The 65,052-nt window shown below is 39.9% G+C and overlaps 3 protein-coding genes across 3 annotated transcripts; all 3 read left to right on the top strand.

Moving 5' to 3' along the window:
• The first annotated feature begins 7,041 nt into the window (after nucleotides 1-7,041).
• Nucleotides 7,042-8,159, top strand: LOC124255724. The gene has a single exon (XM_046689630.1). The coding sequence runs from the start codon at nucleotides 7,042-7,044 to the stop codon at nucleotides 8,014-8,016; it is 975 nt and encodes a 324-aa protein (XP_046545586.1). The 3' UTR covers nucleotides 8,017-8,159.
• Nucleotides 8,160-20,756: 12,597 nt separating this feature from the next.
• LOC124255733 (potassium voltage-gated channel protein Shaw-like) lies at nucleotides 20,757-33,325 on the top strand. The gene is made up of 4 exons (XM_046689641.1): nucleotides 20,757-21,296; nucleotides 22,136-22,955; nucleotides 32,888-32,958; nucleotides 33,206-33,325. The coding sequence occupies exons 1-4, from the start codon at nucleotides 20,757-20,759 to the stop codon at nucleotides 33,323-33,325; spliced, it is 1,551 nt and encodes a 516-aa protein (XP_046545597.1).
• A 13,167-nt stretch (nucleotides 33,326-46,492) lies between these two features.
• On the top strand, nucleotides 46,493-54,940 carry LOC124255754 (potassium voltage-gated channel protein Shaw-like). The gene is made up of 2 exons (XM_046689669.1): nucleotides 46,493-47,090; nucleotides 53,137-54,940. The coding sequence occupies exons 1-2, from the start codon at nucleotides 46,551-46,553 to the stop codon at nucleotides 54,061-54,063; spliced, it is 1,467 nt and encodes a 488-aa protein (XP_046545625.1). The 5' UTR covers nucleotides 46,493-46,550; the 3' UTR covers nucleotides 54,064-54,940.
• Nucleotides 54,941-65,052: the final 10,112 nt, after the last annotated feature.

The raw sequence follows: 65,052 nt of genomic DNA on the forward strand, positions 1-65,052 counted from the left end.
GTCTCACACATCAAAGTGACACACAAAATATAAACACACACCCCATTCCAACTGCATGTCAAATAAAGTTAATCCCCCACAATGTGTGTGTAAATTGTCTCTGATGTAACAAGTCATACTAAATTATCAATGTAATAATTTACTTCATACAGGTGCATGTTCCCAACGCTATTACTTCATAAAACCACGTTATGTTACCATTTTGTGAACATTGTTTTACTGTGTAGGGTTGTCAGCAACCAGGTCATACTTGGTGTGTTCTACTTTGTTTTATAGCTACACTCTTACTAACAGTAAAAGTTTGCATCCTATATTCGTTTTGTTTTGTATTCCTACAAATTGTGCTACCCTGATTTGATATGGGGCAGTTAATTGCAGGTCGTCACATACCTTACGTGTTAAAACCCTAAATTATACCTCATCAAGCCAAAGTCCCGGTTCGATTCCCCACCCTGGTACAACTGTTTGAGCCCATCTGTTTTGTGCCACCATTAATTTGCTGCATAAAACAATACTCAATAACTCACTGATGGCGTGTAAACCTCACAATGACAGTAATCACCAAGCTTATGTTGTTACGCCTATTTTCTATATAGCTGGCTGGCAGTAAGACTTAACGTTCAAATTAAAGAAAATAGCCACAAAGCCACACTAATAACCACATCAGTACACAGTTCCAGTAATTATGCATCCAGCCATCTGTCATAATGTTTCAGCAGTTTATTTAAAAGCTCAATTTTCTAATATTCTATTGTCACAGAAACTACAAAGTCCATTCTGGCTGATGATATTTATTGTATGCACGAAACCTGTGGGTCACAACAACATGTTAAGTTGCTGCCTGACATGGTGTGTCATTACACAGATAATATAAATGTTTATCAATTATTAAATACTCAAAATATATTCTATGGAATTAATTGTATTTTAAACAATTAATTTTATCACTGGCAATTTCCCCATAACATTGTTTAATATCATGTTGAATATACTTCATACCTGAGAAATAAATACCTTTTGCATAATTAATTAAAACAAGCATTCCAAATTCACAACATTCCAAATTCACAACATACCTGTGGGTCACAACAACATGTTAAGTTGCTGCCTGACATGGTGTGTGCTGGGCCTCTGACACATGTAGTTTTTATAGAGAGCAGTCATGTGACCTGCCTCTGCAACATTTGCAGGGATTGCATGTGCCAAAGCCCAGGGTGTTCCAGTCAGACCACAAGTAAGGTAGGCTGTTTACACCAACATCAGTGAGAGTGCTGAAAAGTATGGTGCAGTGTTAGTGACAGATATTTGCCTGTGACACTATTAAGTAAATTCCTATAACTATATATATATTGGTTCTTGGGGTAATTTTAAATGCCTATAAGGGGAAAATCCAGTACTTATAAACTTAGTATGGCCCATACACCCCGCAAGTTGAAAGCATCCCTGTGAAGACCACTATATGTCAGACACACACACACACACACACACACGCACACGCAAACGCACGCGCGCGCACACACACATTAAATATTAGAAAGGGGCTCTTAATCGAGTATCCATTTCAACACCTTAAAACAGTCCATTCCCACACCGCACAATATGCAAAATTACTGGCATGGATTACACTGTTAAACAAATAGAAATAGCACATGCAATCGAGTCATATTTAGAAAACTGCGCGAAATGCTCTCATGTGATTCAAGTTATCGCTGTGAGCACGCTGTTTTACAAATCCTTTCGGTCACAAAAACACCATTATTTAGAACAAAGTATTCATTAAACGGCCATAACATAGATCAGCTGTTTGATGTGACGACATCCACCTAAACACGCACATCTGTGCAAACCACAAATTCACTGTGGCCGGGATTCATATATGGTCTGTTGGCTCACACATAATTGAAAGAAAAAAACAAAGCCTGCACCCATTGCTTGCACAAAAGATGGCACATGAAACAGAATTTAATATTTGCATATATTCTACTGCGCTGGTTGAATGTGTAGTCTTCAGTTACCATAACTATGTGAAATGCTATGATTTTATCACCGCTTCACTGAGCATGGATACAACAGTGTCGCCATACTCCCGTTTCACCACTAGCATAGCTCATATCAACGCAACAGTATTTCCGATTTTCAAATTAGGCAAGTTTTCCAAAGCATCTGGTTCGCATCTGGCACCTGGCACAATTCACTGGTAATCATCTTAGTCAACCCTCGCCTCGCCAACTGACACTGTAAAGGTTAAAAAAGTCCAGAAACTTCAATTTTACTTTTAACATTACGGAAATAAATAAACATTTTAAAGAAGAATTGCCTGCTTAAACATATAGGGCTCTTTAATGAACACATCTCTTTTGGTAATATCTTGTAAACATTTCATCACAAGGTAACAATAATACTTAATCATTTTCACCAACGTCATTGCCGAAAAATATACAAAGTTCATTCCGATGAAAGAATATGGCCCACACTGCACCAACAATATCTTATTAATTATTGAAGTAACAACAATAATCGGTGTTTATATACTAGGCACATAAAGAAACTGTGCATACAAAAAATTAAAATCTAAAGTTACCAAACCTGTGTAGACACATAAGGTTTCAAACTCAGAGATTAGTGACATGTATCCAACATGCATGCACGTGCCACGTTCCGTGACGTCAGTGGTTTCGACCTTGAGACGTGCAATACGTTGTTGCACGTGCATTCCGGGAAAGAAAAACAGAGCAAATGAATGCCACACAATACTGTCACTTTGGAAAGCTCAACCCCTGCCCTTGCGATCGTTCAAAAAATTAAACGGCTATTGAAACGCATAGCATGCCAAGCCTCACGTCTGCACAACGTCATGAGGCCATTGTTATGGTCCGTGGGTGAATGTCTCAACGACAAGTGGCTGCACATTTCCACTGCCACCGGAACACCATTTCTGCACTGGTGAGACACTACCAGAACACAAATGACGTCATCGTGTAACAACGCCAAGACAGGACAGATGGATAAGGGTGACCCATCTTCGCCACAGACTGCAGTGATGACTACCCGAACCATCCCAGAACTTCGCCGTATCCACTCCAAGACAGTTCGACAACGTTAACGTTATCACGTGATCAGACCACGACGTCCCGCCATACGGCCTATCCTGACACAACGTCATCGACAAGCTCGCCGAAATCATATCCGCAGACATGGTGTAGAAATATTGTTTTTACAGATGAGTCCAGGTTTAACATTTCCCATAGTGATGGACGTCAACGTGCCTATAGACGCGTGGGAGAACGTTATGCACAGGCCTGTGTCTTGGAGAGGAATCGCTTTGGTGGTGGTTCCGTGATGATTTGGGGTGGAATAACAGCACGCCAAAGAACTCCTTTGGTGATTGTTCAGGGGAACTAAATTCCTTTTCTGCAACGTCATGGCCCTGGGTTAATATTCCAACAGGACAATGCCCGCCCGCATACGGCAAGGGTTGCTATGGATTTCTTGCAACACCACAACGTTGACTTACTGCCTTGGCCTGCAAATTCACCGGATCTCTCCCCGATAGAGCATGTTTGGGACGAGATGGATCGACGTCTACGCCGTCTTCCTCATCCGCCAGATAACGTCCTTGACCTTGAGAGAATCTGGCGTGACATCCCACAAGCCTTCCTTGCACGTTTGATGGGCTCTATGCGTCGTCGATGCACTGCTGTTCTCAATGCCAATGGTGGACATACCCGTTATTGAGCTTGTGACATGGTCGTTTGACCCCTGTCCCGCTTGTGAACTCGTGACGTCATTGTGATTGACTTTTCAATTGAAATTCTCCCGACTTGTTATGGTCTCATGATCCCTCCATTAAAGTTTATATGTACCTTTGACATATGTACCTTCGGACTTATCAATTGGGATCATATTTTGACAATGCACAGTTTCTTTATGTGCCTAGTATATATTGTATACTTGGGTAGGGATACTACTAATTACAATAATAAACAAACCGTGTGGAATTATCTAAAAGGCAAAACAACTTGGTCCAGCAACTTATTACTATCATTACCCATCTGAACTAAATACCCCACAGTTTAATCTACAATTATGATAAATGAAATTACCTCGTCACTGTACCTACGTTTATGCTGGTAACGTGCCATTATTTCCCTCGAATTAGCAGTCTTCAACGTGTTTACAATGAAAATCATTTACAACACTGATAAACTTTCATGCTTGGCATGTTGGGATGCTGGTAACGCAACAATACCCCAGGCTTACCTCAACTCTATTTTCCTTAATGTCAAACCTAACTTCACCCTACGCACAAAACACAGTAGATTTCGTATTTCAACTTCATGTAATTATTCTATATAAAACATATTCATTTGTCTCGAAAATATTCTAATGGTAATTTTCCCCCCAATATTTATCATATAATGTGCTCAGATCTGTCACATTAACTGGAATTTCCATATTGCTCAAACTTCATTACTGTGCATACACCTCACTATAAGCAAACAATATCTAACTTATGCAAAAGCCTTGTTAAAATACATCCATATATTCATACCCAATTAACAAAAATTCATAATATGTTTGCCTACCTTATAAACGGTGTTTGTTTCCGTCCACAAATATTAAAACACTTCCTAAAGAATTCACACTTTCACCACTCTCATATATGCAGCAAGTCTATCACAAGGTACGTGAAAATCAACACGATATAGCCATCAATTGGTCTGTGCTCGCTCGAATCAGTAGGGATAGAGTTAGTCAGAATCACCGGTATTCCACCGAAAGTTCATCCACTCTACTCACGCTCCTTTGTGTCTGTAGCAAGTCAAAATAGAACCGCCACAATGCTGCTTTCTACTGGTCTCCTCGCAATTTCCAACGGAATCTCAGCCACTGTGATTCCTTTGCCAAATGCGGGGTAGAGGCAATTCAAATCAAATCATCAAACTCACTCGTCATAAAAATCAACAGTCTTTGATGTGTTGCAACAATGTCACTTCAAATGTTCCTCGTTCACTGAACACCGTTATGAAAACAGTTTAGGCCTCTTTCCCAATGCCACACTGTTGCGTTACCACCAACACCGTACATAACAAGGTCAGGCCATCTCATGTAGTGCTGGGAGGGGGTACAGTGCTACGCACATCAAACAGTAAGCTGGTTTCTGTCGTGTTGGCTGTATACAGACAAGTTGCTACCTTTTTACAACGTGTGTAAACTGAGAAAACAATGTCGATTAGTTATTTCACGAATGATGTTACGTTACAATGTTAAAAACGTACAACGAGAGAAACCTATACTACCCCTTTCAAGTCGTGTTCAATTCGCAATTCGACTTGCAGGCAATTCATGGATCCGCGCATATTGATTGACAGCTGGTATCAACCAATCAGAAAAAAGCTTCCATTCTGTGCCGATCTGCTATCAAACGCCCGCCATATTTTACCCACAAACAAACGCCGTTGTCCTTAGTTACCGTGTGGTGAAAAGCACAGAAAATGGTATTACGATGCGCGTGGGGGACATGCAATGCTGACGAACGTTACCCTGAAAGACTGGAAGGAGGTTTTTTCGTCCGATTTCCAACTGTCAAACGGAATGAAGAAAAATGCAAGCGCTGGATTAAAGCTTGCGGTCGTCCCCATGAGCAGCTAAATTTATCCAGAATAAATCAACACAAAGCTGTATGTTCTAAGGTAAAAATTATTGCACTTAAATAATATTTATAAAAAAGGCTTACTTAGTTTTATACAGAATGTTCACTGTTATAACACGAGATCGGAGCAATAATATATCTGGAGAATTCATTTGTAACCATTTCTGGCAAAGGAAATTCGATCTCTGATTCGACGTAGATTCATTCATGTTTTTTAATGATGGAAAGATACATGTAAATAATATTCATAATGACAATAAATAATAAACATCATCATAGTCATGTCAAACATTATACATTCGCTTTTTTCAGACTAAACACCAGCAAGCCATCCACCCAGTCGACTGCTTCAGTTCAGGTATTGTTACCCAATGACCAAGCAGAAAACAAGTCCACTGACTTCCTGATCAACACATCTACACAGACTGATGAAACATGTATGTATATATGGAGATTCTGTGTTCATTTATTCCTCGGTGGTTGCATTCTTTAGGTAGGATACCGCATGATCTCTGTAAAACATGGCTAGTTTCATTAACATTGACTGCATAAGCAATATCTGGAGTTATTCTCTCCACATGCATGTCCAGTTGAGTGAACACAATAAATTCACAAAACCTGCACCCAGTAACCATCAACTGACCTTGTACTTGTGCGTAGTGATGGTGAGATCTTTTCAAAGAAGTTACACCATTTTCCTTTTAAGGAAAAGTCTAAAGCTTCACAAGCATTGTCAATGGTCATGTTTGCGTGCTGAGTAGGGACATTTGATCTCAACAATCCCACTTTCACCATTGTCACAAATCTTGCCATCAGGTGTTGCTCCCAAAATGAAAACTCATTGTTTACAACAAACCCACATTCATGAAAATGTCTGTCTGGATATTTCTGATGGTACCTTGCCTTAGCATCTTTTCATGTTTCTTCCATATTCTAGTGATTGTGCTTTTATATTTCTTCTAGTGAAAATAGAGTTCAAGAAGCCATGATTTGGTCTTTTTTCTGGACAAAACCTTTCCAAAACTTGATGCAGTTAGACGTTTCCTGCGTTCATCAAACCAGAGTTCATTTGACTGACTCTGTGTTTTCATTTCAAAGATTTGGGATCCTTACAGATTGTATCTTCATCATTTTAGATGAGCAAATTCCTGGGTAAGCTTCACTGGTGGTGGCAAGATAACACTGGTGTTCCCACATATGTGTGTAGTTGGTGTTGCATTCTTGATGTGTTTGATCTGAAATTATAAATAAATCATTCAAATATCTTGTCGTTTCAGGGATATCAGCAATGGACGTACTAGCTCTGGCAGCAGAGAAACATGATTTGGAGCAACAATTACAAGACAAGTCAAGAGAAATAAGAGAGTTGAACATCAAAGTGGCATCACATGAGAAGACAATTCAGGAATTACAGAGAGCTTCAACAATCATCATTATTTTCCATAGATGTTGTGATCACCAGGGGTAAAAAAATCAAAAACTTATTCAAACACTATACAGGTGTTACATATGTGAGATTTCTCACACTACTAACATTTCTGCTACCCCAAGGAGAGGACATTGATTATTCATCAGGGAGAAAAGACATCAAGAGACTTAAACCTCAGGATGCATTATTGCTTACTCTCTGTCGGTTAAGGCATGGGTTTGGACTTAAAGACATTGCAGTTCGCTTTGGACTAAGTCCTCAGTCAGCAGGTATCATTTTCAACACATGGCTTGATCTGTTATATTTCAAGCTAGGGCAGATTCCAATATGGCCACATAGGGATGATATAATACAACATATGCCTGTAAAATACCGTAGAGACTATCCAACAACATTAATTATCATTGATGGGACAGAAGTCAAAACACAGACCCCATGTGCTGTAAGTTTGCAAAGTCAAGTCTACAGTGATTACAAGTCCTCTTCTACTCTTAAGGGTTTGATTGGATGTGATCCAAATGGAAGCTTAATGTTTGTTTCAGAACTATTTACTGGTTCAATATCTGATAAAGCAATCACTGAACAGTCTGGGTTTTATGATGTCATTAAGTCAATGAAAGAAATTGGACACATTAATGAAGGTGATGGCATCATGGTTGACAAAGGTTTTTCTATCAAGAATGAAGTTGAAAAACTAGGTTTGAAACTGAATATACCTCCAAAAGGAAAGACAGGAAAACAATTCAACATGGGAGAAAATTCATGTACAGAAAAAGTGGCAAAGCACAGAGTTCACATTGAGAGACTTATTAACAAGGTGAAACAATATAAATTATTGTCAAATTGTGTTCCAACATCTCTATTCTCAAGGATAAACAAGATTTGGTCTGTTTGTTGCCACCTGACATTATTTCAGGATGTTTTTGTTAAGTAATGGTGCATATCTAAGTTGTTCAATGAGGCCAAGCTACTACTGTATACAGCAACTCGTAATAAAACAAACTTTCAAACACTTCTGAAATGTTTTAAGTTAGTTGCACCTCTTTGACATAGATATGTAAATATATACCTGATAAGATAGTGCAGATCCAATTGGCACATCTCCATAGGAGTTTGCACCGAAGGCAAATCATGTTGTGCTGTTCTATGCAGGAGTGGTGTGCCCTGTAGAGTTTGAGACTTGCCATATCAACCCTTGGTAGCCTGAAATACACAGATATACATACAGATCATATCACTGAAAAATCATCTTACAGTTGTGTTTGTAACATGAATTCACATCATTAAAATGCAGATTTTCTATCATGAATAGAGAATTCCTTCATTCTGTTACATAAGGGCAGTTATCATTCTTAACTTGTAATCAAGTAAAATGTACATATGTTTCATGGATATCTTGAATTATCAATTTGAGCAAAATGTCTGATGAAATAAGAATAAAACTATACTTGTAATTCATGTTGGTGTGGCATTGTATTGGCTTCCCGCTTGCGTTGCTCAGTTGGTCTAGCAACCACAACCCGGGCTGATAGGCACTGGCAAGATTTTGTCTCCCCTTTGGCTTGTTCCATTGTTGTGGCATGGATGTGGAACTCAAATCAGATGGAATTTCTTTGAAGTTGTGGAGCTTGAATCCCTGCAATGTCTTGATCAGACCTACATTATATGGGAACACTTCCCATAATCTGAAAGAGAAATAGCAAAGATCAAATTTATTTAGCAGATTATGAGTAGATTTTATGGTTTACTTGATACTCAGTAGACTGGTTCAAATAAATAAGGCCTTGACCATACAAATGTTCTAACCTAATATTTAAGATTTTTCTTCAAGCATGGATTTATTGGGAAAATGCTGGACCAAAAATTGTGGTATATTTGCATTAATTCACTTTGAGAATTTTATTATTAGAAATGACCTAAAACTTCATAAACAACATTTGATTTAGGGCCTCTCACAATTATATAATTAAAACCAAACGGTATTTTGACATTGACAAGTCTGGCCTCTACGTTCTACACCCTTTCAAGATTGGCTGTACTATGCATCACAATAAATTAAAATCGTACGCACACATTTTCGTAACAGGTATAAAATCATCTGCGAAAATAGCAACTTACCCAGCTTTACAAGAGCAATAAGCATATTGATATTTGATTCGGTCGACATCAAGGTCAAGTGACAGTCGATGAGGCGAGTTGTTTTCCTGAGTGATGGCCAACACTTGGCGGATACGGTCGGGAACTGAAGTGTCACCTCATGAATGTAGCCTTGCTGGTAATAATTAAGTCCCCTTTGCATGCTCTTAGTCGATATTTGATCAGCAATCGGTAAAAAGGACACAGAAAAGTTTTCAGGAATGCATGCGAGACAATTGCTTTGCTCGGCGGCGGCCATTTTAATACCAGGCAATATTCCGAGTAACCAAGGAGTGGGTCATGAAAAAAATACAGAAAAGTGCAGTGTTTTGAAAAGTAGACTAAAGTTACACCAAATAAGTAGCCTCCAACTTTCATCATTGGAAACATAGCCATTCACAGCGTTAACGGAAGTACAATCCGCCATTACACCCAGTGTATAGAAATTATGCAATACATTATAGCTTTCAATTTCCACTGAACACTAAACAGCAATACACTTACACTAACACCTGCACAGTGGGTTGGGGAAATATTGCGGGTCAGTCTCATCACATGTCTTTCTCAAAATTCTGTCTTTCTAAATTCACCGTCAATCGCTTGTACTTCAAATATGGCGTCAACTCGGTAGCCGCTGTCACTACGTCACATTTCGCCATATAAATAATAAAGTTAACATTTTTAATCCGTACAAGTTTATGGTATTATCAGCACTCGCTTGGTAGCCTGCAAAACAATTCACCATTAGGCCTCACACAAATGTCACAATTATCGTATCGTTTCTAACAAAACACATTATTCATGAAAGTGTGGCTTACCCTCTCACGGTGGAAAGTTCACGCGTGGTTTGTTCATTGGTTAATCGGTAGGCCATCATCCAATCCCATTACTTGCTGTCACTCTTCCACCACGTGTTCTGCCTCGTACAATATGATAGGTTGGATTTTTCCATCGAAAATTTTAAAAGCGATGTCTGGAAGCACTGATTAATAGGTACAGATAAATTGACATTGAAGATATATGCACATGGTAAAGTAAACAAACTTTAATTAAAGGTATTTATTTGTGCTAAGATTGCTAAAGGATTCACAGTCACTATTGTCTTACAACAGGCAGATAACACATGTGTGACATGTGTGTGAAATGGACTGAATCGAGACATCTAATTTCAGCAAATACCTCGTGAAGTAAATGTGAACATTCAATATAGCGACAATGTGACAAACGTTCATTGTCAATTCATTCAACAAACTTTGTTGTTGAATTATCATGTAAATGTAGCTGCTGTGATTGTCAGCTCATTTCTTTTTCTCTTAACTTGGCCTAAAGCTTCTTTAATTATGTCTATTATAGTAGTCTTTAGTTCTCAATTATTTCAGTGAATCGTTTTCAGTTGGGAATTCCAAATGGTGTATTACTTGTCTACAATATTGGTGTTTGTTAACCATTTACCTTTTTTCACATTTTTATTTTTGTTGTTGGAAATACAAGTTTCCAAACTGGAGAATTTCCTTTGCCTATCATTAATATACATTGCAAAATCCTATTATGCAAAATGTCTTGTTATATTAAGAATTAAAATAATTACAAGGATTACTATTGTAATACACTATAACAATAACACCTGTCACGGTAGTCTTCCTCTTCGATTTATATATATAGATAATGTCTATCTCTTTCAAATTCATATATATTTGTTGTTGTCTTGAATATAAAAATGATAACTATATCTATTATAATAAAGAATACTTACAGCATTTTCTCACCACAAGTAGAGGTATCCAGCTATCCACCGTTCCCGCAGTGGGATCTGAAATGTACAACACGTGAACGGTATGCACGTGCTGCATTTGTCTCATGCCTCTCGTGCATCACCACAGTAACTGGCGGGTCCCAGTGTTGTTTAAACCTAAATTAGGCTTCATTAGTTGGTGAGTGAGTGAGTTTAGTTTTACGCCGCACTCAGCAATATTCCAGCTATATGGCGGTCATTAGTTGGTGATAAGTGAATCTCCATAACGTAACTGGATCGTCAATAGTTTCCAAAAGATCTTCAATAGTTGTTTAACCATTCAATAGTTTGCAGCTATTGACGGACTACTTTTGATGAAAGACATAAAGGGGTCCTTGTGAATGTACTCGCTTTATACACAATGCTCCACTAAACGGGGGTTCAAGTACAAGTATCTGCATCGGGGAGGTGGAATGCCTACAAACATAAAAAAACAACGATGTTATTTCAGTCTTTATTCTATTCAGTCACTACAACCAGATGTTTACATTTGGAATGTGACTTTAGCTCCGCTTCTTTCCACCGTGAAGCTAATGGGAGCATTCGAGACGTTGGCAACGGTGCTTTCCGCTGATCCACCGGCTGTGGAGACAGCTCCGATGTTTGGAAGCGTTGGGAAACGTTTTGCCGTCACGGACGTCGATGGTGACGAGGACGCCACAAAGAATTTCGGTGCGAGAGGACGGGTGTCTACATTATTAGACACTTTACCCTGCACGACATCGTCGACAACCTGCAGCATTTCTTCGCTTGTTCGCTTGTATCTGAAACACCGCATTTGTCAGCTTAATGATGGAAAAACGCCCGAAGTGATACAAATCTTTCACGTTTGTCATTTAGGTGGAGCCAACGAACACGGGTATGCTGCTGACAAACTCAGAACCATAATCACAGCCATACGGGATCGAACCCACGATCAACGGTTACTTGCGTACCTAAGGGACGCAACTCTGCACAGCACATGGCGCAGTCTTAGACGAATTGGCCACCATGACCCTATTCCCTTTAAAGAAGGGTTGCAATAACAAATATGATATATTTTCTTTAATTTTCAAGAATGAATTATCGATCCATAATTTAAAAATATTCATGTTTTTAGAGTCAGCATTTTTCCACATACACAAAGTGTTTGACTTCGTCTAATGTAATAGTTACCTGAGTGACATGTACTTCTCGTGAAGCCGGACTGGACATCTGAGAGGATGTTCTGTATTGGGTCCAACTGTGACATACTTTCTAGGGATATTCTTGTGCTTTAATCCACCGTTGTTTGTCTTAGTCACACCTTCTAAATACCTCAAATGCAAGGCACCATTCTTCATAACAATTTCAAAATTACCAAATTCTCCTACCGATAATTCATGGTGTTCAGCACCACCCCTTAAACAAAAACAGATGCTATTTAGGTAGAATACTGTGTCTAGTAGTTTTTCCTCCTGGCTACGCGTCAAAACATCAGCCTTCCGCTTCTGAATCCCAATGCCTCTTCGCGCAAGGGCTTTCATTTTTGCATCCAAAATTCGGCGAACAGCAGCAAATTCAAAATCACTAAAAATGTTTATGTCTTTGCCGTTTTGTTTTAGGAAGTACTGAACTGAGCTAAGATTTTCATTGATGGTGTTCCCATGATACTCCTCCCCTTTTCGATTCTTGACTTCCGTTATAAAGGAAACTAGATGTCGACATAAATCGTCATCACTGAGATTCAGGAGACACCGTCCCAGACCACAACTGACTCCTTTCCTTTCCTGATACCATGCATCAAAAACCCGTACAGCCCAGTGACTTTTCTTTTCCGTATGTTTATTTTTAGCCAACCTTTCCAAATTGGTGATTTCCTCAACAGTTAGATGTGCGCCGAATCGGGACTCAGATTCTTTATTTAAGATCTTTTCAGGAAGGTGTTCTTGCGCTTTTTCAAAGTTTTGTGTTGCAAGTAATAGTTCTTCATCCGAAGAATTATTTTGCTCAAAGTCATCTTCCACTGACACAACAAAGTCTATATTAGAAATGTCACTTTCAAGAAGATGTTCAAAGTCTGAGTTAATGTCACTTTCCGCCGTAAATGCATCTTGCGAAAACCTACTCTGCGTCAAAAATAAGTTATCATCACGATCATCAGTCATTGCTACCTTCCTACCTTTCACCGTGCAGTCACCCTTGCGTATGAATGAAAAGTATGGTTTGTGAGTTTTATATAGCGTCAATAGGAATTTACACGCTAATAGTTCGAAGCGTGAAGCAATATGCACGTGCTTTTACGGCGCTTATTGTACTGAAACCATTTGCGATATTCCGAATGGCGAAGCCGGCCTCGGACTAAACTTCGTGGTCAACTATTGACGCGTCTTCGGAGTCTATTCTATGCTTACACCTGTTGGGACAGATTTGTTTTTATTACCCACGAGGTCAACGTATGGGTAGTTGCATACTAATCTGGTACGTCACACGAGTGTCGTATCGCCTTGACCCGAGATTCTAACGATTTGATTGGATAACCGATGACCTCTCAATTAGGTCACATTCTGAGGTAACTATTCTTTCATTCATAACAAACACGTGAATTCATTCATTCTACAACTTAAATGCATTGTGGGAATGTAAACATTGCGAACGTTGCCGTGTCGCTGTTTAATTGTGAGTCGAACTGAGACTTTATATCCGTCGAAAAACATAAACGCAATGTTTCCACCAGTGATGTTAGCCGAATGAAGCAACTGCACACCAAGAAACGGGGTGCTACTGAGTAGTTTACTGTAGGAGGCTGTACGAGGCTATGACAACTGACATGCATCGTGACGTCGGTGACCAAGGCAGTGACGTCATTACAGTGTGACGTCATGCAAATATTGTACTACAGTACAAAACTCTTCCGCAACCTCTTTATGAAACCGGTTTCGGTTTGAAACCATAACAATATAAAAAATACGCTTTTTTGTCAATTTAATGCACGTAAGATGTGGGTAATAAATAAAATACCACACTCGGTCTCATTACATACGAATTATACGAAATTCGTGACCTTCCTATCGTATCTGACCTCGTTTTCGCTCGGTCAAATACTACAGGAAGGACTCTCGTTTTCGTATAATTCGTATGTGGCGGAAGGAGAAACCTGATTGGTACTTTGCCTTTATTTGCGAGATGAAGTCTTCCGATTCTTAAATTACAAAATTACAATATAGATACTGTTGTTTGAAATATGCTTGCGTTATGTTTAGTTTGTATATGGCGAAAATCTTGTTATGGTTTTTGTCGACATTTTGAATTTTTACCGGTTACTTCTACTGAGAAAATGAAACTTCTATGAAAAAAATTCATCAAATTTTATTGAAATAATTGAAAGTATCGATAAATACATTGGAATTTCGAAAAATTCAAATAATTGATAAACAGTAGATTTATGCTACCAAAAGGGGACAATTAGGCTCCCTGCTTAACTCAAAAGCAGGATACTGAGAGGCAGAGCCCCCATCACAACAAAGAACACCCCCACCCCCACCCCAAAAGAAAAACACACAAATAACAAACAACAACAACCCAAAAACAAAACCGAATAAAAGAAAATACCCACCCACCCCAAAATAAAAGAAAAAAAGAAAGAAAATCATATCAAAACAACAAGAAACAATAACCCCAAAATAAAGCCAAAATAACCCCCAAAACTCCTGAACAAAAAGCCTGCTAAGAACTCCACCCAAAAAACAGCCCAACAAAGGTTGTGTTTCATATAGATTTTATTAATAACCATTGACATACGATACATACCGATCCCTCTGTGTAATACACACATACAGACGTGACCCATACATGACCCATGTTTTTTTGTGAAGGTATCATATTTCCTCTATTAAATGCTATGGTATCTCACAAGCCACCGACCCAGTGTGTATTCTTTCACAGAAGAATCTCATCACTTTATCAAATCTCCAAACCAAGATCCCTTGTCTGACCGTTGCTTCAGACAAGATGTTAAGAGTGAGTGAGTATGGTTTTACGCCGCTTTTAGCAATATTCCAGCAATATCACTGCGGAGGACAACAGAGTGAGTGAGTGAATTCAGTTTTACGCCGCTTTTAACAATATTCCAGCTATATCACCAGAAATGGGCTTCACACATTGTACCCATGTTGGGAATCGAACACGGGTCTTCGGCCTGACGAGCGAACACTGTAACCACTAGGCTACCCCATAGCCCGCAGGACACCAGAATGGGCTTCACACATTGTAGTCATGTCGGGGATACAATGCGGGTCTTCGGTGTGACGAGCGAACATGTTAACCATTACTCTACCCTACCATCCCCCGTGATGTTAGAAGTTAAAGGGAGTAATCATTGTAAGGTAATGTAACAGGGACCATTCATTTCATCAATTGATGGATCCAGGTCCCTCTTTTCCAGACCCAGCTATTAAATTCAGAATGACCGAATAACCCAGTATCAGTGTCAGGCCTGCATGTTCAGGGGTTCATGGTCTGTAAGAGGAAATATGTTACCTCACCATTTAACAATTTAAATGATTAGCCAAAACAATAATGATTAAAAAACTAAACAGCATGACTACTTTCTGTTACAACACAACATACAAGCCAGTAGACTCAGTCCATTCCCAAAGTTTCTAACCTGGCATTAACTTAACAGATGTTATCCCCCTTTGTTTACTTGCTGGCAGACGGCATTTTCAGTGATCCTCAGTATGGATGATTTAGAGAAGAGGAAGTTGATTTTAGAGTATTATAACAACGACATCGGATCAGCTAAAGTGATTTCAAGTAGAACAAGCATCCCTTTGTCCACTGTTTATCGTGTTTTGAAAAATATTGCAAATGGATATGGCATTGAGCATAAGAGAGGCGCAGGTAGGCCCAGAAAATTGACTGTCGGTGACAGGAGGCGGCTTGGTATTCTTGTTTCTAAAAACAAACGAAGGAGTTTAGTAAACGTAAGGCTGGATATGATTGAGAGAGGAACTGTAGCTGTCTGTAAGGAGACAATTAGAATTGAGCTGCATGCAATGGGTTGGCAGAAAAGTCGAGGATTTCCATCACCGATCATGAAACCTGAACAAAAGGAGCGAAGGTTGAACTGCATAGAAATTTTAACTGGGACAATGTGATTTTCTCAGGTGAAAGTTCTCCTGTGGCTGTTTCCTAATACACTGAAATTCTGGACAAAAAAAACTGAAAAACTTTTGTATCAGCGCCCAAAGTACAGTCCGAAATTTAACGTGTGGGGTGGCATATCTGTGTTAGGGGCAACGCCCCTCTGTGTATTTGAAGGGAATATGAACAGTGAGCGGTACACAGATATTCTCGAGTGACATTTACTTCCATCTGCTCACGTGTTCTATGGAAATTTTTGGATTTTCGAGCAGGACAACGACCCAAAACATCGTTCAAGGCATTCACAGGCCTGGTTTCGGACCCAAAATATGACATTATTAGATTGGCCAAGCTATAGCCCTGACCTAAATCCAATAGAAAATGTTTGGGGACTTATGAAGGAAAGTGTCAATAAGAAACATTTGGCAAATATTGCTGAAATGAAAGAAGAGGTGGTCCGATATTGGGACAGCATGGACCACGACTTTCTAACTTCTTTGATCAGTAGTATGCCCTGCCGCATGGAAGCCTGCATTGCTGCCCATGGTGACTTGACAAAATACTAACTGTTCACCTGTCTCTGAATCTGGAGTTATGTTCTGCTAATATTCATATTTAATACATGAGTAATGAGTGAAAAAAAATAAAAAAATACAATCTTAAATTCTCAATAATATCTTGTTGTGCTGTATTCTTAGCAGGTACTGTTCAGAATGGAAATTGTCAGTCAATATGCATAAAACTAAACTTGTAGTTTTTAAGAATGGAGGTGGTTTATCTCGGTTTGAAAAATGGTTTTATAATGGTAGTGTTGTTGAAGTTGTTTCAGGATATTGTTATCTCGGATTGTATTTTAAAAATAGGTTACAGTGGTCGAAAGCGTTTGAAAATATTTCTATTCAAGCCAGAAAAAAGTTGTCATTACTTCTTAGTAGCATACATTCTTTGAAACCACACTCGCCTCATCTGTATTTCAAATTTTTCGATACAAAGATAACACCAATTCTCCTCTATGGGGCTGAAATTTGGGGGCTTAATAATATGGAAGAACTGGAAAAAGTACATTTATATGCTTGCAAACGTTTTCTAAACGTTAAGTTATCAACGTCCAATAATGGAGTATTAGCCGAGTGTGGTAGATATCCTATTCAATTATCTGCTGTTTTAAAATGTATTAAATATTGGTTAAATTTTATTAACATGCCCGGATGCCGTTTGCTCGAAAATGTTACAATATGATGCGTATGTATGATGAGCAAGGCTATGAGAACTGGGTTACCAAAGTTAAAAATATCATATTTAAATTAGGTTTTGGTGATGTTTTGGTATCACACACTTACGGAGATAAAAACGTTTTTGTTGAAATGTTTTTTCAACGACTGAAAGATAATTTTCGGCAAGTTTGGCACAGTGATTTATCGGAGAGCCCTAAAATGTTTACGTATTGTAATTTTTAATTAACGATATCTTGTGAAACTTACTTAACTCATATTACTGTATCCAAATATAGATCTTGTTTATCACGATTTAGGTTAAGTTCCCATAGTGTAGAAATTGAAAGAGGCCGTTACTATAACATTCCCCGGGAACAAAGAAAATGCAAAAAGTGTAATTTAAACGTAATTGAAAATGAATATCACTTCTTACTTATCTGTCCAGCCTACATTGAATTAAGACGTAAATATATTTTGTTGCAATTCTATGTTTTCCCCAATATACTAAAATTCAATTCGTTGTTATCATCCAAAAATGAAGACATTTAATTGAATACTGCTAAATATTTGTTTTATGCATTCGAAACAAGGAAACAATTTGGTCATATTAAGATTGTATATATTATACATGCTTTCATTGTTATCATTACATTTCATGTCTGCACCGATCAAGGGTTTTTGTACTCATAGGCCCGTGGCCTCATAGTATTGGAAATAAAGATTTGATTTGATTTGAACAGAAGGCAATCTATCAGGTGCCATACGGTGCAGCTTATCCCAAATTCGTAATACTTCTGTTCCATGTTTTGACAAAGTACTAGTCCATCCCATATCGCCCCTTTCTACCAAATTAGGGGGTTTGCTATGTACTGCGCTTATACAACTAAAATCCTTAATTCCCCAAAGTGCTGCACCGTAAGACAGAATAGGTTGCACTAAGTTGTTGTACAATGTATTAAAGACGCTATAAGCCGTACCTCCCACGGGCTTAAACTTACACATCACCAATCCCAGCGCGCGATTAGCAGACTTCGCTATTTCTTTAGCAGTGTAATTTAAATCAAGATTTTCCTCAAGCCAAAGTCCCAAATATTTATAGGCGTTAGTGTAATCAACATAATCATCACAATCATAAAAACAAATTTAGATCTCATAAACCGTTTAGGACGATAAGGAATGACTTTGGTTTTCGCCAGCGGGAGCACCAATCAGCTACAACATCCAACATTCTCTGCACTGACACCTCGTCAGGAGTGATAAGTGCTATGTCATCTGCATATAATATAACAAACTTAACATAACATCATCAATTTCAGTGCCTCATTCTAAACTGTTTACCTCGTGAGCAAGGTCATTCACATATATTGAGAACAACGTCGGCGACAACCCAACTATATATAACACAACTAATCCATTAATTGCATGGCCACATTCATCGTATTGTAATCAAGGTGGACGCACGTGTTTTTATCGTCTCCCGAAATGGGGGTAGAATTAGCCATATATCGAGCAAAAATAGGATGTTTTGTCCAAACAAACACGTGTAAAAGCCGTTTACATGGTTTTGTCATCCATTGGAAAGCTTTATTTACAAGTTTACGCTTGTTATTGCTGTTTTGAACTTTGCTCATGTTGTGCATGATACGTGGAGACCAATTTCGGGCCGACAGGGGCAGCCGCATACATGCGGTCCGACGCTAAAGTTCTCACGAAAATAGAAATAAAATGGTTTGGGCAATTATTTCGTAGTTTTGAACACAACTAAAGTTATATATTCTATTACTATCGTTTATCGAAAGTTTTGTTTTATTTTTACATTTATTTATTTTGTGTGTGTATTCTTTTAGGTCAAAATGTACGCTATGGTATGCAAATGAGATGTACTCTCCATAGATTTGCGTACATAATGTATTTTATAAAACACATTATACACCATTCATTCTTTATTTCTTTTACCCTAATTGATGCACAAAATACATCATTTAGGAATTTTCACAGTACATTTTTCATGCATGTACTCTTGTTGAAAGTTTCCTTTTTTACAAGTTCATTCATAGCTTTGATTGTCAGTTGCACAGTCGCTTTGGCAACGCACGTGGATATGCATCTTCACGTCTAAACAGCGCTGCAGGTTGATTGTTGATTGTGACTTAAGTAACACGTTTCTAAATTTGTTGATAACATGCAATATGTAGACACACTTTTAGAAAATTACAGGCAGATTTTGCTTGGACGTGTAGATAAAACAAACCCACCGCTTGGCGATGCTGACTTAATCAACAGACATCTAAAATATTTAATACAAAACTTGTGGTGGGTTTCACTAAAACAATTAAATGAGTTTGTTTGTTATTACGAAAATGCGGATGAAACCCCAGCATGTGGATAATATAAATGTTTGAACTTTCAGATATATTGAACGTCATAATCACGTAGTTCTGCATAAACTAGATCTACTCTATCAGTAAGACTACACGGGGCGGTGGGGTAGCCTAATGGTTAAAGCGTTGGCTCGTGACGCCGAAAACCCGGGTTCGAGTCCCCACATGGGCACAATGTGTGAAGCCCATTTCTGGTGTCCCCCGCCGTGATGTTGCTGGAATATTGCTAAAAAGCGGCGTAAAACCAAACTCAGTCAGTCAGTCAGTAAGACTACACACATTAGTATATACAGTACCTATATCGGAGGTGACAGGTCCCGGATGAGCGTGGGTATCTCCTCAACAGAGTAGTAATATTAGAATTTATCTAAATACCCCTAACCCCAAGTGTGCAGACTAACATCACTAGGTAGAGAGTATCTATTTTACCCTTTGTTCTAGTCAGCGATACAAATTAAATATCCCAATTGTCTGCCGATATTGTAAAATATTGACCCCCATCTCATAATCTTGAGACTACAAACAATTGTGAGAAAAGGGGAACACGCAGGTGTAGTGAATAATTTGAATTATTTACCTGTGAACTCAGTTCAGTTGTTAGAGCAAGCTTTCACTAAGTGAACACAGCTCAGATACAGACTATAATCCCCCCGCCCTAATCCCCTTAATCCCCTTGAATTTCAATTTTGGGAAAGCTGGAAACACCCCGTTAAGTGTTGACTTCTATTCAGCAGTAATTAACAGTTAAGTGTTGGCGTCCATTCAGCGCTAATTAACTGGTAAGTGCTGGCTTCCATTTGTCCTTTGCCAATCACACAACAACGCCATTTAACTGTTGGCGTCCATTGTTTAGCCCGCATCTTTGTTGGCTTATTACTTTTGTTGTTCTTACAAGTACATATATATGCTCTCTGCCTCATACCATTCATTCACCTGATGACAGAGTAAGGATATACTCCGAAACGTTGTGTTCCTCACTATAAAGAAGTTGACATCCATAAGAAAACTCTCTTCCTTAGGGTTAAGACATCGCGAGACCTTCTCAATAATGACAGAGAAACGTGTTGAAGACGAACGGGTGGATCCAGGCGAAATTTCCAAAGGTTCGGCATCGCAGGTTTGTGTGCCAAAATGTACAAAAGTGATTTTCAATGTTGGCGGGACAAAATTTCAAACTCTTCGCAAGACGCTCAATGAATGCGGGCGCACAAAGTTATCGGATGAACTGTTTCTTAACGCTCGTTATGATGAGGACGCATGTGAGTTTTTCTTTGATAAGGACCCAGAGATGTTTCGATCCGTGTTGAACTACGTGAGATCGGGCCAGCTCCATCTTCCCGCTACCCTCTGTGGCCCCTTGATTAAAGATGAAATGGAGTTTTGGGGTTTGAGCGAGATTGACATCGAGCCTTGTTGCTGGGCTGTGTACAACAACTGGACATCAACGGTCAACGCTTTGGAACAGTTGGAGAATGACCGGAAACAGAACGTACAGCATGACCTTGACGAATCAGCGTCATGGTATACAAAGGTCAAGGCCAAGACATGGATCTTTCTCACAAGTCACAATTCTTCTATTCCGGCGCAGGTGAGTCATTTGGTTAATAGATTAACAAAGAGGATCAATGGACAAGAAGGAAAATGAAAAAAACCTTGAGGTAATAAGCAGCGTTCCAGGACACACACACACACACACCCACCCCCCAGCTTGACCACCCAAACAACAAACATAGGTTGCTAGGGGCTTGTCAACCCATATACTTGAGCAAGTTGCTAGGGGTAATTAGGATTATACAGCTGTGGTTAAGATTATAATTAACAAATTAAGACCTGTACTTGACATGTCATAGACGTTAATGGTAATCCAATGACAAGCTATAAAATCCTATAACATTAATACATATTGTAGACTGTCGGTTTTATATACTGATAGCTGATTTTGTGCTTTCGTATTTTGATGACACGTGGCTCATACTATCAACCCCAGGTGTGTCTGCTAGATAGCCTGGAATATGGTTACCCGTCGTCTGAAATGGTCTCTACCTACAGCAACAGGTGCCATTGATTAGACCTTGTGTGTGGAACTAACTAGTATTAGTTTCAATCAAACACCTAGAGAGTATTTTGCCACAGACACATTTGCAGCTACACATCAATAAAACCGTATCACTCATATTTGTGAGCATTATCAGGGAGGATTTCCGGGTTCAAACAGATTCCATCAACCTATGCCTTTGTAAGAATCGAGAAAATTAGTATGTTTGAATAGTGGCTTCGTTCCTAAAGGCATGAGGCGTCCAGCATGTCCACATTACGTAAATGTCACATAATAGTCCCTGGGAAGCATGGGTAGCTGGGATTAGATTTGAAACAACTAACGTCCTAGTAAAGTATATTTGTGTCAAAACTATTATTATTCTGTTTCAGATCTATGGCTGGGTGTCTCTCCTCTTCGTCATGATCGCCATCTTTTCTTTCTGCGCTGCCACACATCCAATCTTCAAAGTTCCGTCCTTGCCCAAAGGTGCTAAGAGCACTTCCGGAAATGCATCAGAAGCAGAGAGTACAGATTTACAAAGGATCGAAGAGGAAACCGAACGACATCCTGTTCTTTTCTACATCGACATCGTGTGTATAACATTCTTCACAGCCGAATATACGTTGCGTTTCATCTGCGCTCCGAAAAAGTTGAAGTTTCTACTGTCTCCGCTCTCCATCATTGACCTCTTGGCCATACTCCCAGATTATATCGAGTTCGTTGTATATGCAGCCAGTCCGGACTCCGTTGGAGAAACGACATTTATACACGTCATGCCTCTCCTACGTCTTATGCGTGCGTTCCGAATCTTTCGACTGATTCGACACGTTCCTGGCTTGTGGATAATGTTTTACACGCTGAAGGCGAGTTTCAAGGACTTGTCGCTAATGCTTGTCTTCCTACTGGTCGGAATGCTGCTGTTTTCATCCCTAATTTACTTCGCGGAAGATAAAGAGGTTTTCACCAGCATCCCGCACGGATTTTGGTGGTCGGTTGTTACCATGACGACAGTAGGATATGGGGATATGTACCCATCGAGTACCTTGGGGTATTTTGTTGGGTCGCTGACGGCAGTTTGTGGTGTTCTGCCAATTGGGTTTACGATTCCTGCTCTTGTTACCAATTTTGCTCTATATTACCAACATGCCCAGTTTGCCATTCAAAAAGAAAGACTTTTGAAAGAACAGAGGACGAACGATAAGGAGACGAGTGGTCCTAAACTGTTATCAAATAATCACAGCCATTATAGAGACTCGGATGCTTCTTGCCATTGTACAGGAAAATAGGAAATGATGCCACAGCAAGAAACAAAAAAACTTTCAATATTGCTTTAGGACTGAGCAGATGTGCATGATTTTACCCCGCTTGGAATAATTATCACGGTTGGATTACCAGAAATTGTCCTCAGAGATTCTACGCATGCCGGGAATCGAACTCGGTTTTGGCGCGAAGAGCGACAGTTTTAACGACTAGGCTACCCGACTACCGCTTCAAGACCATCATTGTTCAGTGACTGAAAATTACAACCGGTCACCCATTTGTTCATCGGTTTCAAGTCACATGTGTCATTAAAAAGTCATGTAATACCATTACCCAAGGAATAGACTCTGTGTGACTAGATCTTCGTGCTGCATTTGAAAAACAATATTGAGAGTCCATGGTGTTCAATTACATGATCATATTGTCTTCTAAATTTAGGAGGAAGTTAATATACAATTTTGCGAGAGAATGTCTTTGTGGAAATCCTTTTCGTTCGAAGAGCTACTCACATTGTGTACATATTGAATATTTCTACCACCTTACCTGCCAGTTACAGTGCAGAACATACAATGAGATATCAAAACTTCACATTTGTAAAGAGATTTCACAAAGTCAATTAAAATCTGATCAAACGAATGTTATGAACATCACTCTCTCACTCCGTCCAACGTTTGCTCAGAGTGAGTGAGTGACTTTCAGCAATATTCCAACAATATCACAGCGGGGGACACCATAAATGGGCTTCACACATTGTACCCATGCGGGTAACCATGTGGCGAGTCTTCAGGATGGCGAGCGGACACTTTAACCAGTATGCTACCCCACCGCCCTTGTTTGTGGAGAAAGTTTGCATCTGTCGCAAGTCTCTGTCGACCTGTCTTCAGCAACTCATGCATGGTACCTTACTGTATAGACCGATGCTCATGCCATCAATCATTGGGTTGTCTGGTCCAGACTCAAATATTCACAGAACGGCATAATTTGGAATATTGCTGAGCGCGACACACAAAACACCGTGCCCATTGTAGTTTGCTACTGAGACAATCAAATGTGCCATTCTTACCTGTGTAAATATTAATCATGATTTATGGAAACTAATAAATGCCTCCACATACGCCTAGCTTTAATTATATTGAAGAGACGGTTGCTGTTATGCAGATGGGCACGAATGTCTTTGAATCTGTATATCGTTATGATCCTTAGTCGTTCCAGGATCCGCTGATCACGGTCGCGAAAGCTGAGTCCGCCTATGTACATCATTATTCCTGCCATGCGTTAGATTAGAATTGGTCTTCACCAACCCATGCTTGTCGTAAAAGGCAACTAACGGGATCGGGTTGTCAGGCTCATTGACATAGCTGACACATATCGTATCCAATTGTGTAGATCGATGCTCATGCTGTTGATCACAGGAGTGTCTGGTCCAGACGCGATTATTCACAGACCGCCGCAATATAGTTGTAATAGGAATATTGCTGTGCGCCAACCTGCATTAGACGCGCCAGGGGATCAAACACCGACCTACACTGTAAAATATTACCGTTGAAATGACAGTCCATCCACTGTTATTTTTATACGGTTTGTTACCGAGGCTCCCACGTACGGTGCGTTACCGTATATAAACCACATATACGGTACTGCCCAGTTAATTAAGTGTATTGTGGGATATGATCCGGGCATTATAGTAGTATCGGCGACATTTTCTGAAACACTCCTCTCCGATGTAAGAAATGTTTTGAGCCGAATAAGGCACTGTGTGGTACTTAAAACGTGTGTATTTTGTAAGAAGTTAAGGTTTTTTGTTACTACAAAAGGTCTAGATTCATGCTGATGTACAATTACCTGTTTACATTTGCTATTTTTCTGGCTATCGCACTTGCACGTGTACGGCCAATGGGTACATATTGTCTGTGATCATTGCAACTTCAGTTGCGATAGTCCTTTGAGATATGTTACTCATTACAAATTTCATCGCAATATCCCAAATGTGTTATATCGCTGTTGTTTTCAAACTTGCGAAAAGTTGTTTGTCAAATATTCAGCCTTTAAGTCACATGTAATAAGATCACATTGCCAAAGGCCGATGGTCCATGGTGCAACTAATAGGGGGCACTTTGCAAGTCGTTTAGCTGAGTCAAAAGATTTGAATTTAAAATGTACAATTTTGGATTGTCATAATATATTTGTCAATTTCCCAAGTTTAGTTGCTCATTTGAAAAGGCATATCACAAATAATGAAAAAGTTCAGTGTCCATTTGAATCCTGTCAGAGGAAGCCACCATTTAGTAAGAAATCAACTTTTTCTTCACACCTCCAGAAAACATTTACATGATGATTGGAAACAGTTATCAAAAGAAATTAAGCTGTCTCTTAATTCTGAAAATGAAAGCACACACGGTAATGGTTTTGGAGAACCAGTTCATGCTGTTGATGTTAACCCAGATGAGGATGGAGATTCTGTTTTGCAAATAGGTGAAAATAATCAAGACCAACTGAATGAATCTTTTGATACAGAAACTATTGATGAATTTCAAGTAAATGAGAAAACAAGCTATGATTTTCTAAAAAGTCTTGCTACGTTTTACCTCAAGTTGCAAGGAAAATATTTATTGCCAGAATCAGTTATTCAAGTGTTGATCACTGAATTTCAAGAGATGCATGAGATAAGTCTTTCTATTCAGTTACAAAAGTTACATGAAAGAATGCAATCAATGAGGGTACCAGAAGACATTATCAGTGAAGTTAAGTCAGAATCACAAAGTCTGACTTGTTTACAACATGCAACAGTGGACCACTGCAAAGTGCACAAAAAAAAAGAAAAGTTTTTACAAGAATCACTTTGCGTATATTGAGCCAAAAGAAATATTTCTTGGTTATGATAGCAACAATAAGGCAAAAACCTATCATTATGTGCCTATCTGTGAAACATTAGCCATGCTTTTCAAAAACTTCGCATTTCAAATTTGGCACCTCTACTGGAAATGCATGTGGCACACTATCAGATATTTGTGATGGAAAAGGATTTAAATCTAATGATTTTTTTGCCACTGAAGGTAAACGTTTCCAGTTGATTCTTTATCAGGATGCGTTTGAAGTGGTCAATCCTCTTGGGGCAGCAAAGAAAAAACACAAGCTCATTGGTGTATATTTTACACTTGGTAACTTTGAGTCCTATAAAAGATCCAGTATTGATCATTTGCAGTTGGTCATGTTATGTAGAGAAATAGAAATATAACAGTTTGGACAAAGAAAGGTATTTGAAAAGTTGTTAGCAGACTTGAAAATACTTGAAAACACAGGAATTACTGTGAATTCTGACTCTGGAAAAAGCGTTGTTAAGGGATCACTTATTTGTATTCTTGGTGACAATCTGGGTTCTCATATGATAGGGGGTTTTCAAGAGAGCTTTTCAGCTCAATACTTTTGCAGGTACTGTCACATGACACAAGTTGATTTGAAGAGCCATAAATTTGAACAGGCTGGGCATGAAGAAAGAACAAAACAGTCTTATGATGAATGTGTTTCACACACTATTTGTAATCCTGGAATGTCATGCCATGGTATAAAACAGGTTTCAGTATTTAATTCTCTGACAAATTTTCATGTGCAGAATCCAGGTTTACCACCATGTGTTGGACATGACTTATTTGAGGGAGTTGTCTCTTATGATATGTCACTCATGATAGACTATTGTGTTGGCTTGGGCTGGTTTAGTCATGCTAAACTCAATAGACTGATACAGAGATTTCCTTATAAGGGCAATGATTGCTTAGACAGGCCCGCTGAAATTAATGCAAAATCCGACAGATTGTGTGGACATGCACCCAGAACTGGGTTTTTCTAAGGTTGTTTTCACTTATTATAGGCAGCTGTGTTTCCAACACAGGGGATTCAGTTTGGGAGTTATTCCTGACATTAAAACTCCCGGTAGAAATAATCTGTTCTCCTTGTGTGGAATTTTCACAAATTTCTTACCTCCATGTGTTAGTTTCGGAATATCTGCAAAGTAGGAAAAGAGTTTTCCCTGATGTTCCACTTAGACCTAAACATCACTTTTGAGTCATTATCCAGGGTTAATCTTATCATTTGGTCCCTCATACATTTATGGACAATGAGAATTGAGAGTAAATACTCATACTTTAAGCAATGTACAAGGAAACTTCAAAACTACAAACATTTGTCAAAAACACTCAGCCACAGACACCAGCTCTTACAAGCATTTTATTCATGTGGCTCGCTTTTTCCAAACAAATTAATTACCGAAGGAAGTGTTCCCTTTGATCCGCAGTTATACAGTGTGCCAATTCAGAATAGTGTTGCACAGCATGCATTTTATGAACACAACACTAACATGTGCATGAAACTCCAATTTAAGGGTATCTCATATGAGAAAGAAATGGTCATTGGGTTCAGGTACCCCAATGGTGATCTGAAAATAGGGAAGATTCATGTTTTACTGGAAAGGGAAGAAAATCTTTTATAATTGTAAGTTCTATTAAGTACCACACAGTGCCAGACTATGGCTTGCTCTTAGTTACAAACAATTGTTTAACTGAACAGCCATACCAGTGTGTCAAAGAATCAGAAGTAACAAGCCTCTTTCCATTAACAGTGTACACAGTTTCTGGTCAAGGTTTCATATCCTTGAAGCATTGGTAGGCATGGCATTGCTGGAATGCAACAGTTGTTGAGTTTAATTTTGCAAGTTTTGCCCAGTATCGGAGAAGAGAGGTTAAAGAGACTTTCAAAAAATAGAAGTTCTCTTATTAAGAGGTTGGAGTTGATGATATTGAAGATGTAATTTGTTATGACATCTTTATCATTTTAGCGTTATTATTACACTTTCATGTTTCTGAACAAACTATAAAGAAACGTCAGTCATCATTCTTAATCATTTAATCAAAGGTTGATGGCTGTCTCCCTAAACATCGTTCAAACCATATTCACCAGGTACTATGAACCCTGAAACCTATAACATTTATTCTAACAGATAAACTCAATGTGTGAAAATGCAACTATGAATTAAACAGTTAAAAGTCAAACCAACTTCAAATATATACCATCCAAACACGCAAACTCTCAAAATAAAGCCTGAAGGAAGTTGATATGTACCGACTACAGACTTGAAACAATTCAACACTGTCTCTCACGGATAGGTTAAACAGTAACATCTAACTCATTAATAGCTAACAGGAAATGTCACGGATTAAAGTTTTGTGGATGTTTAAGGATCCTTAGAGATCCAGTTTCTCAGTGATAAGTTTGTCAATCTGGTGATGACGCTTGGTTACTGGTTCTGGTGGTGAGATGAGGGTTATTATATCATCACGTCTGTACCAGAGGATATCATCCATCAAAGATGGCCAGAAGAAACGATTGTCTCCCCACTCTGTGCATAACCATGACTTCGATTTCATTTTCGCCTGTATCCTGGATAATTCCTGGGTACGGCAACCCATCATAAGTAACTACACACCACTTTCCATGTAGATCAGCAGTAATATCCCCAATGTCCATGAGACCCTGACCGTGTGTTCTTGTCACGAGAATTACTGTCTAAAGCTTGAACACTAAAGTTTGGATCTTGATACTGCACCTGCACTGTTAATGGGCTGTGGCATACACATTGATCAGGATAGGAACAGAAACAGCTGAGGACTCTGTAGCTTAATGTTCCCTTCTCATTGGTAGACATTTGATGGATCTTCATTGTCCCAGGTATGACTGTTATATCTGGAGGAATATATTTGTCTTCCTCCTCAATATCTGTGGGTGAGATGAAGAACATACAAACTGAGGTCTCTCCATGTAAGGTGTCAAATAGAGTTTTGGCATCTGGAATATCCTTACCATGAGCTACCAGTCTGTCAGCTGTCCTTTTCACAACAGCACCTATGCCATCAGCTGGTCCTTTGCCGTGTCCGGCAGCCAGAAAGTTCCATGTTGATTTTACAAATCCATATGCATACAGTCTGTTCACAAACATAGAGAATTTTTCTTCTGTTTATACTGAGTAGTAGGCCCATCACTTACAAAGTGGACAGAGTCAATGTGTGGGTATTTGCCCTTGATATGCATGAAGATTGGCCTCATATGAGCCCATATAGCAGGAGGATCATGTCTGAATGATGGCGAAATGGTACAGAAAGGCAGATTGTCATACTTTTCATGGGTATAGACAAGACCTGTGTGAAGAAGCTTGTTGATGAGATGCACCAAAGTGAACACTTTGAATTTCACTTGCATATTTACAGGCATAATTTCTGAGAAGTCCAAGTGAATGATGCACTCATTCATGTTTAGGTTCTTTTCAATTTGTGGATGGCAAAGGTACTGGTGCGATACAGTATAAAGATGTCTGCAAGACACTTTCAGACTCTCCTCAAAGTCATCCACTAAGGTTGCCACAGTTCCCATTACTTTTTCTTTTCTTGTGAGTTGAACATTTATGGTCTCTCGCTTGCCAGCAGTTACCTTCTCTCTTGTCTCAACCCTTCTCTGCCATTCATACCAAAGATCTGACTTCCCTCATCAAAACTGTGTTTCTGGATGTTCTTTCTGCAGCATTCATAGCATTCCCTAAACATACATTTCCTATCTTCAACTGAACAACAGATTTCTGCAGCAATCTTCATAAGATCACATGTTCCTAAAACGCCAAGCTGACACAGTTTATCTGCCTTCAATTGCAGGTTATCATGTGTTTTACAAATGCATGTTTCCCTGTCTGATGCTCTAGGTATTAGCACATAAAAATGGTCTTAGGTTGGCAAAGAGTGAATAGGATACCTTTACTTCAGGGTTTTCTGACAGGAATTTTGAGTGAAGGTTTTTGAGAATTATCATTCAGGTATCTCTTTTGACGTTTCACTTTGAGCTTGGTTATCGTGTCCTTCTTCCCAGATGTTGGCCTGCTGTTGTCATCCCGCACAAAGAATTGTAAGATGGTGGCTTTCAGGGCTCCAGCAAAAGAGTTTGCACGTTTCTTTCGTTTGTATTTTATTGGTCCTTTTGTCCTATTGTTTTTGAAACGTTTTCTTGAGAATGAAAGAGATGCAGCAGCATTTGATTTGAACCTGTATTTATTGAGAATTGCTTCAGAAAACATTTGTGAAAACAATTGCTTCTGCTTTTCAGGACTTGTACTCTGATATTTAGTCCGTATGGCCTTGATGACGACATTATGGAATAGCAAGGTCTTTCTGACCTTACTTGAAACTTTCTGGCCTTTAAGGAGTTCTTGTGTTTTCTTCTGTGGCGAGTCCTTAAGTTTTGCTGCTGCTTTTTAAGCCTGTAAATCTGTTTCCTGTATTTTTCCTTTTGTCTCCTGGTATTTGATAACTGTACTTTCAGTTTCAAAAAATCTCTGTAAGCTGCACTCCTCATTCTATGCACCTTCTTACGACCACGTGTCGTTCTTCCATCCTGATCACCTCCAGCTCTCCTACAGCTTCATCCACGGGAGATTCCAGGCGGTGTCAACAGGTTCTGTGTGAGTCTCTCCTGTTTCCGCTCTTTTCTCTCACTTTTTGTTGATTTTCCTCCATCTCCTTCTTTGATTACGTTGACTCCGTGATGAATGTTCAGAAATTGGTTTGATTATGCCATTTTCCTTCTTTTTATTTCTTAACTTTTCTTTGTTTAGATAGGCTGCTCTCTTTGCGGGGTCACCATTTATCCTTTTTCTCTATACTTCCTCGCCCGCTTTCTGCTGCATTCATAGCCATTTTCTCTGTCCTTCCTTCGTTCTTTCATAATCTGATGAATGTTTTCCTTAGTAATTTGTATTTTTTCATACAAATCTACTATTCTTTTAGCCCACGCTGCACGCACAGCACTATCTCTTGGATGGAAATGTAGGAAATAGTCAAACCTCTCTGTAGTTTCAGTCAGGTCTTTTTCTAGGACTAATAAAAGTCTTTTTTCATGATTCAGTTCTGGCATCTGAAGATCAATAAAGAAACAAATATGACCTAGAACCATATAGACTTTACAACACATCATTGTAGTAAAGACAATGTTATTATCATTATTGGTTTTATCATACATAATATGAAAATGTTTATTGAATGTGGATTTAAAACTTCCTTGTAAAGAAATGTCACTACCGTCACAACGTGTCATTACCATCACTTTTTTCATGTGACAGTAATGACCTGTGACGGTAGTGACATTTCAATATTTGAAAAGAAGCTACAGTAAAATATAAATTCAAAATTGGTGTGTCTCATGAGCACATGGCAAATGAAGATGTGGTTTTGGTGACATATACTATTATTTTTGCAAAATAGTAGTTACTTTTGTCAATAAGTAGCGTTTGGTAATGACATGGAATAAAAATACTCGCCATATATGTGCAATGCATTTAATATTTGTTGCTATTTAGACAAAAACCTTACCTTCTAAGATTGTCTTGTCATGATGGTAGCCATGTTGCTTTTCCAGAGGATGAGGAGGCTAGTGAGAATGACCTCCCTTGTGTCATGAATTTCTATTTTTAGATGCTGTGACGGTAGTGACAGGGTTTCTCAGGACATTAAGTTTTAAATTGTGAAAATGTAAATTCTTTAATCAAATTTGTTTTTCTAAACCTAAAAACCAGTCAGTGCATAAACGGGGTATACAGAAATGTCCATATATCACTTTTTAAATTCTTTAACTTGATATGTTGATTTTATGGACTTGTGAAAATGCTTGAGCTGTGCTTGGGACATGAGAAATTATACATACTTCAATCAATAATTTTCAAAATATATCATTTTAAAACTTATTCTCAATTCCTTTTTGTATATACTATACTGAAGGATGTATAAACATCTTTCATTTCAGCAAAAACATAATTTTTTTTATAAATTATTAAATTTTTACATAGTGCTTAACACCATGGACTGTGTTTGGGCCTCTATTTTGTGGAATGACCCCCGTACTGTTTGTTCATGAAATTGATCTTGTCAAAGTACTGAAACCAGTGCGGGCAAGAAAACTTCTGAAAGCATTTCAGGGAGTTCCAGGTGAGTAAGTGTTATGTAGTTCCACCAGCTCTTATGAATGCAGCTAATTAACAAAGTTAATTAAACCATGATGCATTTGAGGCACAGGTATGTTTTAGGCTAAGAAAATTGATTTGCAGCATTTTGCTGTTATCTTTATTTTAACTGATTTTTTATTTGATCGTCCTAAAAATGAAGAAAAAAGTTTTTTTTCTGAAAAATATGCGAGGCAGTGTCCAAATCCCCAAACTATTCAAGTCAGTCTGGTGATGGGCACCAGTTAATGTTGATGATTTATATAGCAGTGGACATATACATCCCTATGCTCACTACACTAAGACTAATACTGTGGTTATAGAGTAGTTAGAAGTATACATTGATACATTTTCATGCCAGACAAAATCAGTACTGTTCTTTGAAATTAAGATAATAGTAAAACACCTGAGTTGCCCTGTCTTAACCCAATAACGTGATTGCAATTTTCAGATGCATCATCATCAGAATCTCCAGCTTCCACATCAAGTATGGACACATCTGATAGTACAGGTAGTCCAGTGATGCCAAGGCCAGTAATCTACACTAACAATCAGGATCCGAACTGGCCACAGAAAAATGAACATTCCATGGAACAAAGTACCTGATTTTACATTTTGCTTGCACAGCAATAAAAGACTGGAGCCCGATTCACGAAACTCGTTCGAATGGTTGCCGATGAGATCAGACAAATCACGAAAATGCCTACAAGAGGCAGTTTGAGATCATTGCTAAAAAGGATGGTGGCATTGTACCCACAGTCACTCGAAGATCGAATGGACGGATTTGTTGTTGGTTCAGGGTATGACTCATTGGTCTACCAGCTGGTTAACCGAAATGAAAACCTCAACAGAGGAGTGGGCAAGTTGTTTCGTAAGCGGAAGTGTTCGGATGTCATGGGTGATGGCGAGAAAACTCAAAAGCCAACTGTTAGTCCTGCAACTAAGAAAAGGGACTCTTATGGATGTGTTAACTGGGGTCCAGATATTGATGGAGACAGCTTTGAACTTGAAAAGAGCAACCAGATGCTTAAAGAAATGCACGATGCACCGCCTAGTGACTGGAACAATGAGAATATTATGAAACTGATGAATGACACTTACAGTCTACAAAGACAATCCATCAATGAAGGTGAAAGTATTGGAAAGATTGTAGAAGACTGGCCCTTTCTTTCAGAATCAGTTGGAATCCTATGTCACTTTAAGACTCTTGTGGGGATTGACTGTGAAGCAGCCATCAGAGAAGGTTGTGAGTCAAAAGGCGTACGACTTCAGCGTTACTTTTCCAGCGAAATGAGGGGAGAACTTGATCCGTTGTTTCGTGCTGCACAAAAAGAGTCAGAAATGGACAATGTCAAGGCATGGATACCAGCCAATCTGCTCTGTATTATGAAATGTGTTAATGAGAAGCCAGACGCACTCTTTCTTCTTGTTGATGTAAGTTATTATCCTGCATGGTCTTAGATTTTATGTAAATTTCTCAAAATAAATGTAACATGCCTCCATACGCAGCCCAGGGTACATAACTTTTTAATGGCAAAGCCTGTATTTAATTTAAACATATTGATTTCACTATATTTAAGGCATTGTGACTAAAATAGAATTGATAGATTTTTGCTCTTGAACTGCTAAGGTAGTTGTTCGCCAATGCTAAAGTGTAAACATTACAACAGTTTTAGTGGTAAGATAACTTCGAAAATGTACAGCCTTCTCCTTTAGGTTGTTTGTAATTATTATAATATACTCCTAAACTAAAAGAATACAAAGAGCAGTATCAGTATACATGTTTTTCTATACATGTTTACTTGAATGTTTGTATATGATACATAAACTTAGTGTAGTATGATAAGGAAATTATGTTTTCAGGAAACTGCATCAGTGGCTGACATTGAACGCACCAATACAGAAAGTTGGCCCCGCCTGGTACTACTAGGTAAGTAAATACATCACACAATATTGTTACTTTTATGTTGGAAATTTGGTTCAAATTTCTTGTTATCTCCTTTATATCATTTCAGAACCAAATTCTTTTAATATAAATGTACATACTTTAAAACTCTATATGAGTGTATGATACTTGAGATAAAATTATTGGTTTTTTTCTGCATCAAAGAAACAAGTTACTATCAAATCAGCAATGAAACTGAAATAAAATATATTGGTATAAGCAATCCTATTTTCATTTTATTGATGAAACCTTTGTGTCTTAGATTGATTTGTCTCTTAACTAATTCCTGCTTATCAAATTATGTTTGCAGGAGAAACACACCTATCTGCCAAACAGTATATGATCATTGTTGATCACAAAGTCATTGTGAAGACAATCACAAGCTTCCTAAAGGCAGTTGCTGTCCTCTTTGCAACATTTTATGTTTTTAACATACAGTACCAAGCTGGTGCAGCAGCTACTCTGGAGTTCATCCAAAGGTTTGTTCACTTTTATTAACAATGTAGACAAAATACTTAATAAATATATTTCAAAGAAAAGTTTTAAAAGTATTTCATCACAATCATGCAACGAAAAAATGTTTTATTGAGCTTTAATACATCTAATATACAATAGGATATTGTCATTACCAAGGAAACGATTTGGACTTGCATTTCATGTTTCATAACTCAAGCAGATTAAATAGTTACAACCTGAAGTTGTCATTTTGCTATCTTCCCAGTATTTTACTGTTGAAGGTGTTTCCTCAGAATCAACCCTGACAAAGGCTGTAAAGCAGACAGGAAAAGGAAGACAACTGGTGTTAATCCCAAGGTTCTTCGCATGATCAACAGTATTGCTGGATTTGAATGGACACCCATTAACGACGCTTGATCTATCATTGTACAAGATTTTTAATGTCTGTGATATTCTATTTTTAGTAAGAATGCATTTCATTATTAATCTTTCAGTGAACATGGTGAACTGTTTTATCTTGCCTTATCTTTTATGTTACGTTAAGTAAACATTTAACTGTTCAACTTGTTTTCAGGTTTGTGAAATTACTAGCCAGCAAAAATGGTGTTGTATCTGCTGAAAATAATTAAAGTGCTTATTTTAAGAAAAAATTCTTCCTTTGTCTTTTGTTAATGTTGAAAGTGTGTGTTTAATTTTGGTTTTAGAAGGTAAGTTACAGGACTTCAGTGTAATATGTCGTGTGTTATGATACAACAGTGAAATTCATGGCATCTTCTTGCTTCAAGCAGATTACTGTATGTACTGTAACTACGGTTTAATGCCTGGCAGCTGGTTGCCAACAAATTACCGTACCTACGTGGAAAGCCTGTATCTACAGTGCGGTGCTGTACTTACGGTACAACCATTTTTACTACGGTAATCTGCTGGCAACCAGCTGCCAGGCATTATACCGTAACAAAATCACGGTAATTTTTTACAGTGTACTTTTCCTATGGCAGACACTTTATCCGCTAAGCCTCCACTTTATCCGGTGGAGGTCCCTTAAGGAGATAGTATTCATGCTGTTATTTTGTGATCAAGATGATTTCACCGAGGATGTCAGAACATTGTTGGCCACAGGCATTTATGGACAGATCAGGAATCACAATGAGAATTTCGAACCATCGATTAACGGACCCTTGCAGTGAGTGCACGTGATTATATATTAGCTTCTCTTACGGAAATGATAATATGACTCTACATCGATTTAGGTAATATAATCTATGACTGGGACAAATATGAAGTGTAAACCCTAATCAGTTATTACACCAGCCGAACCGTAACCCTTATGTCAGATTGTTGACTCTATATATACGGACACAGATCATGTTAAGATCACTGCTTAATGAATTTTACGTAATTACATGCAATCACCATAGAAACCAGTAATATAGTCCAAGCTTTCTGTTGCTTAACCAAAAAAGGCGACAAATTTACATGTCAATGCGTTGTGATCGTACCAGGTTGGATGAGTGAGTGAGTTGGGGTTTACGGAGCTTTTAGCAATATTCCAGCAATATCACGGCGAGGGACACCAGAAATGGGCTTCACACATTGTTCCCACATGGGGAATCAAAACCTGGCCTTCGGCGTGACGAGCGGACGTCACTAGGTTACCACACCACCCTCAACGTTAGAATAGGATGGGATATTTCTATAACGCACATGTCCATGTCCACACAACTAGTACATGCTCAAGGCGCTGTTATTTTTTCCTTCGATCATTGGATGTCAATCTAAACGGAACATCGTATTATCAGTCCCAACTCCCTGGTGAACATACAACTCTTACAGCCACCATTACTGCAGGTTGCTGTACCCGCAACTAGGTGTTTGTACGTATTCATCAAGCCACCATCTGGTCATTTCGTGTTTGTTTTGTTAAGTGCAAAGGGCTGTGTACTGTGCACTAGGTGTTGTAACAACAGTCAAATAGTCTGCATACCAGGCTTATACACCCGGTCACATGTGGGCTCGATCCCGGTACCTCAAGCTAGCTGGATCACTGGCCTGGCGCCATAGACAGCTGTTCCACCATGCCCCCATACGCCAGATGAAGCTTATATATGATGCTATTCTGTTTTTCTCGATTATCACCGACTGCCATACACCAGATTTAATTGAGCGGCATTACACAAAATCTGCTTCAGTTGTCGTCTGTGATTACGCTTACGTCAACACTGGGCACGGCCATGGATATGCTGAAGCACCCGTAAAATAATATGAACTCATCCTTTGTGAAACAGAAGACGGGTTTCAGTTCTACTACAAAATAAGTGAGCAAATTTTGTTTTACTTACACCTCCCCTTAATTTGAGGTACTGTCATAGAAAAATGGTTTGACAAAACACCTTCGTAAAAGATAACTTTCACATGGATAATGTTGAGAAACATTTGAGTGAGTGAGTGTTGCTTTTAGCAACATTCCAGCAATATCACGGCGGGGGACACCAGAAATGGGCTGTACACATTGTACCTATGTGGGGAATCGAACCCGGGTCTTCGGCGTGACGAGCGGACGCATTAACGACGCGGACTGCCCCATTAACGACGGGAAGAAAAGTTCGTAAGGCTGACCCAAGTGAATGTTGTTTTATGAACTTGTAGCTGTGTAGGCTATCCCTAGGAAATCGAAGAATATTAAGTGAGAGGCGAAACATGGTCAGGTCACGGGAAGAAAAGTTCGTAAGTTTTAATGAAATCAGTGACCCAAGTGAATGTTGTTTTATGATTACTTGTAGCATGTGTAGGCTATCGAAGAAGCAAGTGGAGAGTAGAATAACACACAATGATACCCAGCAGACGCAGACTGCTTGCAGAGGGAGGGAGCCAGTGACCTGTAACAGCGGCAGTGTTGGGTCATAAAGGTCAACGTTCGTCAATGTAGGTCAGCTATGCACGTGACAGGTATGAAGAGGTGTCACGGGTCGTAACGGGACCACCTATGGTTAGAACTCAACAACTGTTAAAGCCCCGTTCCCTCGGACACAAGCACACACAATCATGCACACTCATTGAAGAAAATATAGAATGAAGACAAAAGTGTTATGTTTTGCTGTCTTTCACATTCCAAATTAAGCAATGCATTTCTAATAGCTTTAAGCATATATATTTCTATTTTCATGATAATTTTATGTGAAATGAGTGTTTCATGTTACACTATAAGTCTTTGGAATTAGTCAGTGCTGTCATTGTTAAAAGAAGTTATATTTCTTTGAGCATATCTGGCTGGATACTATTATTATCTGTAAATATAATAACAGAATTAAACTTCATCAAGTTCCCTCCATTCTTCCACAGAGGAGTCATCAGTGTCCAGATGAATGACAACTGGATTAACTGTTTCCTCCTTCAAGCCATCTTTGAGCCAGTGCTCTTTCTCCACCTTCTTGACATGTTCAACACATGCGTGCCAGCGTGCAATGTCAATGTCACATATAGCAGTGTTGACAATGTGCTTGACATCATTCAACTTGAATGATTGATTTTTCCGGGCCACTGTACTTTTAAGGTCTCTCCAGATAAGTTCGATTGGGTTGAGATCACAGTGGTACGGTGGTAATCTCAAGACCGTATGGGCGTGTTGGCGTAGCATGTTGTCCATGTTATATGTGGGTGGAGGTTTGTTAGGTTTAATCAAAGAGTACAACTGTGGTTTAGTGGCCTTAATTGAAAATTGTATATTGTTATTTGTTAGCCATTGCTGCATATCTGAATTCTTTGTATTGGAAGTTGGGCACCTATTGTTTGGATCTCGAACACTGTGATAGGGAGCATTGTCCATGACAGCAAGACTTTTGTAAGGCAGAGCTGGCAACAATTGTTCCTCAACATACAGTGTGAAAACCGTTGAGTTCATTTCTGTATGATAGTCCCTACCATCTGTGTTCTTTGACCGAAATACCAGATCACACCCAGGTAGGAATCTACTGTGGGAACCAGCATGAAGAACGATTAAACGTTCACCTTTGCCTGTTGGTATTTTCCTATCATCACTGGGATCAGTGGGTAGCCACTGTCTGGCAGCAGTATGGTTTGCATTGACGCAGGTCTCATCCAGATATATAGGTTCGAACCCATCCTCTCTTGCCTGCTTCATTTCTCTCAGATAGTTACACCTTATTTTCTCAATATCAGATCTCTCACACATTACAAGTTTCTGGTTTGCTACCTTCTTGTACTTGTATCCAAATTTGAGCAGTAGTTTGCTTAGCATAAACCTAGAAACATTAATGTCGTGATCCTTTGCAAGGATGTGTTTTAACTTTCTTGTGGACAGGTGTTCATTTCTAGCAAATAGCCGGCGAATGACATCTCTGATGACCCTGATGTCAAAAGAATCTAACTTTGGATGCCTACCTTTTTGTACAAGGTTTCGTTTATTGGTTGTTGGTTTATTTTTCACAATTTTTAACACGATGTTCTTTTTCATGCCAAGAGCAAAAGTTGTTCGTTTCATGTGATCCGACACCTTATAAATTGGTTTGCTACGTTTGCTCTCTTTTAAAAAAAAATTAAACACATTTCTAATTAAACGTTTAGCATAATCTGAATAAGCTTTCATGATGACAGCTAGAAGTAGTCAATCCCTTCCTTACAGATGAGCGACATCCCAGATATTGGTGTAACTCAAGCAGAGCTTGAAAGGGACCATGACTCCCCGACCATGTGATGTTAGCAATGCTGGAGCTTTTTCGGCCTGGAGGCGCCATATGAAAAAGTATCACACAACATTTGTTTATCTATTCTCATGCATAGCATGTTGAAGGAGATTTTGGGTGAGGACAGACCTCCATCGGCACCTGAAGCTTAAACATAATATTCAGGCGGATGTAAAGGAAACACCAGAGGTGGATGTCAACCGCCACTTAACACCTAGGTAATTAGACCAACTAACAAGGGAAGTCATTACAAGGAAGGCACGGGAACAGCCTTTGATACCCATGTCTGGTCCAGGGACACCCAGGAACACTGAGGTCAGACCTCTGTACGATGGAACTGATAGGTGTATCAGTATTGTGAGAAGGATGCCGCCTGTTCCTCCCCTTGTTCAGCCCTATGCCCAGGACTGCTTCTTTCCTGAATTTCAGGAGTGGACATGGTAAATAAGGAAGATACTTTGAAAAAGCACAACAAATTATCAATCCCATTGCTTTTGTTGTTTTTTCTTGTTGTTTTTTCAAAGATCTTAAGAAGGGGGAATGTAATGGTAGGGTTATTTTCTTAGTAGAAATTAGGCTTGTTTTTTAGGGTTGGGACAGGGTTAGACATAGGCTAAGCTAAAAATAATACACCAGGCTTAGGCTTCAGTGGGCTGGTCCATTTAGCTCTTGAGGGGTAAGGACCCGCTAGGCAAGTGCCTAGTATGCTTCTTCCCCATTGTTATGCAATGGTATGGGCCAGTGCAGAAACATCTCATGAGCAGAGGGATCAGTCCACTGAACTTTTCTATTGTAGGCATTTATTGGGTAATTTTCAGAGCATGGTTTATATTGGGTAGGAGTTGTAAGTTAGGGGTAGATTTGTTTTTCTCTGCACTGGGGTCTTACAGAGACAAGAAAGGTGAGAAATTCACTATTGTTTCTGTAGACTAGGCAAACAGAGTTTTTAAGTTCTTTCAGTTTAGTTTAAAGAAGAAATAAAGTTTTGGTTAGATAATGTTAGGTAGTTAATTTTTGTTTTATTTTGCAGGGGACGTTATTTTGGGGGGATTAAGTTGGGATAAGGGACAATAGTATAGGTATATTTAATAGGGTTTTCACTTTTCTTAGAATCCTTAGAGGCATTATTAGTTTTGCTGTTTATTTAACTAAGTTTATTGTTGATTTTATGATATATATTAGTTGAGTTTGAAATAAATTTATTTTGTTTGCAAGATCTTGTGTTTGGTTGTCATTGTGACTTGAATCCCTGAATCCTGCGGATCCTCCTGTTACACATGCATTTCAAGCCCCGTGGCGTACATGTCAGATGAATAGTGAGAATAAACACTCTGAAAAGTGTTTACTAGACCGGATTATCGGTTCCTTACTGTCAACTGACCATGAGCCCATTCGAAAGGTATTTATCACTGGAAGTAATAAGGTCTCGCGAGGTGCCGTGACTTACTTACGGGCGCTATTGTACTCAGTTTAACATTTGTGTTATGTATTTTGGATGCGTTTATAGAGTAGGTTTAGCTTTTAGATTGAGTACATATTGTGGGCGATTGTGCGCACGGACACACGCACGCACGCACGCACGCATGCACATTCTTCTGAAAAAACAACAACCCAATATTGTATAAAGAGTAATTATTGAACAGAACGTTCGTTGGACTCTCATATACAGCAGCTATTGCGAAATATGCTCCACGTCCAAACCCGGAAATAGAGAGGGTGGCTCCAAATAAAAGGGCCATCTCAAATTAATTTTGTGTTTTATTTACCACACAGTACTACTGCCATCGTCTCATATAAATGATTTCACGAATATCTTCAAGGTGTGTGATTCCTGTTGCCTCTCCGATTACATCTGGTGTAAATTTATTTAAATCGCGTTGAGTGAGTGAGTGGGTTTTACGCCGCTTTTAGCAGTATTCCAGCAATATCGTGTCGGGGAACACCAGAAATGGGCTTCACACATTGTTCCCTTGTGGGAAATAGAACCCGGGTCTTCGGTGTGACGAGCGAACGCTTCAACCACTCGGCTGCTCCACCGCCCCTAAACCGCCTTGACACAGTCCCTACGCGGCGTTCGTTGTATTTTTCACATTGCTAGTTGTTTCCTTATCAATTGTCTTTTGTTGAGATATCAGTGTTGTTTGAGAGTAAGGTTTTGCCAGCGTGGGAAGGTTCACGCAGGAAACACAAAGTGTTAAATGTCTACGATTGAGATCGTAAATCAACTTCAGAACCGGACAGAAAAATATAAATAATTAGAAATAATTTCTATATGAATTGACCAGTGCTTTTAGAAATTATATTACACATGCTTATCACAAATCAAATTTTGTACCTTTTTAAATACATTCACACCACCCTGGAATCGAACCAAAATCCCGAGACCAAAGCATCAAATCGCGTGCACGCATAATGAAGTGTAATCCCAAATATGGTATATGGTATATTTGACCACTTTGTGAAAAGGCATTGTTTCCATAGCATTTGGTCATAAGAATTGTATTTAGGAAGCCTCGGTGGTTAAGTGGGTAAAGTCACATACTTTGTATGCTGGCAGTGTGATGCTGTCCTCTGAGAATTGGGGTTCAAATCCCGGACGAGTCTTCGGAGTGACGAGCGAACGCTTCAACCACTAGGCTACCCGACAGCCCCTAAAATAACTTAGAAATGTGGTGGGGTAGCCTAGTTGCCTTCACTCGTCACTCGTCACTCGTCACTCGTCACTTCGACGACCCGGGTTCGATTACCCACATAGGTTTGATTCCCCACATCGGTACAATTAATGAAGCCTATTTCTGGTGTTCCCCGCTGTGATAATCCAGGAATATTGCTAAAAGCTGCGTAAAACTTAACTCACTCACTCATAGTTACTTAATATAAGCTCTACGGATAAAGAACGAACTCTATGGTTGGTATAACCCTTTTAAAGCAGCCCCATCCAGGATTTGAACCCGCATTCTCTGAATACGGCATCACACTGCCACCAAACAAAGGCGTAAAACACTCACTCACTCACTCACTCACTCACTCACTCACTCACTCACTCACTCACTCACTCACTCACTCACTCACTCACTCACTCACTCACTCACTCACTCACTCACTCACTCACTCACTCACTCACTCACTCACTCACTCACTCACTCACTCACTCACTCACTCACTCACTCACTCACTCACTCACTCACTCACTCACTCACTCACTCACTCACTCACTCACTCACTCACTCACTCACTCACTCACTCACTCACTCAAATGAATATCGTTTTACACCAACAACCAGCAGAATGCTTCTGACTGACCGTATTCTGATTCTATAATGAAGACTAAATAGTCCCTGGCTCTTGTAAATTGCCACACACACAGCCAGGTCACGAGAGCTTGTTAAACGTGCGAGTCACGTGGCAGTCATCACACAGAGCTTTGCTGGTAATGTTTCCGCTAGATAATACATCAAAAAGGTTCAGAAACTAATGACATGTTATCAAACGCAAAACGTTAATAATATCCACCAAATTAAAGTGGCAAGTGTCTAGACATATCACTGTATGGGGAAGACATTGGGTTTTTCCGTCGCTTTGAAAACAACTGCCGGGACGGGAACATGGCGGTCGGGCGAGTGTGTTGTGTATTGTGTCGTACCGGGAAGTCTAAGATATATATTTCGGATGTCCAGGGAGAGCTAATTTAGGGGAGTACGGTGAAAAAGATTACCGGGAAGCATAATCCATGTCGGGCCGGGAGTAGATAGATCTTTGGATAGGGTAATTTCTTTTCAAAACATTGTTATAGTAGCGCTAGCGTGTACAGATTATTTTAGAGTTATTCATCTTCAAAGTACCCATAGTTAATCTCGGGATAAACTTTTCCCAAAACATCGCTTTTAAGAATATTGTGTGAAGTGGACGTTAAAATTAAGTACCGAAAAGACCAAAGTAGCTGTATTTGATTCATAAAGATCGGAAATATAATGCTGCCATTAAAAAGAGAACACGGCCTGAAAGCAATGTTTTGGCTGCAAGTTAAACAAGAAATTTACACGTGCCACCTGATTGTCTTTTTAAAGCACTCGATCATATGGTTGTACCAATATTATTATTGTAATTGTGAAATACGGGGCCCTAGTAAGTTTGAAAATTATTTTGAACTTTAGTTCATAGATTGTTTATTAAATGTGTAATACGGCGAGACAGGGCGCCTGCATTTAGCCTGCCTATATTGGTGTGAAGTTTTAAATAATGAAAACCAAAATGAATAATAATTTTACATGTAAAGTGTACACTAAATTATTATTAATTGACAACTGTACTGAAAACCAGCCAGCTTGACTACATTATGTTAAAGACTTTGTTAGATGATTGTGGCTTGTCATATATCTGGGCTGACTTGCACATAGCGATCTTAGGGCTACAATGATTGTAACTCCCATTCCCCAATATAGGCTTAAAATAGACGTAGCGCTAAAATCGCTTTGTACAAGTGGGCCCTGGTATAATCAGGATTGTATTACTGCGGCAGTGGCTCCTCTGTAAAGTTACGGAAAGAAATGACACAATTATTGATAAGCTCACTAAATAAATGTATCTGTGAAAATCTTTCCAAACTTTAATGATAGTGCCCCGTTGTAGTATCATTGTATCACCATTCATGCCTGAGTGTACTGTGTACCTCTGTGTGTGGTTTTGGTGAATTAAATGAAAAATAGAACTTTATTTAGGTGGCGTGAGAAGATGAATTTAATTAGAAAAAACAAGAGCATATATTTTAAGTTGCAAACTGACAGCAAGCCCTCATACATTAACCGTGAAGTACCTTGACAGTAGTCTGTTACTTAAAGTTGAATCTTAATGAAGAATAGACATGAAAATGTGTAAATAACTTATTTACATTTTTATATGTGCCCAAATTAAAGAGTGTTAATTAATCCTGTTTTCCTTGTAATTTGTGTGAACCGCGCTGTGTTCATTCAGCCATAACATTGCATTGCAAGTTTTGCTAAGGCTAGCTCATTCAGCCGAGAAACGTCGCGATTTTAGCCTTCCCGCCCATGAACCTTGTGTAGAGCGACGTCACAACAAATGGTTGGTTGGTTGGTTGTTTAACGTCGCACTCAGTAATATTCCAGCTATGTGGCGTCGAACTGTAAATAGTAGAGTCTTGACCAGACAATCCAGTGATCAACAGCATGAGCATCGATCTACGCAATTAGGATACGATGACATGTCAACCAAGTCACCTGACCACCCGATCCCGTTAGTCGCTTCTTACGACAAGCAGGGACCAAAGACCAATTCTAACCCGGATCTTCACTTGTCGTAAATGAGGAGCGTTGGGATCCTGCTCAAGCTCAAGGTGCTTCCTACGAGCGGCACATCCTGCTCGCGTTCGGAATACCGGACTGACAAACAATGTAATTGTTAAAAAATATATAGAAATGAACAACAATAGACAAATGAGGAACAAATGACGTTTCAACATTTAGACTCGTGGGCGTGATTACCGACAGAGCAGAGGAATATTCAATTAAGGCTAAATATCAAAACACAGATAACAGTAACTGTTAGTCTGGCAGAAAACCTTCGTGATGGTGTTTGGTCCCTTTACTTAAAAACCACCAAAAATACAACCGTTTTCTAATGTGGCATGATGCATAATAACTGTTCTACCATTGTGAATTTTGAACTTCATGAATTATGATTTAATATTACCAAGTTGTCTATAGAAGCTATCATTATGTCAAGAGTGTCTTAACTGTCAAGGTCGTTAGGCGACTAATCGGAACAAATGTGCATGGTATCACTATCAGTGAAGGCCCAAAGGGGTCATCTCAAAATCATTTAAGAGGTAGAGAGACACGGAGTGCCTGACAATTCAATAGACAAAGCAGTGGTGGTGAGGATTGTGATTAAGGGAAGATCAGAATGGGACGAGTACGAACAACCCGTAAGGTTAGATCAAAATGTGACCACTGCGAACAACTCGTAAGGGTAGATCAGAATGAGACAAGTACGTACAACCCGCAAGGTTAAATCAGAATGTAAACAGTGCGTACAACCCGTACGGGTAGATCAGAATGAGACAAGTACGAACAACCCTTATCGTAAAGAAAGAATGGGATAAGAACGTCCCCTTGTAAGTCCAGATGAAAGTCACTGGTACGAACGACGAGTAAGAACAAACCGTAAGGTTATATCAGAATGAGACCACTGCATACAACTCGTAAGGGTAGATCAGAGTGAGACAAGTACATACAACCCGTACGGGTAGATCAGAATGAGACAAGTACATACAACCCGTACGGGTAGATCAGAATGAAACCAGTACGCACAACCCTTAAGGGTAGATCAGAATGAGACAAGTACATACAACCCGTACGGGTAGATCAGAATGAGACAAGTACATACAACCCGTACGGGTAGATCAGAATGAGACAAGTACATACAACCCGTTCGGGTAGATCAGAATGAGACAAGTACATACAACCCGTACGGGTAGATCAGCATGAAACCAGTACGCACAACCCGTAATGGTAGATCAGAATGAGACAAGTACGTACAACCCTTCAGGGTAGATCAGAATGAGACAAGTACGTACAGCCCGCAAGGTTAAATCAGAATGTAACCAGTGCGTACAACTCGTAAGGGTAGATCAGAATGAGACCAGTGCGTGCAACCCGTAATGGTAGATCAGAATGAGACAAGAACATACAACCCGTAAGGGTAGATCAGAATGAAACCAGTACGCACAACCCGTAATGGTAGATCAGAATGAGACAAGTACGTACAACCCGTATCGTAAAGAAAGAATTTGATAAGTACGTCCCCTTGAAAGTCCAGATGAAAATCACAGGGGACATACCCCCAACGTGTAGAGAAGAAAACCATGAGGATGTAAGGCGTCCAGTGTGTTATCATTTCCGTCGCTTGTAAATCAGCACGCACTCATCCTTATGACCATTGTCACATGAGACAATTTAATCAACCGGAATTCAGGAAATATTTTTAAACAGACCCGTGATTAGTTATTTATAGTATTCGAGATCGCTGCAGAATTCTGTTATTAATCTCTCTCATCTAACTATCCGGGTTATCATACAATGATCTCTCAGCTCACTGTTCAACTCACTAACGCTATGTGCGGCTGTACGTTAACAGTTAACCGTGCAGTTGTATGACGTTTATCTTACAAGCGAACTTGAGAAAATAATCTAACCCTTGTCGTGGTTTAAGTGCCCCAATGCCACGCAATTGACAAGGTGGGTCACACACTGACAGCTCGACAAAGAGAGGCGGGCCTGGTTACCGAAGCGGAAATTGTCCCAGTTATCACAGCCTTCTCCCTTCCGCCACCTGGCGTCGTGTTTACTTACTCTCTATCCCGTCTGGCCACGTTAAGACGTCGCGAGACCTTCTCAGTAATGACTGAGAAACGTGTTGATGACGAACGGGTGGATCCAGACGAAATTTCCGAAGGGTCAACATCGGAGGTTTGTGAGCCGAAATGTAGAATTGTGATTTTCAACGTTGGCGGGACAAAATTTCAAACTCTTCGCAAGACGCTCAATGAATGCGAGCGCACAAAGTTATCGGATGAACTGTTTCTTAACGCCCATTATGATGAGGACGCACGTGAGTTTTTCTTTGATAAGGACCCAGAGATGTTTCGATCCGTTTTGAACTACGTGAGATCGGGCCAGCTCCATCTTCCCGCTACCCTCTGTGGCCCCTTGATTAAAGAAGAATTGGAGTTTTGGGGGTTGAGTGAGATTGACATCGAGCCTTGTTGCTGGGCTGTGTACAACAACTGGACATCAACGGTCAACGCTTTGGAACAGTTGGAGAAAGACCGGAAACAGAACGTACAGCATGACCTTGACGACTCAGCGTCATGGTATACAAAGGTCAAGGCCAAGACATGGATCTTTCTCACAAGTCACAATTCTTCTATTCCGGCGCAGGTGAGTCATTTGCTTATTTCATTTAACAAAAAGGATCAATGGACAAGAAGGAAAATGAAAAACCATTGAGGTAATAAGCAGCGTCCCAGGATATCTCCCAGCTTGACCAAACATACAACAAACATAGATTGCTGGGGGCTTGTCAACCCATACATACTTAACCACTTGCTTGGGGTCCCAATGGGGTATTAAGCAATTAGGATTATACACTGGGATTAAGATTATCATTAACAAAATAAGACCTTGTTTGGCATGTCTTACACGTAATGGTTAAAGCTGTACAATCGTGTATCATTAATACATATTGCAGACTCTCGGTCTTATATACTGATCAGGCAAAGAAACGAAACATATCTGATGTTGAGTTGAGAACGCCCAATTGTTTACATCACTGACACATAAGATTAAATGTACTGACACACAGCTAATCATAAATAACTAAAACAATTCATTTCACCCTTACACAGAAGGGTGTGGTTACCGTATGAGAGGTTGACGTTATCCATAAGTATAAGAGACCATGCCAAAAGACACAAACGACGATCCTTGAAAATATTTACGTCCCAAACGGCACAGACGGCAAACTTACACACACACACACACACACACACAAATGACAAGGGAATGCTATCAGTTTATATATGTTATTTGAGACTTCTTTCAATTCAAACAGATGAATGACCATAGAATATAGGAGTCATATCTCATAATTTATACTTTTCCAAATATACATTTAATTACTTTCATTCTGTGATATAAACATTGTTCAATGAGGTGAGGTGAGGTTTAACGTTTCTCATATGACGACGTGCATGCGTGTGTATGTGCATGTGTGGCTGCTTGTACTAGCCCAGACTTAAGCTGGTTTTATAGTGCCAGCTCACTGAGATACCATTCCACAGTTAAGCATGAATACCCCACTCAGACACATTATACTGACTCCGAGCCGACCAGACCTTGTTGTACCCATTAATGCCGAGCGCCAGGCAGGGACCAACAAGTACCATATTTTAACGTAGTTTGGTATGGCGCGGCCGGGGATCGAACCCGCGTATTTCCGCTCTCCGGGCGGACGCTCTAACCACTACACCACGGAGGCAGTCGCCGTCATATTGATGAAATATTGCTGAGTGCGGCGTTGAAACAAACTCAGCAATACTCCAGCTATATGACCTTCTGTAAATGACTAGACAACCCAGTGATCAGCATCATGAGCAGTTGGCATACGATGACATGTGATAACCAAGTCAGCACGCCTGACCAGCCAATCCCGTTAGTCGCTTCATACGACAAGCATGGGTTGCTGATGACCGGGGTTGCCGGATCTTCACGGGTTAACAGAGTATTAAGCAACGATCGAGTGAGTGAGTTGAGTTTTACACCGCACTCAGCAATATTCCAGCTATATGGCGGCGGTCTGTAAATAATCGAGTCTGGACCAGACAATCCAGTGATCAACAGCATGAGCATCGATCTGCGCAATTGGGATACGATGACATGTGTCAACCAAGTCAGCGAGCCTGACCACTCGATCCCGTTAGTCTCCTCTTACGACAAGCATAGTCACCTTTTGTGGCAAGCATGGGTTGCTGAAGACCTATTCTACCCCGGATCTTCACGGGTTAACAGAGTATTAAGCAACGATGGATTAAAGACGGGTATTTCCCTGTATACCCAAATGGTGCTTAACTGCCCCCAACACATTTTTCAGGATTAGAAGGGGATTTTGTTTTCAGTCATACAGTGTTCAGTTGCCGCGGGACTGGCGGCTGTCGTAACACTTTTCATTGAAAAAACCCACATATTTGTGTAAACGTACTTAATGTGAAAACGAAATTGGCCTCTTCGAAGCCACTTAGTTCGTGAGACTACGGGGATTCCAGAACATAGCTATTTCCTGGTACATTACTTTATACAGGACATAAACTGCACATTTGTATTGTATGTGTTGAAATACTATTTACGGTTTACTCAACTAATGCTGTGGACCCGTGAAGTTCCGGGTTAGGATTTGCCTTCAATAACTCATGCATGTCGTAAAAAGGCGACTAACGAGATCGGGTGGTCAATCTTGCTGACTTCGTTGATAACATATCCTCGTTTCCCCATTGGGTAAATCGAGGCTCATACTGTTGATCACAGGATTGACTGGTCCTGATTCGATTATTTACAGACCAATGTCATCAAGCTGGAACATGGCTGAGTGTGGCGTTAAACAACAACGAAATTCATTAATGAATGTGTACGCAAACCATCACTGGGTATGTACGACATTATAGTCTAACGTTTATGAAAAAGACCATTCAGCTTATACAATCCTGTACATATCGCGTTCTGTGTGTAACCCAATGTTGTACGAATTCGTTAGTGAGCGTGGCAGTGAGTGGGTTAAGCCTTAATGTTGCAATAGCAATATGTTATCAGTGTATCGACGATAGCATAAAACACAGTCGTTAAAACATTTCCATAGTGAGTGAGTGAGTTCAGTGTTACGCCACACTCAGCAATAATCCAGCTATATGGCGGCGGTCTGTAAATAATCGAGTCTGAACCAGACAACCCAGTGATCAACAGCATGAGCATCGACCTGCGCAATTGGGAACCGATGACATGTGCCAACCAAGCCAGCGAGCCTGACCACCCGATCCCGTTAGTAGCCTCTTACGACAAACATTGGTTACTGAAGATCAATTCTAACCCGGATCTTCACGGGTCACAGTTCCATAAATACACGAAGTAAATATAACAGATGTAACACAACCACACCACACTGATACTGAATGCCTTTAGGAAATGGCAACAAATATTATATACTCATGGAAACGAATAAGGTAGCACATGAAAGTACAAGCGTTCCTATATCTATCTCCAGAATATCGCCCACAGTGCAATACAAAGCTTGCGAAGAAACCTGGAAAAGAATAAAGGAACACTTGTACTTTCATGTGTTCCCTTATTCTTTTCCACGAGTATATATTTCCGTTTACACTTTCTCAGTAACGTACATTTTCTTGTACTTTTGATTCCCCCGTTCGGAATTCGACAACTGGTAGTCAAGAATAGGTACCAGTGTACCCTTCACAAAAATATAATCTGGCACGGTTCCCATGTCCGAACGCTTTTATACAAAGCCTTCATGAACTATCAAAGCATACATTAAAAATGTTTACATATACGAACTACACTGACACATTAAAGCGCGATATTTGTACACGTACATGTATTCATATCTTACGCTGCGGATAAATATTTGAACATACACATATAGATCGATGTATTTTGATACATGTTTCATACATGCTGCATGTTTCTTGAACGTGTGAAGCTGCCTCGGGCTTACTTATGCGTCATCCAAGTAGCTGAGACATTGTTTCGTAAAACGGCAAAACACACACACGCACGCACACGCACACGCGCACACACACACGCACCTTTCATGATAGCAACTTTGCCTGGATTATTATCTTAGTATTTTCTGAATATGCATATAGGAGTGGGTGAGGGAGGGAGGGAGGGAGGGGGCGAGTGAGTGAGTGAGTGATGATTCAAAAGAATCAACGTCACGGACCAGGAAGTGATGTGCTCTCAGTGTAGCTTTCTGCACTCTGTTCTGGCATTCAATACTTAGATGTATTGCCAAACACCAAGACAAGATAACAGGAATCAGTGTGCGAATTAAGTAGGACATGGAAACACGAAGCAATCTCGGGACATCCCTGAAGAAAAGAAAACTGAAAATGAAATGATACTTAATCACAGGATACGGCCCGAGTTTAATGCATCTAAAATAGTGTCAAGTGTTTGAACAATTTCCTCAATAAGCGCCATACGTTATACATCTTAACAGTGAAACCACTTTCTGTGCACTGCGTGACTAAGGCGTATACTTAAATAGGTTTATGTCGGTATAATCTCTCTCACCGACGTGTGAGTGAGTGAGTTTAGTTTTACGCCACACTGAGCAATATTCCAGCTATATGGCAGCGGTCTGTAAATAATCGAGTCTGGACCAGACAATACAGTGATGAACAGCATGAGCATCGATCTGCGCATGTGTCACCCGATCCCGTTAGTCGCCTCTTACGACAAGTATGGGTTACTGAAGGTTCATTCTGACCCGGACCTTCACGGGTCTCTCACCGGCGAATACTGGGTTGTCTGTACGTGGGTTAGGAGTAAAGGTGGGTTGGTTTAACTTGGTATAGCACTGATCAAATTAGAATTAGTGATGCAAGAGTCAAACATACTGCTATGGTAATAGACACAGCCTCAGCATTGTGCTCACACACGGAGATTCGAGAAAAGACTCACACACCGTCCGTAAAATCGGCCCCTACGCTTTAAGATCGACTAAGTGCAGATGACAACAGTGAAAGAGACTCACTTACCACGACTCACATACCACGATAAGCTACCTGTGTGTTTCTCCGTGTGAAACTGATAGCAATACTATAGAGACGCTGATGTTTAGATAACACCGGTCAGATCTGGCATGTCCAGCACTGTCTACTCTAACTCGTCACGATTTGCGAGTCAGATTTCGAAAAAGCCCACAGCAAATACTTATTTTCGGTGCCAAAACATTTTCCTCAGATACCCCACTTGTTAACATATACCTCAACCTGTATATATTTTCGTCCTTAGGTAAACATGTATAATAGGTTTACAAGGATGATGTTTTCAGTTTAAAGACTTTACAATGATGTCGAGACAAGAACGTTCAATCACAGTGTGAATTAAAAAAATGTCAGCGGATAAAAGCGATGTGCCAGTATTCAATGTATTTAATGAGCCATTTTTTATTCTAATGTGCAAAATTGTCCATGGCCCCTGACTTTCCAACATACTAAGTATAAGTGAAGGGTATCAAGATGCCAAAGAGTGCCGAAGTGTGCCGAGTCGTGCCGAAGAGGGCCGAGTCGGTGCCAAAGTGGGCCAAGCAGTGTCGAAGTGGGCCGAGTTGTTACCGAAGTGGGTCGGGCCGTGCCGGATTGGGCGGAGCCGTGCCGGGCCGTGCCGTGCCGTGCCGTGCCGTGCCGAAGTGGCCCGAGCCGTGCCCGGCCGTTGGACAGCGATGTGCCTGAAGGCTCCGGTAACAAAATGTGAAGCGCTTTGTTTTACGAGCCGGGAACACATGGTAAATTGAAACAATATTCAAACAACTGTTTCCACAATAACCTTGTGTGAATAACCCTATGAATACAATGGCAAGCATGCATACATCACAGTGCGTGTTGACAATCGTTCTACACCAGCCCGACCTGTTGAAATTGCTGTTTCAGTTTGCTACCTGTATCGGGTAACTTTCGCGGACGTTCCTGAATACAATGCTTAGGTCAAGACTACATTCAACCGTCACAATTGAAAAAACACAAGCGTTTCGAAAAGACTGTTCGCAAACTGCAGATCACGTTTCTGGTCCATATCTTTCTTTTGTCTGCGATCTTCCCCTTTCCTTTGGGTCATTTGACTGGCAGAGTTGGCGAAGCATTTACTCGAAACGGAGCAATAGTATTAGTTTCAGTCAAACGCCCATAGAATTGTTTGCCACAGACACATCTGTATAGTTACACCACAATTGTACGTATTGCGAACAAACGCATTAAATGATGGGATACCCTGTATTCGTATTCATGACGATTTCCGGGTTCAAACAGATTGTATCAGTCTATGTCTTCGTAAGGATCGACAAAACTAATATGTTTCAACCATGTCTTCGTTCCCTAAAGGCATGAGTCGTCCAAAATATCGACAATCGACGTTATTTACTAGCGTCCGGAGGTACTTGTTTTACCCTGTATAACGATGATAAACGGAACACAATAGCAGAGTTAGCAAACATAGCACAATAGCAAACACATTTAAATGAACCTGATCGCCATTACAAAAGCGTCACATAACAGTCTCTGGGAGGGACGGGGACCTTGGATTGGGGTTCTGACAAAATATGTTTTTCAGTCAACGTTTCTGAACATCAAGTACATCAGCCTTATGTTTTAGAATATGTTTATGTGGTAAATAAACAGCCAATATTATTCTGTTTCAGATCTATGGTTGGGTGTCTCTCCTGTTCGTCATGGTCGCCATCTTTTCTTTCTGCGCCGCAACTCATCCAATCTTCAAAGTTCCGTCCTTGCGCAGTGGCGCTAATAGCACTTCCGGAAATGCATCAGAAACAGATTTACAAAGGTTCGAAGAGAAAACGGAACGACATCCCGTCCTCTTCCACATCGATATTGTGTGTCTAACATTCTTCACAGCCGAATACATCTTGCGTTTCATCTGCGCTCCGAAAAAATTAAAGTTTCTACTGTTTCCACTCTCCATCCTCGACCTCCTGGCCATACTCCCAGATTATATCGAGTTCGTTGTATATGCAGCCAGTCCGGACTCCGTTGGAGAAACGACATTTATACACGTCATGCCTCTCCTACGGCTTATGCGTGCGTTCCGAATCTTTCGACTGATTCGACACGTGCCTGGCTTGTGGATAATGTTTTACACGCTGAAGGCGAGTTACAAAGACTTGTCGCTAATGCTTGTCTTCCTGTTGGTCGGGATGCTGCTGTTTTCATCCCTAATTTACTTCGCGGAAGATAAAGAGGTTTTCACCAGCATTCCGCACGGATTTTGGTGGTCGGTTGTTACCATGACGACAGTAGGATATGGGGATATGTACCCATCGAGTACTTTAGGGTATTTTGTTGGGTCGCTAACGGCAGTTTGTGGTGTTCTGCTAATTGGGTTTACGATCCCTGCTCTTGTTAACAATTTTTCTCTATATTACCAACACGTTCAGTTTGCCATTCAAAAAGAAAGACTTTTGAAAGAACAGAGGAAGAACGATAAGGAGACGAGTGGTCATAAACCGTTATCAAATAATCACAGCCATTATAGAGACCCGGATGTATTTCAAGAACACCTGCCATTGTACAGGGAAATAGGAAATGGTTCGAAGTCCGACAGCAAGTAACAATTACCTCGCATCATATATACTATTGCTTTCACTCTGACTGGGTGAGGATAGTTTTATGCCGCTTTTATGCATTCATTATTCATCCCATGAATCACTCAGTGCTTGGTGTTCAATTACAAATGTATGTGATCACATTGTGTTCTAAATCTGACAGTAGATAATATACATTTTGGGGGGAGACGACGGTATTTTAAAAAACTGTGTTGAAATTCTTTGCTGTGAATATCCTTTAACCTCTCGCCGATTTAGTAGTTATTGATTTTTTAATCTGTTTACCACCTTCCAAGGCAGCCCTTGTGTAGAGCATACAAACAGGATATCATAAGTTCATATTTATAAAGATTGTTTTCACAAAGTCCTTAAATTGTCATGAAATACTGATCAATCTAATATTCTGGTGTGATCATCAACCTTAATCACTATGATCATTCCCTATCTGACAAATCTCAAATAGCATGTGCACTGCCACACATATATGGCCCTGGGGCTCCTTCCACCAAGCAACCTTATCTAAGGTTAGCCTGAACTCCCATTCTTTAACATTGCACTAAGGTTACCTTAGTGACTTACGTTCACCTTAGTGCTTTGTGAAAGGAGGCCCAGGACTTCAGCAACATATGCCTGTCGCAGCAGGCCACTAAAGGGATCAGGTGCTACCCTACTGCATAGACTGACGCTCATGATATCAATCACTGGATTGTCTGGTCCAGGCTGACGGAACGGCGTCATATAGTTGGAAGATTGCAGAGTGCAATAAACAAAGCTCACCGTGCTCACTGCAGTCAATCAAAGACAATCAAAGGTGATGGGAACTCTTTTTGACTTTTGTAAATAATAATCATGTTTCATGGATAATAATAAATACCCTCTTAATATACATACGTCTAGCTTCATTAATACTAAAGAGACGATTGGTGTTATGTAGACTGGCACGGGTGGCTTAGGTGGTGGTGTTCATATAGTTTAAGGGCGAATTGTACCAGAGTATACTTCCGCCCAAAGCTCGGATGGATTCTAATCCGTAAGTAGTTGTGCTCCTTAGTTGGTACAGGATCCGCTGATCTTGGCCACGAATGCTCGGTCTTCCTTCTTGGTACAAGTGTTCAGTACAATGTTGGTGTTCATGGGTTTAACTAAAGTTTAACAGATGCATGTACTGCATTAGATGCTTTTGGATATGACGCGCCCCGGGATGAAACACCGACCTTCCGTTCCTAGGGCAGACACCATATCAACAGGACCACGCAGACAGCGCCTGGAGACAGTGTTTTTAACTGATATTTTGTGATCAAGATGATTTCCCCCAGGATGTCAGAACAGTGTTGTAATGATCATGATCAATAACGAAAAACATAGTCACATACATTTTACGGACAGGTCACGATATGGATGAAATACTGCCGATGTAACTTTGAATTTTAACTCACTCACTCACTTTATGGACAGAGTGAGTGAGTTGGGTTTTACGACGCTATTAGCAATACTCCAGCAATATCACGGCGGGAACATCAGAAATGAGCTTCACACATTGTACCCATGTGGGGAATAGAACCTGGGCCTTCGGCGTGACTAGCGTAAGCTTTAACCACTAGGCTACCCCACCGCCCCTTTTATGGCCAGACCATAAATTTCGAAGCAACGATTAACGGAATCTTTTGTTGAGTGTACTCGCTCCTTCTCACTCCTCTGACGGTAACAAGGAAATAATGATAGGCTTTACATTGATTCAGGTATTTTATGACTAATACAACTACAATTTTCGTGAACCCTACTCAATTGTTATACCGACCAATCCATAAAGCTGATATATCAATGTCAAACAAATTTGGAATTTGTGGTCATTCTCGGTGAGGTGGTCGATTGTCTTGGCGTTGTCATCATCCCACCTTGGATATCAAATATTATTATGTTTGTCTCGAATATTTACAGGACGTCGTACTCTAAATGTAATATTCATGACTGCGGCGTTCGACAACTTTCGCTTCGTTGTCTCTGGGTACTCATGACACCAGCTTCAGGCACTTTTTTGTCATATATATTGAAGCGTCCGTAAAATAATATGAATTAACCATTTGTGCAACAAGAAAAGTGTCCCCAGTGCTACTGGAGTGAGTGAGTTCAGTTTTACGTCGATTTTAGCAATATTCCAGCAATATGACGGCGGGGGACACCAGAAATGGGCTTCACACATTGTACCCATGTGGGGAATCGAACCCGGGTCTACGGCGTGACGAGCGAACGCTTTGACCACTTGGCTACTTCACCGCTCCAGTGCTACTGGAATCGTAAGTAATTGTTAATTGACACCACTCGTTTACTTGTACATGAGATACTCTCTTTGACCTAAATGCTTGACAAAACGTATGCGTAAAATGTAACCTCCACACGACTAATGTTAAGTAACATTCGAAAAATATTGAGTGAGAAACATTAAGATTGTCACGAGAAGAAAAGGTTGTAATTTTTAATAATGAAATCAGTGATTGTTGGTTTATGATTAATTGTGGCTATCGAAGCAATGAGAGCAAAATTACACACAATGATAACCGTGAAGATCCGGGTTAGAACTGATCTTCAGCAACCGATGTTTGTCGTAAGATAGTCAGTCTGTCATACAGACCCTAAAGCAAATATATCCAAGAAATCCAACGCAAGTCTAGAAAATGTGGCAAGTCTAGATTTCCACAGGAAAATGAGTCTCAGGGCTTCTTTTCATTATATTCTATTGTTGTTTTTCACTATGAGCCTTTTTTCTGTAAAATATGTTCATTTCAGAGACTGAGTGAGGTTAGTTTTACGCCACTTTTAGCAAATTCCCAGTAATATCACGGAGGGGGACATCACAAATGGGCTTCACACATTGTACCCATGTGGGGAATCGAAACTTGGCTCTCGGCGTGACGAGCGAACGCTTTAATCACTAGCCTATCCCACCACCCGCTTGAAATGTGCACCCCTCCTTTTCTCAATAGTGTGCACCCCTCCTTTCTCAAAAAGCTGTATCCGCCCCTGCCATGTCATTGTATCCCAACTGCTCATGACTCAATTATGTACTGCCGCCATACAACTGAACAACTGCTGTTAAAGAAAAACGAGTATTGCGAGTATTACTTTATTTGAATCCTCGCTAAAATATATCTCACTTTCTAATTTAAAGACAATTTTAATTTCCATTTAGATAGGGAAAAGATTCACTGGCCACCAGGACCTCTGCAAACTTATCATTTAGTGGTCCTGATGAATGTTTACAAGTCAGGGACCACAGGACCAGCGTAAATTTCGCACACTGAAATTGGGTACTAAAGTACTGTCGGAAATAGAAAAAGACTGTTATTAGGCTGTTACTCTGTATCCCTAAAATTGACACATTTACAAATAGCATATATCGAAATAACCCACATCGGCCTAACTAGCTCATTGAGTGGGATGCGTAATAGGATAGACAGAAACGCATGTTTACTCGTAAAATCGGGCAAAACTTACGAATAAAAAATACGAATAGCTGCTCAAAACAATAGATCGGGTTATAGATGGCAATTAGGTTGCTCAGCCAGGTATGACGACAGACCGTCGACTCACCTGGCACAAAATGCACGTGCTGCCTACAAGCACAAGGGGTCATCTCAAAGATATTTTATGCTTTTTTTTTCATGTGTGTTGAATATCTCATTTATGATTAATTTCTTACGTGTCTTTCTTTCATAAACTTTATGTTGAGATATGTAAAAGGGTATGATACCCATGGAAAAGCTTCAATCAGCCATCGTATTAAATGTCTCAAAATATATAGCATGACCACCCGAAGATCGACAGGATTGGATATTATTTGTAAATTGTTATGACATGCCGTTTAATTCCCCTTTAAGGATTATCTTATCACAGCTTATGTCTCTATCCTCCAGCCCGACCGCAACCAACGTCTGCGACATCCGTCCTGGTTTTGCTTTTGAGACGACCCCTCCTACCTGTTGTTTTTTTTAGTGATTGTCAGATTCCATAGTAGCTACATCCTTCATAGTTTCAAGTTATTTTTTTACGTCAGCTATCGTTTATAATGAAGCTCAGTTTAATTTCGGAATGGACATTTAAAAATTATACTTTGTAATATAGTATCATAGCACACTAATTTGCATAAAGCCATGGTCTGTTCTGAATAAGTCGCTTTGGACTTAGAAAAAACCCGCATTGCTCATTTCTGCACTAATCTCTCCTCAGTAAACTCCTTTTTCTACATTTCCTATCTCCCTACCATTGAGGCTGTAGTTAGGCCGAACTTAGTTTAACAGATATTTCACACTTTCACATATTAACTACATAAATTGTAGATATCAATGCGAAAAAAACACTTTTTTTTCTATTTCCGACAGTCCTATAGTTCTGGTATTTAAACATAATATGCATCTTACAAATACACGTTTAAAACCAAATGGAACCTAGAACTAGCTTAATTTCTGGCGAGGCAATCTCGACTTGCCAGACTTGAGTTAGACTTCGTTTTTACACTTAGTCTTTCGGGTCAAGGACACAGACTAAGGGGACTGGTTGTATCCTCTGGGATTTAAGCTGGGCGCTAGTTTCACATATCAGTTCAATTAAATGAGAGTTGACATGACAAGTGTTGAGTCTGGTATCTCTCTCTACTCACTCACTCACCGAAACAAAAATAATTACTCACTGTCTTTTTCAAGTAAGTGAGTGAGTTTAGTTTTACGCCGCACTCAGCGATATTCCAGCTATATGGCGGCGGTCTGTCAATAATCGAGTCTGGACCAGACAATCCAGGGATCAACAGCATGAGCATCGATCTACACAATTGGGAACCGATGACATGTGTCAACCAAGTCAGCGAGCCTGACCACCCGATCCCGTTAGTCGCCCCTTACGACAAGCATGGGTTACTAATGATCAATATTCAAACGTCTTTTTCAAGAACTACTAACAACGAAATGTATTTTATTTACACTTGTCTGCAAGAAAAGGGCACATTGTGTTTTCCCTTCTACGTAAAGTTTCTGTAATTTGCTTTCAGAAAAACAAAATCCCAACTACATCTATGAAACTCAAATTGTTGCTCATTCTCTTCGTTGGTTAGGGTGAGTGAGTTAAAATGTAACGTCACATCGGCAATATTTCACCCACATAGTGACGGGGTTTCTTTTTAGAAAAATGGTTGTCAAAACTATGGAATTCAATGTGTCGCAAAAACAATTTTGTCTCATATAAATAGACGAAGATTTTGGATTCGTTTGGATGTCATAAGATGTCGGCGATATTCCAAACTTCATAACTACATGTAAACAAAGGATTAAAGATTGTTATCAACAAGAATGGACAGAGGCATTATCTACATAAAATAATGACCTATTACAAAGACTTTAAGTTCTAAATACAGAAGTTAATCTGTCTACTGTCAAGAGTAAGGAATTAAGAAGATTATTATTTCTGTTACGTTCATCCGAATTACAGCTAAGAATCAACACGGGAAGATGGGAAGGGTTGCTGCCTGAAGAAAGGATCTGCCAAGTGTTTGAATTACAGGCAGTTGAAGATGAATACCATTTCCTCCTTATATGCCCCTCATACAAAAGCATAAGATTAAAATATCTCCCGCATTATTATTGCACAAACGTCACGGTTCAGAAATATATAAATTTGTTGGGTGTCTGTTTATCATTATACTTCACAACTGTGCTATGATGATCAAGGAAGCTCTTCAACAGAGAAAATTACAGCTTGATATGTAAATTCAAAAAAATGTATCAAAATGTCACGACACAATATTTTGAAATGCATTATACGTGGGCCAAAGGCATTTTTATTGAATAGATGATTGATTGATTGAACAAGGTATATATAACAAACGTCAGGTTAAATCCAAAAATTAAAAAACACACTATGAATAATAATAATGACAATATGTGTATTTTCCTGTTCAGTTGCCAAGTATTGGCTGGTCTCTTCTGAGAGTAATTACTCTCATACCAGCGCCTTGTCATTTCTCACAAGCAAGGACGTGTGTCACGAGATGAGAAGCAAGATCACGAACTGCACGTGCACAGGTGTCCATATCAGCACGAGCTGCAGGCAGCTGTACACGATAAGCTGGAGAAATCTGGCCGTGTGTCAGCCGCGCAGTTCAAACTGTGGTCGCTTGAAGACCACGACAGGAGCAAAGCTGTTATTTGATTTTACAGGCGCATCTCTTATTTTACAAAAGCCGATGTTGGTGTTCCAATTGGTTGCCATGGTTGTGTCATGAAAGACAATAGATCAAAATCAAATATCAGATATTTGGTATTTTTGAACTCGTGAACGATTTAGTATCAAACTTGCTTTAATTTCGCTCGTTTGATACCAAATCAATAACTCGTAAGAAAAAAAGAATGGTATTACACGGAAGACCCTTTGGTATCCTCTATTTATGTGAAAAGATACCATCAAACACATTAATCGGTATTATTTCTTTTCTTTATCTTTTTGTCTGTGACGCATCGATTGAAACTGTAACAGTCTTGGTGAATCCAGGCGAGCACGTGACATTGGCTCATCTGAGGCGGCGACGTTGAAAAACAGCAATATTGTTTCGCCACAGTCGGTTCGGTATTTGAAATTATGCTACATTTGTTTCAACATTAAGAGGTAATCTAAACTTCGTAATTTCAGAAACAAAATGCAGAGATATGTTATGAAATATCACAATCCAGTGATCAACACCATGAGCATCGATATACGCAGCTGAGAACCGATGACATGTGTCAACCAAGTGAGCGAGCCTGACCATCCGACCCCGTTAGTCGCCTTTTACGACAAGCATGGGTTACTGAAGATCAATTCTGACCCGGACTCTGAAAAGTTACAATATTGCATCGTTTCTGATTAAACATATCTGCCAACCCTCAAGCATTTAGTTTCAGACTCATACATTCATTACTGATGTTACCCTCTCACAACAAAACTGATAAATTTCACGCCAAATAGGTTACATCGTTTTCAGTTACGTTTCAGAGAAGGGAATTTGCAGATATGCGTTGGTTTCAGGGGTGCTTCAGGACCAAGCCGGGGAGGGCGGTGATTTGACGCCGGCATCTCCAGCCTTTTTCTCTCTTGGGGTTGGAAGCTTTGTTTCAACTTTGTGTGGAACGATTCTCCACGATTGAGAACTTCGCATGTCCACGAAGCTATGAACTCTGGTCAGCTCTCCATATTATCTTGGAAGGTGCAAGTCGGACACGGTCCAAAGTTTGCCAATTGACCTGGTTGTATAGTGCAATAGACCATCTCCTTGATGATGTATGTACAATGTTTCTGATTAGGATTAAGAAGTCTTGGAACCGAGCTTGCCGAAATGTTTGTAATGCTAAGACTGCTCCCTAGAATGTTTTCGATTCGTCGAACAGGCATAATAATGTCCTGTATCAATACTTTCCTCAGTGAAGGCAACTTGATCTTGCCCGTTTGGAACAATATACTTCTAAACAGTGACTTAGTAAGGAACATGATCTGTTCCACAAAGTGGTTTTAGGGCTTTGATAAAAAAAATTCGAGACATCAGCGTAGTCCTAAGATCGTTTTGAGGAGTAAGTAAGGTGGGATTTTTACGACTATCACAGCCGGTGCTGCTTCAGTGAAGGCTTCGCCTGCAGCTGAGTGAGTGAGTGAGTGACTGAGTGTTTAGTGTTATGCCGCTTTTAGCAATTATAATATTCTAGTAATAGCACGGCGGGGGACACAAGAAATGGACTTCACACTTTATATACCCATGTCGGGAATCGAACCCGGCGTGACGAGCGAACGCGTTAATCACTAGGCTACCTCGCTAGGCTACCCCTGACAACGACTGACAGGTTAATTAATATTCAATCAATCACAAATTAAAACAGATATCAAGGACAACAAGTTAAATAAGGGTACCATGCCCATGTCACGACTTCCATTACCGAGACCCGTGAAGATCCGGGTTAGAATTGGCCTTCACCAACCCATGCTTGTCGTAAGAGGCGACTAACGGGATCGGGTGGTCAAACTCGCTGACTTGCTTGACACTTGTCATCGTATCCCAAATGCGTAGATCGATACTCATGCTGTTGATCACTGGATTGTCTGGTCCAAACTCGATTATTTACAACCTCCGACATCATAGCTTGAGTATTGCTAAGTGTGGCGTTAACCAACCGACAAACCCACCAATCCACTGGTGAAAAAATATTTATCAGACAGGCATCTATAGAAAGACAAGTGCTAGCTCCCAGTTGGCTTATTTTGGGTTTAGGCCAATTTAGATATATGATATTATATTGTCTTCTCACTACAAAAAACATACCCTGGAGAGACAGTGTTAATGGGCTAGTATGTCTTTGGGATATGTATAACGTAGTAATAAAACTTCGATGCTAAAACTGGATTTAATATGTTCGTTTCATCAGAGGACATCGCAAAATTGGACATTATTGTCGAGCCCTCGGGTAGATATGTGTACATATATGGATGGCGTGTTACTCTTAAATAATGTAACCTGAAGGGATGTGTTAACTCTCCTTGTATAACCCTGGCACCTCAAAGCGCAACGGCGATCTCGGTCAGATACGCCCAACGAGCTAAAATTGGGTGACCTTGTGTTGGTGTTGGTCTACCCACTAGACTCATGGGTAAGGATATTAAACCCCAGCAAACTAGACTTAGTTAACGTGGAAGGATCATCTGCGCGGATCGATGCTCATGATGTCAATCACTGGATTGGCTGATCCACATTCGATTATTTACAGAGCGCTGTCAAAACATTACAATAAAGATTTGGTGTCAAACAATAAAGAAAATAAATTACGCCTGTTCAGGTTTTGAGTGTGACCATATATCCATTTTATCTTCCTGGTGTATAGCCTCATCTTTCGTATTCTTGAAATACTGGTGAACATGGCCTTGTGTTGATGTCGACGTCAGTATAGTTTCTAGACAGTTGTGGTTAGTTTGGGTACATGTTATATGTATACATACTCTCGGGCCTAATATAACCCTGTCAATGTAAAGAGATAGATGGACAGCGGCATTGTAAAAACAATGGTCTCCTGTCTGTGACAAATGATAGATCATATTGTGCGTGACCTAGCATCAGTTAGTGCACGTGTCAGTATGTCACGATCGGTGTGACCAAATACGCATGTCTTTTAGTGACACCTTACATGCCTGTGACCTAAAGGCAGAACACATGTCATTCCGTGACTCTGAGTTAACTGGACCCGTGAAGATGCGGGGTAGAATAGGTTTTCAGCAACCCATGCTTGCACAAAAGGCGACTATGCTTGTCGTAAGAGGCGACCAACGGGATCGGGTGGTCATGCTCGCTGACTTGGTTGACATATGTTATCGGTTCCCAATTGCGCAGATCGATGCTCATGCTGTTGATAACGGGATTGTCTGATCCAGACTCGATTATCTACAGACCGGCGGCATATAGCTGGAATATTGTTGAGTGTGGCGTAAAACTAAACTAAACAGTTAACTGACATTGGTGCGAGTGATTTTATGGCATGCTCTTTGTGACCTCGTAGGTCATGCTCGGTATCGCTGAATATCAGTTCTCGTACCGTTATGGGACACCTTTTGTGACCTACACTACTACACTACAGGTACCCTTATGTGACCAAGTATCAGTAAACGTGTCATTACGTGACTCTGAGTGACCTACCATCGGTGGGAGTCTTTTTATGGCAAGCTAGCTCTTTGTGACCTAGTATCAACACAGGTCACTAGGTCATGCACGGTATCACTGAATTTCAATCTCGTACCGTTATGTGACACTTTTCGTGGCATACACTACAGGTATCCCTTATGTGACCTAATATCCTTACATGACGCTTGCAATAACCTAATAGGGGTACACATGCCATTACATGTATATGAGTACACGTGTTCTTATATCACGCTCTATGTGACCTTACACGTGATATTATATGACGCTGTTATGACCTATATCACAAAAGGGCCAATTGTTTCATGATTTGTCTTACCTAATATACAAAGCACACAAAAAGTATCAGTATAAATACCACTGAAACTAGTAACACAATGACAGATTTGTAATCTTTATTCACAGCAATAAAAAAAGTACAAAAATATTAATTTACATACAAGCTCTTTGTGACCTAGTTTCAACACAGGTCACTAGGTCATGCACGGTATCACTGAATATCAATCTCGTACCGTTATGTGACACTTTTCGTTGCACTACAGGTACCCTTATGTGACCAAATATCAAATTGAATGCAGGTGACATTTTGACATACTGTGTGGCGTAATATCAGAAAATGTGCCCTACTGTGACGCCCTGTCACGCTATGTCACGTTGTATGACCTAAAATTATAACAGGTGCCCTTATGTGACAATCGGTGTGACCTGATATCTGTAAGCAGTGTATGAAATAAGGCCCATCCGACCTCCCGAGACGGGCTACATTTCAGACGGACGGTCTAAATTTTCAGCTAGTCAGCCCGATGGTCTGGTAAAAGTTTTAGATAAACAGTTCCATGCATATGAGTAAATTCACCATATCTTAAAATCTGTTTTTCAAATTGAGCGTTTTAGACTTGACCATTGCTGTTTGAACATTGAAGTATCGTATTGCAAGCTCAAAACACTGCATTGACATACTCAAACAGAGACACATCAATGTGCGTAGTAAATACATGTCTTACGTTCAAATTATTATTCACCGTAACTAAAACTTACTATTTTCTTCGTATGTCTGGCCTGGTTAAATCCATATTGGGCTGGTAACAATTTGAAGTTAGCTGCCCGGATGTGTGGCTGGGTTTTTGGCTTATTTCATACACTGCTGTAAGGTGCCCTTATGTGACCTGATATTCATTTCAAGTGCCCTTATGTGACCTGATATCAGTACAGATGCCGCTATGTGACATGGTATCAGTACAGGTGCCCTTATGTTACCTGGTATCAGTTCAATTGCCCTAATGTGACCTGATATCAGTACA

Source organism: Haliotis rubra, unplaced genomic scaffold (genome assembly GCF_003918875.1).
Source record: "Haliotis rubra isolate DU_JTF1 unplaced genomic scaffold, ASM391887v1 Scf1157, whole genome shotgun sequence".
Taxonomy (NCBI): Eukaryota; Metazoa; Mollusca; class Gastropoda; order Lepetellida; family Haliotidae; genus Haliotis; species Haliotis rubra.

Excerpts from the sequence above, each read along its gene's own strand:
- LOC124255724 (XM_046689630.1), top strand. The coding sequence starts at position 7,042 with ATGAGAAGACAATTCAGGAATTACAGAGAGCTTCAACAATCATCATTA.
- LOC124255733 (XM_046689641.1), top strand. The coding sequence starts at position 20,757 with ATGACAGAGAAACGTGTTGAAGACGAACGGGTGGATCCAGGCGAAATT. Across the intron at positions 22,956-32,887 it reads GACGAACGATAAGGAGACGA|TGGGCAAGTTGTTTCGTAAG; the intron begins GTGGTCCTAAAC and ends TCAACAGAGGAG. Across the intron at positions 32,959-33,205 it reads AGAAAACTCAAAAGCCAACT|AATCAGTTGGAATCCTATGT; the intron begins GTTAGTCCTGCA and ends CCTTTCTTTCAG.
- LOC124255754 (XM_046689669.1), top strand. The coding sequence starts at position 46,551 with ATGACTGAGAAACGTGTTGATGACGAACGGGTGGATCCAGACGAAATT. Across the intron at positions 47,091-53,136 it reads ATTCTTCTATTCCGGCGCAG|ATCTATGGTTGGGTGTCTCT; the intron begins GTGAGTCATTTG and ends ATTCTGTTTCAG.